Here is a 72,089-nt window from a genome sequence, read left to right as displayed (position 1 = left end):
GTCGCTTTTGAAGCCATTGTTTCCTAATTAGTGTGGTCTAATCAGCTTGATTAAGTCAATGCATCCAGAACAGATGCTGCAGGATTGGCTGGGTGGGAAATATTCTGGCATACAGAATACCTTTTTCAAGCTTGTCACAGGGTATTCCTGGTCAAATTCAATCTGTGCAAGCCAGATGCATGACATTGGCTCCATCAGGACTTTTCAATATGAATTACAACAGCAGAAATATTTAAGTAAAACTGTACAGAACTTTACAGTTATTTAAATGTGTCCATTTTTAGCATAAATATATTTTTTTATTTCATAGTGCATGCCCAATACATAAGGAATAGTTATGCTGGTACAGTCGTGCATAGTACTGTCTAGTTTTCGCTATAGTATGTGTAGCAGTATAACTATTCCTTAATGTATTGACCTTGCACTTTTTGGCGAGAAAAAACATTGATGAGAGATTACTTTGATTTTTGGGGGATATAGATACTGCAGAGAACAACAATAAATTGCACAACTCCATTTTTTCTGAACTGCTGAAATTCTGAGGAATTCTACCACATGTCGACAGGGCTTAGAGAGATGTGGTGCGAAAAAATACTAAAATACAGTTGCTCAACACAAGTGTGAGGCAAATTCTATGTGGCAGTTTTTTGGATTTCTGGGTCCAGCTCTGGCTGCAGCGCACCCTGTCCACCATGTGCCTCTTTCTCTGCATCTCTTGTCACTGTCAGTGCTTGTGTGCCTCCTCTTTCTCCCCCTACCCCCTGAGGGGCTCGACCTCCTAGCCCCCGAGCCACTCATGCACGGACTGCAGTGACATCAGCTGTGGCGTCTGCGCAGTCAGGATGACAGGGCCGGCCTCTGCCCCCCATCCCCCCCCCACGCCCAATGGCCCCGGTTGTGCCTCTCTCACCGAGAGAGAGCTGTGCATGGTGGTGCATATGTGTCTGTCAGAGACACTGACCTTTGGGGTGAAATGCTCCCTGCATTCCACAGCCTGAGATAAATGTTTACCTCCCTCCACTAATTTTGCAAGGTGATGGGTCCTCTAACACAAACAGCAGTGCTAAAACCTGTGCAGGGAATTTCCCGAGCAATGTTTACAGGAGAGCTAATGATAAACCTCACTGAAGGCCTTGAGCTCACAGCGGGGTGTCAGGAACTTGCCATTTGGAAACTTATCTTGATGGGACGGGGCCAAATCGCCCTCATGTTCCCTGTGTCTGCTGGGGGACTGGGGCTAACCAGCATAGGCAGTGTGCCATTCTGACAGGGAGTCTGGGGCAAACGTCGGCTTGATGCCGGAGCCCTGCTGCTCACACTGTGAGCTCGCTGTTTGAAGGTCAGTGAATTCCCTGTCTCTGACCAGATATATCTATTCTCAGACTTGAAGCACAGCTGAATAGGACTGTGGGAAATATATTTACAGTATTTGAATAAAACCCTTGAATGATTCATAATGATGAAGTGCTCTGCAGTGAATTGTATAGCACACCCATCTGTGGGAATAGTGTTGAAGATGATTAAAGGGAAATGCTACTTTTATGTATAACATGTCTATGCTGTTTGTGGTGCTCTTCTTGGATACATGATTAATTTAACATTTTTAATTCAAGCCTTTTGACAGTCAATATCATTATTATTATTATAATAGTAGTAGGAATAGTAGGAGTATTAGTAGTAGTAGGAGTAGTGTTAACAACAAAAACAACAACAACAATGATAATAATAATAATAATAATAATGAGACAGCCTATACAAATTATCTTTACAGATTGGCTTTGTGCCGTGGGGGATAGGGGTGGGTAGATCGTTCAGAGACCCCTCGTCCTCAGGTACCCAACAATAAAGTCAGCAGAGTGGCGACTATTGTCCAATGAGCACCGACTCCCCTGCAGTGTGCTGTGTTGCTCGCAGTACGAACAATAGCTGCTGGCTGCTTGCAAGTGTGTTGGAGGATTGCATTCCTCTTGCTTCAGTGCTCTGGTGTGAATGCAGAGACTGCTGTGGTGAGATACAATTGGTGATTCCAAAATAGGGTTGAATTCATGTGACAGATTTTTTTGACAGGAGCTCCAGTCTTCAGAGGGTTATCGAGACCATACAGTGCCTACGTAGCCACTAAAGAAAATAAGGTTTGATGGCTTGAATGATTGAACAAAATAAGCTCTCTCGTAATGCAATCACTTAATAAAAGCGACATAGAAGTGCAAATTACTAAATTACGCAAATGCCACGCAAACAAGAGGAGGAAGCACACATCCCATCACAGCAGTATGAGAGAGCCAAGGCTGACTGAAAAGACAGCATGTACCACACACCCATGTATATGCACCATGGACACGCAAACACATGCATGATCACACGTTTACACATTCACACACCATGCAAACACATGCATGATCACACGTTTACACATTCACACACCATGCAAACACATGCATGATCACGTGTTTACACATTCACACACCATGCAAACACATGCATGATCACACGTTTACACATTCACACACCATGCAAACACATGCATGATCACGTGTTTATACATTCACACACCATGCAAACACATGCATGATCACGTGTTTATACATTCACACACCATGCAAACACATGCATACATACACACACATGCACATAAACAAAATAAATGAATCAAAGGTTTTGGGAGTGACCTTGACCTTGTATAATAGCCTCTTGTATCATATGATAGTACGTTAATGTGTCTGTGAAAATGCTACTTTCTTTCCAGCCACTGTGCTTTTCTGTATGGGCGGAGGCCGTCACCAGGCCCTACCTATCTGAGGCGCGCAGACCAGCTTTGCCACAGATGTGACCAACTGACCCTGCTGCAATTTCCATTCCTCCGCGGTGGTCAGGAGGTGTTTTTGGTCGAGGGGAGCAGGTGGCTGGAGGGGGAGGCGAAAATGAGCTGCTGAACTGGGAGCAGTGTGGGCCCCCTCAATTAACATGACATCATCGTGACATCACTGCAGCTCTCAGTGATCCCGGATTCAGAGCGGGGTTGCTCTGTGGGGGATGTTTCTCTCTGTTAGAGAGATAACAATATAAAGACATTCTCAGCTCTGTTAAAAAGACAAACTCTTGGAGAAGGCAAAGGACCCTTAAGTGTAGATATGGGGAGAGGGTTTTGGGGTGGTAGAGAGGCCAAAACACTCACTCTAAAGTACATGTGCACTCTTTGACTGTGACTGTTTGAAAGAATAACAACCAAAGGGCTCAAAATAACATGGTACACCATGTGTACAGTATACCTGATGAAAATACTTTTATTATCTTTGTGAATAACTGCAGGAAACATGATTATGTTGCTCTTTTCTTTTGCTGAGAGTGATGACTAATGTTTCTTTCATTCAGATTGTCTTGATACCAAATTTACTACTTTCAGCCCTTAGGACTGTTCTGTGAAAGAATATCATTAACTTATCTTATTATTACCATTTAATATCTACATCAAACTTCAGGTTGAGATTAATTTTACACATAGCCTACTGGAAAAAAATTTGATACATATTGAAAAATAAACCACATGGTATAGGCTCAGTTATACCATGAACACATAAATTAAACCAATCTTAGAAAGGGCTGTTTTTCCTGATAGAAAATTCCTCTGTGCTTTTTCAGAACATTATACAGGCATGATGGGAAAATATGGAGAACACTGAGATTAAAGCAAAATTCAGAACTAACTAATAAGTGCAAAACTGAACACTTAATGGAAAAAACAGCTGATGGGGCAGATCAGATTTTTCAAGGAGGGTGCCAGCACTTTTTATATGACAATGGGTAAAAGAGTTCATAATGACAAAAAAGAGAATCAAACACACACATGCACATGCTCTAGTATTTTTTCCTACGTTTTTTTTTTTTTTTTTTTTTTTTAAATTTTTTCTGGCATGTGTGCATTCGTGTGTGTGAACCTCTCTTCCTAAATGATTTCATGTGCGTAATATATGGATAGGAAATGGTAATCCCACTTAATGTGCGAGGAACTGAAAGCTTAACTCTGGAATAATGCTTATAATTTATTGTGTTTTCTTTGTGCTATCCAAGTGCACTTTATTTTCTCTTTACCGGTGGGAGTGTGGGCTCGTGTGAACGAGGAGTTGATTTAAGTAGCTGTCCGACTGCGCGCTGCGTCGAAGAATCGGGCTCTTAGCGAGACCACTGGTGACTTCGCCCGAAGCGGTCATTACTGCATCTCCCCGTTTCATTAGCAGGGATATATTCGGCCGCTGCGCTTGCAGTAAACTACTGGCAAATAAATTCTTCGCCTCCTCATAACACTGAGGACGTCACTCAGCAATTTTTCCAGTGCCGGACTACAGCATACGAGAATGCCGACAAATACAAAGAGCTACCTTGTCTTGAATTAATCGGGGTACACTGTGGCTAACTGAGCAATTGAAGGGCCCTGCGAGAAAGACTCTCAAGCAGCACAACTGGTATGTTCCCAAGGTCAGAACAATGATTGAGAGGGTGACTTGAGACCAGAGTCTGAAACCATGGAAATAAGTATTCACCAAATAGCTATAAATCATCCATTTATGCGAAGAGGTTATATATTTATTTTCATTCTTGTACGTCTTATTTCTTTTCGTTTTTCACCTTTATAGCAAGCATTCGACGTCGGTCTGACGTTTCCATTTAGTAATAATATTTCCTGATTATGATTAAATAATGTCATTGTTTCACATTATCATTAATATTATGATCTGTCTGTAAAATACATTTCAGTAGATAATTTTATTAGAATTAGTTTATGACCCATTACTGATTTGATCAATTGATGTTTGACAAAGCATATATGTACATATATGTCATACATCAAGTTTGTCTGTATATACTGTATATACATAAACTTGCATATATATATGCAAGTTTACCAAATGTGCCAAGCTTAATTAATGTTCCCTCTCTTCAACACAGACATACAGTATCTTAGTCTTATATAAATAAATAAATAAATAATTTAATTTAAAAGAGACCATAAACAATCACAACCTAGTCTACAAAGATTAAAGTATTGCTTGATATTTACAAATTGGTGTTTTAATTGAATTGCCTTGAATTAAAGCATTGAGGTATTTCATTGAATTTGTTACAGACATTTGCAAAAGAGTATGATAATAGAAAAGTTTAAAGTTTCAAGAGTGGGATATGTAATCAAAGTTATATTTTAAATGATCATTAACCATAAATATTCTTCATCTTTCAAGTCAACAAAGATTGTGATGTAAAATGAAACTATGTATTTTAAGAGCTAGATTGTAATCATTTTCCAGACAAATTAATTTCCAACAAAAGCTTCAGCTGATGAATATACCCGATTAATCGATTGCTCACCACAGCCCTAATCGTTTGTCATTTTGTCCAATTATATGAACATAATAACAACACCACATAGTTAACGTGACCTGCAGGGACTGACTGGAATAACAATATCCTTGATGAAAAGAATAATGACTCTTGACCGTAGTCCTCCACAGCGGCAGGCCATATGGCTGTGCTCTGCTTTAGAATACATTACACAGATGATGCTTTTCTCATTATTTTCCTTCATTTAGGCCATTTCCAAAGTCACCCTCTGCAGCAAAAACAGCTTCCTGTAAAGAAGGAAGAGTGACACTCCTGTTAAAACACTGACTTATACAGACTTAGTCAGTAAACTAGGTCATATTATAATGAAATTAAAGTCATTAGATTATTGTTTCAGCCTGTTCCAATGGAGGCTTTACTGTGCCTTTAGTGGGATGACCTGATTTTAATTGTTACCATTGAACACAATGAAGTACATCTAGTGTAATAGATAAGTCCATGTAATTCTAATTTTGATTGGAATTCCGCTTTTCCTCCTCTAGACGCTGGGTTTAGTTTCAGTCCATGATCTCACACAGCTCTCTTTTTCTGGGAAGCACACACAGTCCCTTTTTGTCATTCTTTATAACACTTCAGATGTCCAAAGGGTCATTTATTCATTCATTTATTTTGTACTTTGTTTTAATTTGAAGATTTATGTTAAGCTTATATGTCAGAACAAAAATGTGTGAATGTTTAAACACATTGGAGACAGACTCGGCTTTATAATATATTGGGTTTCAATTTGTTATAATAAATAACAAATGCAGGCAGGAAAAACACAGAAGGATAATAAAGCTGCATTTGTGTGGTGACCGGGGGTTCGATTTCTCCCTGTCAGTCGCAGATGAAGCCACGGCGTGCCAGCTCACAGCACTGTCTCACGCTCTCATCATCCTGCACCTGCCCGGGAAACTCTGCTTTTATGAAACACGTAGCTCTCTGCCTTCGAGTTTAATTGAAACGCAGTGACATCTGGACGCAATTTGAGCGGAGAGACGTGCTATTCAATACATCTGCCGGAGCGTAATTTATGGCATACAATGCGACTCAAAACACTGCACTCAATATCCACGGGTCCCCCGCTCGTGCGTCATCCATCAAGGGCGCATTTGGAAACATCAAGAAATGCTGGTGCCTAAAACATGACACTTTCTGCATGCCTTCTGTCAAAAACACTCTTTTATTATCTCTACATATTTGATATTCTTCACAGTGCAGGACGCAGCGGTCAATGCAGCTGATTTCCGTGGTGTATGCTTACAGTGAGATGACTCTAGTGTTTTGAATGGGATACCTTTGGACACTGTGACCAAAACCGTTGCTTCTTGGCTGCTCAGTTTTCTCTTCACCTATAGTACGCACCTCTTTAATCTGATGGTATAAAATGATACCACCAGATTTACAGTGCACAAACTAAATAAAGTTCCTAATAATAACGATGAATATATGTGTGCTGCTGACCTTCTTGGGGTATCAGTGGGGATATCAGAAATATTACTACCACTAAATACACCTAAAGCTGGGGCTTAAACAAGACAGTCATGATCAAAGCAGAGTAAGTATACATATGGGACAGGTACATAGGCATGCTAATAATTTTTACAAAATTGTCATGACATTGTCATGACAACACTGAAATTGACTGAACCTAGAAATCTAGTTTTCAGATGGAAGTCATTGTGAGGGACAGCAGCATAATTATATTGCTTTTCACAGGGAAGAGCAATGTGCAGGTTCATTGATGTTCAAGATAAAAAAATACATGCTGCATCTAAAAGTAGAAATGCATGCATTGGATTTGCCATCCAGTTGACCTTGTCAAGGACAGTGAGGTTCCTCTTTGCTCATCTCTCAGAAATATTTGTTGAAATGGCTCAGAATATCTGAACAGCTCAAAGTGATCATAATTCAGCAAACTGGTCAGTGCCCTGAAATGTATTGTATCTTACATTAGCTTTTACTCTTAATGCTAATAAGACACCACTTTTTTGGCTAACTTGATATATTGCTATTGCACTGATTGCTAGCAGTTTAGCAACATGAGAGAGGCAGTATGAGAAAAAGGAACAGACATCTGCCATCCTTCCATAGCTAACTGAGCCTTATGATAATGTAAAGAAACCCTTGACTGTTGACACACACAGTACAATAAATCAAAGTGACATGAAGACACAAGCCATGATAATACACCTGAAAGTGAAGAAGGGTCTTTTCTCATGTAGAGGTACATATTAGCACACTTTCATTAATGTCCTATCCCTCTGGGCCGGTCTTTGTCATAATTAACCTCCGCCTGTGTCAGTTGAACTCAGAAGCCTACCAAATCAATTGTTTACATGCTCTGTGAAAATTAACACAAATTGTAATACCAAGAGCAAGGTGGACTGTAATACTAACAGTCCACCTTTAAAAATGTTTTACTTTATGCTTTCTAATTTCTGACCAATTTCTCTCATTGACATTTTGCTTAGTGTGCAGGTGGTGAAATAAAGAGTGAAGTAATAGAGTTAATCATGTCTCTTGCTGAGCATGTGCCATGCGGATGCAAAGGTTATGGGTTCAATCCCCATTTGAACCATGCTGGTTACTTGTTCTTTTTGGAGGATCCAGGTGTGTCTATTGATAGACCATTGTTCACCTCCTCCATCAAATCCAGTCGAGGTTGGACAATAAGACCAGATTTAATGTACCTAAAAGGTTTAAATGGTCATAGACATGGAGGTGCGCTATTCATTTATTTTAATTGCTCTCCACCTGCTGTAATAACCCGAATTTAAATAGAGGAATTTCCATTTTCAATTACCCCCCCCCCCCCCCCAACCCCCGGCTATGAGGAGGATAACGCTGGTCTATGTTTGACAATGAGGGCCGTTTAATCTGAAATGAACTGTTTGATTTCCCATGTAGTGAAAGTGTATTGGGAATGTAATTTCCCTCTTAACCATGACACCAGACTCTATTTAACACCGCAGAATGAAATTATTCTCCAACACTTGCATGAAAGCCATTTTACTTTTTTTATTATAATTTTTCCTCTATCCCTGTAACTTCCTTCTAGCAATCAATGTGTGCTGCTTTTCCATCACTAATAAAACTTATAACACTTTGTCTTAAAATCTGCTCATACACTGAATGGTAGCATCTGTACATGTGTGTTTTACTAGCCTTCTGGTGTCAGGAGGACACTGATTTTGTCACCCTATAATAAACCATGCTGTGTCGTCCGCCTGTCTCGAAACTATCGCTACTGTATGAAGAATTAATCAAAGTCCTAACCCACTCAAAGGCACCCACTGGGGGATCAGAATAATTTATTCTTTTTAGAGCTAATTAACATGGTAGCTCATCCTGGTCAATAGTGCACCCCATCAGATTCAATGAGCATTTGTTGTCATCAGAGAACTCTGCCCATAAATTGTCTATGCTGATTCCAGTGCTAACCAATTAGCTCAAAAACTCAAGTCACACAACACCTGAGAAGCTGTGGATTATAAGTAGCTTTAGGGCACATCAGTGTGGGAGCCACAGCTGTTTTGTGTCAATATGCCATGGTTTTTCACTTTGATACACAACATATGGGCTGAACAAAGCTATTTACCACAGAGAGGTACAGGACAGATCTTTTCTGTAATTGATTATTTCTTGTTGGTTATTTAAGTATTTCTCCTCAATGCTAGGAAGTGGTTGACACATTATGCCAGCCCAGTCACTGCAAATATAAAAGCACCCTGGTCAGTCAGGTCAGTGATACCACAGTCCCTGCACCAACAGAGAAAATGACCCAATCTTTATGCAGGGCTGGAGATTAGGCGATCACATACCCTAATGTCGCCTCTCACTCAAAGCAAATGGGCCGACCGCACTGATGTACTTCAAGATTGAGCTCAAGTCCTGTAACGAGAGCATTCATCATCATAGGTTAGATTTCAAAAGCATTCTGCCAACATAAAAAGCAAATGTATGACCTCAGTGATCTCAGAAAAACACACAGCCGTTAAGAACATGATTTGAGCATAATTAATTCTTCTATTCTTTGCAACCCAAGATCATACATTTTCTGTGGGAGGTTCATCAATCACACAGAACACCTCTGCCAATGTTGGCAAAAGGGAACATTTATTATCAGAGATAAAAGTATGAAATAAAAGATTGATATAATAATATGGTATCTCCACACAATGATTTAGATATTTTCAGGCAGAAAATCACCAGGCGATGATACAAAGGTCAGGGACAGGGATTAGACTATTAAGACTGCTGACTTCAACAGGGCTTTTCACAATCCTACTCTACTGCAGTCTGTCTCTAGCACACAAAATGTACCACAGAGATGCAGTGTAAGGTACCTATTTTTGTGGACTGGAGTCTGGACTGAAAAACACAATATGGGACACAATGTCAAATTATGACACAAATTCAAGTTAAGTTCAATTCAATTAAGAAAAATACAACTCTTTGGAGTAAAAAAAAAGGTAAATTAAAAAAGCTATACTGTTACACGTGATTGTAGCTGCTGAAGCTTCACAGTCAGCCACTGCTCATTGGCAGGCTTACTTGTTTAATGTTTATTGGCTGCAAGTCTATTTTGTGAATACATACATTTTGCAAATATATAAACATGCAAAAATAAATATAATGTACAATGCAATGCATTCCTTAGAATTTCAGACAAGAGTCTTGTAACATATTCTCCTATGTACCATTTGTTGTGCAAATTCTTTACATCAAGAAGTTATGTGCACATTTTGTTTCACTTTAGCTTGTAACATAAGCAAAAAAAAAAAAAAAAAAAAAAAGAGGAACCCACTTTTTTTGTGTCAGTGACACATTAAATAGCTTTATGGTTGGAAAGTAGTTTGTGGCAACTGTAAAATGTTGCAAAAACAAAATCAACAGTGAGCAGTCTAACAGTTAAATGTCACAGTTTTCCCCCCACACAATATCAGCAACATAAAATGCTTTGAGTGCAGACAAAACCTTTGATGCCCTTGTGGCGAGGTTTGAGCTTTTATGGAAACACTCACTCTCTTGTAACTGTTCATTTTAATTCTTACTCAGTAAATAAACAAGCTAATGTTTCACACCATTAAAACTGTCAGTTTAGAGGACTTTAAAAGATGACTTTCTGAGAGGACTGTGAAGTAATAAAATAAAAAGCAATATAAAATAAAGCACTTCTAAACAGATCACTGTGATGTATGGTATTGTAGAACAATGTCTGTGCATGCCATATTTTTCTGGTGGATCAAAAAAAACTTAAAAAAAAAAAAAGACAACAACAAACAAAAAACCACAAAACAGTGTTTCTGTTCTGAAAATTGCTGTATAGCACTGCAAATGCTATCAAATTTATGAACGTCTATTTGCAGTCAAGATCTTTTTTTTTTTTTGCATCCATATACTTGGTTTCTAATAGCTAAAATTAATGTGCTACCTCGCTGCTCATGCTTATTAAGAATAGTTTAGTTTAGTTGCCCTATAAAACTCTGAGCCGCGCCTCCTCTAGAGTTGTTTTCCTCGCTGGGTGACCACTCCTACACATGTGCCATTGTTTTGAAGTCTGCGGTGGAAAACGAATGCAATTATACCCCATCATTTGGCCCAAATAGCGATTGATTTATGCGCGTGTTGTGTTTTCAACAAACGGAATGCAAATAATACAGGGAACAAAATAAATAGACAGAAAAATCCCATGACTGACGAAGCTTTTCCCCGCATTTCCACTAATTATAAATTAGATTTGGGTTGCTAAGAAGAGACATGATTAAGGACTTGTGGTCTGAAAAGAACGAACAATAAATATGTTTATGGTCCCTTTAAATGGAAAAATATGTTACTTAAAAACATAAAAAGAAAAATTATAAAAATGCTTACTTTTGATTATATTTCCTTTTAGCTAAGAGGAAATGCCTATGTTGTAAGCATCTGATTAAATGTAGCCTAAACCATAAGCAATCCGGAATATTTATTACAGGATGGAAGTCCCCAAACGTCTCATTGTTATAAAGGGCGTGAATCCAAGGTTATTACATACATTAACAAATATTATATTTGATGCTTTTAGACGAAGGAGAGTAAATATATGAGTTCATCGTCAGGTCCCTTGCGTTTTCTGTTTACTTCAGTTTACCACTGTGGAAAGGGGAAACAAATGTAGACCAGCAACTAACTAAATCAGCGGTGGCATTCCAATTAACCCTGGAAATAACCGAAACATTTATCCTGGCCACATTAAACGAGACCCAATGGAACCCAATGCTAATCAAAGAGAAAGTCAAGTTAAATTAAGACATAAAGTTTTGCCCCCCAGTGCCTGAGTCGGTTAAGCGCCTTGGCAGCTCGGCGCTGTGCTGTGCCAGGATAAGAGCATTACGGAGCAGCAGCGCCACACGGCTCCCGACGAGACGAACAGCTACGGGCTCTGCCCGGCACCAGCTTTCAAATTAGAATTACGTGACTACTGCTCATATCAGGGAGAATAATTCATGGGCCATAAATAAATCATTGTGTCGAGTTAGAGCGGTTCAAGTTTGATACATAACACGGTGAATTATTTGAACGCATCTCGGTGAGTGATCATTGTTCGCATATGAGCTGCAGGCAAACACTTGGCGGAGACGGTGTGAAAGACTGTCGTATGGTCTGCGGGTTGAGGCGCGGGAGAGTGACTGCACCGTAGTCACAGCGGCGCTGTCTGAGCGTCGACCATCGCTGTTCCAAGCTCGGAGATACCCAGGGACACTCCTCCAAAACCTAAGGCTGAAAAGAGGCAGAGGGAGGCTTTTTCTCACAGGAAATCTCAAACAGCAGAGAGGCCCAGGGGGAATTTGGGTTTGTTTGTTTATTTGTTTTCGTTTCCGTCATTGGTTTTTGTGACCCTCCCAATCTGCACAGGCTTGCCGTTTTTTTTGCTTGCCTTTTGTTTGACTTGCTGCCATCTTCCCCCCGTGCTCTCTCTCCTTCCCCCTCTCTCTCCCTCTCGGGCTCGCCAGTCTGTACTCTTGTGGATTCGTCTATCCACTGTTTCAGCATCACAACATCCTTGCCCAGCAGCAGTTCAGACTGACCCACTTCTCTGGATCAGAGTGTTCTGAGAAAAATATGTGATAATTGCACATGCCTAGCATTTTTATTACACTCTGGGAGGCCCTGATGGGACAGGAATAATGTATGTGATACAGGGTTTGATTTAAACTGTCAAGTCTGCCATATTTGTTCCTCTCCTGTCAACTTCTTCATGATATAAACTGATGCAGTTCCCTCATCATTATCTAAGGGCATTCAAGAAGGCTGGCATTTTATTAAATTGCCAAAATACTGTAGGGTTACTAAATTCCTTGTGGCTGAACAAGGAATGTAATTATTTTAGCAAACTAGCAAACTGTGGTACAGACTATAAATTCTTTTGGTGCATTTCCTTAAACTGATATTGGAGTATGTGGTACCAAAGGGGATGTGCATTTAATGACAATAGCCTCCAAAGGCTGCAAAGGATGTTATTATTGCATCTCCATGTTATCAGTACAGCCTCGTATAGCGTAACATATCTAAATAGCTATATTTACAGTAGATTATCTTCTGGGTGGGCCCTGAAAATGCTTTCTGTCCCAGGATTTACAGCACACTTCAACATCAATGGCTATCTCGAAAGCTTTTTAAAGGTGGATCAGTTTCACAGCATATTTCCTAATGACCCAGGACATCACAAAAGGGGTGCTCTTTTAAAATATTATAACATTGAAGAAAACCAAAATTATGCCATGCGCAGTTTCATTGTCTTTGAGTTGTCTGACCCAGTGTCAATCAGCTTATACCTGCTGCTGCAAAGTTAGAAATGGATGTTTCATGACACTGTCTAGTTTTAGAATTTGATACTGAACTCTGACACCTTTAGGAGCCACAGCTTTAGGAGTCATAACATTCATGGAGATGGTTAACAATGAATTGCAGGCTTTTGGTGTCCTGTCACCTGCCTTCAATTCCTTTCAGTGTGATGGTGTTGATGGGAAGTTCTGAGGAGGTGTGAAGCCATCAGGATGAACATTCCCCACCCCCACCTCTGTCATATCACTGTCACAAGACTGTCAGGTAGTCCTGCAGACAGTCTACTCACGTGTGGTCCTCTATTCCCTCTCTACACAGGACTCTGTTAACATGTACATCAGACAGCTTGGGAGGGTTAAAAATGGCTACTCCACATCTGTTCCTGCATGTTCCGTGTTGTTGTTGTTTTTTTAAACTGAGGTCTTAACTAGGATCAGCTACCTAAGGGATGTGCTAAAATACAAGGAATTACTACATTGGATAATATGCTGTAAAAGGGTATGATTTGCTTATATCAAGTCAGTTTATAAAGGATGAAACACTGATTAGTTTCATATAGTCATAAATTGTTTCGAAAAAGTATCCTTAAGTACTTGGGTGGCTCTGACAAAAAATTGTGCTCACAGCAGAGTTATGAAGATATTTATTTGAAAAACAGTGGGTCCCTCAGATAAAATCCGTTTTTTGCAGTCTGAGAGTTGGATTTTTGAAATGTGCTGATAATGTGTCTTTATTGTTTTGCAATGCTGGTACAATGCCAGGGATGTTTTCCCCTTTCCCATGTGTCACCCTGCTTGGCAGAGACTGGGTCACACCCTTTTTCTCAATGCTTGGGACCTTTTACCCTGGATCCTGCCATCACAAGATGTCTCTGGACCAAAACATTTGGGGAAGAATGTCATCGCATCGGAAAAACAGCTGCCTGAACGTAAAAGTGTCAGGTCAATATTTATGGGAGCCACTTCAATGGGAAATTCAAGAAGTACAACTGTGGCAGCTGTGACATCAAAATGTCACAGCCATGGGCTTCTTCGGGCTGCAACTTGGAATTCTCAGGGATCGGTTTCCCTCATGGAGGCCAGCCTCCATCACTCTCTGGAACCCAGACAGACATAACAACACCCTTGTGCATCCAATACAGGACAAGGAATACTAGGAGGAGGATGGTGCACTTTACCAGATCCCGATCTCGTTTTGGAGGAGGCATGAAGTTATCCACCTGAGAGATGCAAGCCTGGAAAGGGTGGGGGCTGCAAAACACAAAACCAGAGATGCTGAATCAGGTTTGTTGATCAGACCCGTGTACAACCATCCCAACTCACTGTTTCACAAAGTGATGTCTTCATCAGCTGATGAAGAAAAGTAGCTCTTGTGTTTTTCCAAAACAGTGCAAAAATAGCTCAATAAAGTTCACTTACATTTCATTACAATTTCCATTATTTTGGACATGCAAGCCAAATTGCCATCTAAATCTGCTAACATTCTAATCGAGGAATGGAGATGGCTATGCTGGGTGCTTAGAGGTTTTAGGGGATCATTTTAGCTGTTGATGTCAGTGCCATAGCTATATTGTGAAAGTATTTCATCAGCCCTTAGTCTTGAAATGCTGAGCACTACCAATCTGAAAGCACGTGATGTATCAAGGGTCCTCTGAGCCTCAGATATCCCATCAGGCTCTGGTGACCATCATTGTTATTCCTCTCCCTGTCCCCCTAGCTGAGAAAGTTGTCAAACTTTCACTTGCGAATTGTCTTTGTCATCCCAGTTAGACACTGTGGCAGTGATCGCTCATCTCACTGGTTTCAGGGGTATAAACCAATCAGAAGTGGCCTTCTTTTCCACCCTCAGAAACCATCACTCTCATGTTATTCCTGTTGAAATTGGAATGTCTAATGTAGGCTCTCTTCACACAACCCTGTCTCCCCATTCCTATTTCAAAAAAATCTACAATTCATTGTAGGAAATTTATTCGATAATGAATACTCTGTCATTTCTCCCCTATCTGTCTCCTCTAGAGTCAATTCCAAAGTGAATATGTATTTAAATGCAGTTCGCATTAAATTTATTTGAAATGCCATTTACTCACCAAAAGCGTTAAGGATCTATTGTAAATAAAATACCTTCATCAAATGGGTGAAGCTGAGTGCATATTTTTTTCATCCATTTCTTGTGATATTATAGAGTTTAGAGAAAGTGTCTGTCCTCATGATTGACAGTTAGCCTTGCCAATTATGCTACTGTACCTCTCTACTCATGCCTTCTTACTCATGGAGGACATTTCCCACAGATAAAGAAAATATGTCAACATGTCAAGGAGAATATATTTTGAGTTTAAATCAGAGGAAAAAAAGATAATTAGGAGTCCAAGAGATATAAATATGACATGATAAAAAATAAATAAATTAGAGATAAAGTTCTATTCTTTCTCACAATCCTACAGAGCAATTTCAACATGCCTTTAAGGAATTTTTTTTTTTTCACCAACACGTACATCTTTGGTAATTACACATAAATCCAGTCTGGTTTTGTCATGATGGTCCTTAACAACTAGACTGGAATAGCTTTCTGTACAGATGTGAAACTGGAGCAATTTGGGTTGTAGTTACAGTGAATGTTGCAGCTGGAAAAATGGTCGCACCAATGACATCTACAAACTGACTCAGAGCTCAAATCCCAGTCCCTCTTTAATGGGACATCCTGTACAAATACAGTTTATGCTCCTGTCCCAGGATCCTGGTCCAGCTAATGAGGGCTGAATATAAATTATTATTAAGGAAATGTAACGCTTCCAAAATGACAAGGTTCAAATAGTGTGTCACTGTTAACAGTAAATCAGGCAATCCAAGTGGTCACAACAGAGACACAGAGGGATTTTTGTAGCTATGCATCCATTTCCTGTGGATGAAGAAAAGACTCCCTTTATTCAAGGTGCACCTCACCCCCAATTCAGACTGAATGCCAAAGATTCTGGCCATAGCATTAGAAATGTGTTTGCCTTTATATTTACAATTTGTCACAGAGTTCCCATCCAGATAATACAATAACAATATTAAACAGTTTATTACTACTGTAAAGCATTGTGCGCTATAAGAAACAGTATGCTAAGATGTAATCACAAAAATGGGTTTTGTTAACGGTCAGTCTTATATCAGAAATCTTGAGTTACATTTTCCTTTCATCATTTATTTGACAAAGATGCAGAAATTGTGTGAAGAGAAGGGTGCAACATCTGCTACACAAACAGAAAAAACATGGTTGTTATGTTCTGTTTTGTGTCAAGTTGGGATGTAATCACACCTCATAGTGATTTTGCTTCTTCATTTCATCCACAGCCCACCCTGCTAGACTTTTAGTAACCAAGTAATGGTAGACATATATTTACACATTCTTGAATAAGTTAGTCAAGAGTTTGTTGGGAAGGCCCGTCTTTCTGGCAACACCATGCACACACATGCACACTCATATGCATGCCTGATGTCACACACATGTACCACAGGCACACAAATTGCAGTCAAATTAGAGTAATAATCTTGTAAACAAACTCGATGGCTTGTATTTTGATTATGTCAGCTGAAACCACATTTAATGCACTTAGTCCTCCAGTACAGCAGCCTTTGCCTAACAAGGTTAAGAAAATTATCCCATTGAGTAAATTGTATTAAAAAGGCATTTTACAGTGTAATTTATATTCTCTAGACTGCTCTAGAATGCTCATTGACATATTGCTTCCCTTCAAAAAATGCAAAAAAATAACAGTTCCAATACTCTAGCTCAGTGTCTTTCTTGACTTTTTCCCCAAACATTTAGTTAATGTTGTAAAAGTGTACTCTAAACATGTAAAATAAATACATGAATAGTACATCAAAATGAAATTTCTGCTCAGTTGAAGAAAACATGACAGTGGTCTCCTGAAAACAAGAAAACAAAATACGGTGGAAATGCTGCTTTATAATACACAACATACTTCAAAAACCGAATTCACTTTGCCTTGCTCACTGCCAGTTAAGCCTCATGAAATTCTTTGCATGTAGAAAACTTTATTTTTTCCTGACAAATGAGTAAGTGAGAACTTTCAGTTTTGTTTAAAAGAAAATGGGATTAAGCTGTAGCGAATGCTCTGATTGCAGATCAAAGAGAGCTGTCAAGCATGTTCTCTTGAGATACTTTTAGCGCATAATTTGGATTATTTAAAATGTCATCTTTTGTTGAATAAAGGGGAAAAAATCAAATATGTGCAAAATTTACATCACAAGAATTAGCATATGGTATACTAGCAATTCAACACAGCAAAATTTTGTCAAAAGTAAGATAAATACAAAAAGTTGTTTCTTACTATTTTTGACAACTTTTAAATGTATTTATCTCACTTTTGATGAATTAAATAATAATGAAAGATACTTTTTTTACTCATGGTATTTGAATTAAAAATCACCTTTGCTATAAGAAGCTAGCTTTGCTCTGCTTTTAAGATGTTGTTATGCTGAAAAAGAGGGCTGGGTTGTTTTATATGGCTGCACCTCCCTTCCTTCCCAACTAATTTTTTTGTTCCTGTAGCTCCATCTGCTGTCGCATCTTGATTCCATCTTGGTTTATGGTAATATTTTTTAGGAAATAAATACTGTACGAACAATGATTAATGAATAAACGTAGCACAACTAACTTTCACCAGATTTTTGGACAATTGCAGTATAATTGAGGACGTGTCTGGAATTATTGCCATACACACGAAGTACACGTTTTCCCTTTTTTTGTCAAAACATGGATTATGTTTTATGTTTCTTGGACCATGTACATACGGTGTTTGAAGGAACACTTACACAAACATACATTGGGGTGGTATGGACTTTCAGACACTCCTGTCTGATAAATTGTCTTCTCTCTAGAAATTGTCACTTATCGTGTACAGAACAAAAAGGGAAACAATCACGTTTAACAACTACATTCGTTCGGCCGATAGATCACTGAAGCTATGAACTAATATATGCATGAAATGTTCAGCTGTAAAGCTTAACAACTGAACAAGCCAACAGTGCTCTGCAATGTCTGCTTCTTATAAAAACTAGATAAAGCTGCAGTAACAGAAGCAGCATTTCGCTAACGTTACTAAACGTCGTTCCGCACCCAGCCACAGAAGGCGTACTGTCAATGTCGGACTCATGGTTTTCATCCGCTTAGCTAGCTAGTTAGCTGTCTTTTGTCGAGGATAGCTGACGCAATCACGGCTGCAGCCATAGCAGCAAGCAGGGACGGTGTAAACAAAGCTATGATGTTTCGCTAACTAACGTTACGTAGCTACAAGCGTGCTCACGGCTTGTTAAAGAAATGCATTCTAGTTTGGAAAGTATTTTGTCTCTGCATAAATTAGAAATGGTTATATAGACCACTCTAAAGTGTCGGAAATGTGTGACTTTATTTGTTCATTATTTCTTCAATTAGCCCTCGGCAGTTTGAATATGGTTAGCTATCCAGCTACGTTACTAGCATGCTAAGCTAGCTGAACAAATCACTGCAATATCTGATAACTTGCTAGCCACCTATCCAGCCAGTTATTTAGTTCAGCTAAGGAATTCATTATAGACTATCTCGTTGAACCAAGAAAATGGATAATGATTGATTTAGACAAAACTAGCTTGTTTGCCAGAGAACTTAATGTTTGTTTTCCGTGCCGCGGCTGGTTGTGACTTACTAGAAAGCTAACGGTTACCTAGCAGCTAGCCAGCGTTCGTGTCCATGTGATAAAAATAAGAGACAAATTTGTTTGTAATTATTGTTTTTCGTATTAATTTTTTAATATCCTTCGTCTGTCCCGAACAACAGTAATTTGCTCGCTAGAGTTGGTAGTTGACTTAGTTCACGTGGTATTCCCATGTAGTTATCAGGCTGGGTTGCTAGCCAGCTAATTTAGCGAGGCTAAAAATGCATACGTATTGGTAACAATATGACGGGCGATCCGTTACTTGTTTTTATGAACGCATTGCAGAAACTGCTAGCTATCTAGCTGAATAGGTAGCTAAAGTTAACTACTTTGTCTGTATGATCAATTTCATTTTAACATATGCATTTAGAGTGCAATGTTCAGCCTGATGGCGAACTGTTGCAACTGGTTGAAACGTTGGCGAGAGCCTTCAAGGTGAGTAACAGTATCTTTTAGTTTCGTTGAAGTATTAAATAAGTTGTAAGCATTCACCTTCTAAATAACTTTTAATTGCCCAGGTAATTTATGGTTAATGTTTAAAGGGGAAAGACTCCGTGTTCTGGGTGTCATCATGATTTAGTATGCTTTAAATAACGGTTGTGCTTGCTGAATGCTTAGGCATTTAAGAAGGAAAAAGTAGCTGATGTACACTTGAATTTAATGGTTTACAAATGTTACAAAGTTACAAATGATGACACTTAAGTAAATCATATTAGATCCCACACATTTACCAACAGAAGTAATGTTTTGGCGCTGATTTTATCATACTTCTATTGACCTGAGTTGAAAAATCCCTGAACAGGGTCTGAATTGTTTAAATTAATAAGGCAACATTGTCTCTGCCTCTCCTTTCACACCATCGGACTGAGTGCCCTCCTTATGTTATTGAGACGCTCTGTCAAGTGATTATAACCTGGCCCTTTTCAGTAATTCAGTTCAGTAATTGTCGATTTTAAATTAAAATACAGGCTAAGTATATGGTAATGTGACAAACGGTTGAAGTTTTGATTTGTCGTCACAGGCAGGCATCATGATATGGCACTTGAACAGAACAGAGCAACATTCACCATGCCATTTAGCAGACATCGTTGGTAATGATGCCGTTTTGTAATGGATGAGGTTGGAGTGATGATGTCATGTTGTGACAGACAATTGGAATGATGCAATGTTTCTACAGAGGGGAAATGAGTGATTATTTGGTGTGACAGACAGGGTGGATGTGAGTTTGAGTAAAACTGAAATGTTGTGATTTGTGTTTTGGGACAGAAAGTGATATGAGGTTGCTGTGCTGTCAGACAGAGGTTGGTGTGATGATGCTGTGTTTTGACAGACAGGGTCAGTGTGATGATACAGAGTAATGACAGACAAGGTCAATGAGATGTTGTATCATGACATGCATAATTAACGAAGTCAGGCTAAGCTAAGATGTGCAGTGATAGACAGGGAGGGTAGATGTACTGATGTGACTGTGAAGCAGCCTTGGTCTGATGTTGTTGTGATGGACAGCATGGCTGTGAACATGCTGTGCCGTGTTTTGCCCTCACTGACACTGGTGCGCACTGTGCCTTGGTTTGATACTGCGTTGCTCATTTGGCTGTGGCACTAATCTGCAGGTACACAGCTGTCACTCCATATGGCCGTGGACCTGCCTGAACACAGAGAGAGACCTTAAATGACCATCAAAATCGTAGTACAGTACTTTACCATAGAGTTGGAGTGGCAGTGCATGGAAGTATGAGATGTGAGGAAACTTCTGATGTAGCTTAAGCATTGGCGTGCATTTAGCAATACGAATTGTTAGAGTATTTTTCATTGTGTGCTGTTAAAGAATACCAAGTAAGGTAGTTTAGGATACATCTTGATGAATCAAACAGGTAAAGCAAAGAAAAAGTTTGGTATTGGTGTCGTCCTCTATAATTAGTGTTAGTGAGAGTGCCCCTTAATGAAGGCTGTGGTAATTTTAGACACAAGAGGTAAACTGAATGTCTTCCAGAGCCCTGGTTTACAGGAGCTTTTTCAGAAATCCCTGCTAATCCATGCTTATGGGCGGGGCCTTGTGGTTGGGGGATGGAGCAAGGATGTGTTGAGACTGGAAGTTACACAGTTGGTCAGTCAGCTTCACAACCTAACACAGCTCCCAATGAGTTCCTTCTGGCTACAGAAGACCGTCAACTGGATTGTGCGGTTAATGTCACTGAGGCGGAAATGCCGCAGTTAAGTATCATTTCTACAGGTGTTTATGTTTGCCTCTGTTAGTGTTTTTTCGTTTGTCGCAGGTGTCAGCATGGTAGTCATTTGACGTGTTCTTTGGTTCAGCGGTTTGTAGGGCTGTTTTGTCACATGTTATAGGCTATACCTAATTTGAACAAAGTGAATGGTCATGCTAGCTGGAACCATGATTTTAAATGAATGATTCTTATGTTTTGTTGTTGGTTTTTTTCCCCAGTAGCAATATTCATAACAGTTTAGTGCTACTCCTACCATGCTTGCATACATACTTATTGTGGGGCCTGTAAATGAAACAGCAAGCCTACATACAACATTCCTCATAGAATAAATGCTGCCTACATTACTGCATCAAAGGGTAACGTTGTGTCCCCTGTCCCCCTAACAATATCACAGCCATGTCCTTGTGCCCCTCCTCACAGGCCACCCACTAGCTGTGAATGATTTTTATCTCTCTGAAACATGGTTTTATAGAGATAACAGGGTATGCGTTGACATGAGCGATTCACTGTTATGTATAAAGTATAATGTTTAAAAAAAAAAATCACAAGTACAGTTAAGAAATGGAATAAATCTACGGCCTAACCAACATACAGTGTATGGTTTCATCAGTTAAAATAGAATAATTAACAACTTTTTATGACTTGGTCTTTACAATCCTACACGTGTAGTACAATAGAACTGGGGTTTCTATTTAATCAGTCTTTTTTTTCTTTCAAAAGTCATTCTTTTACATGTACCTGAGATTCTGTTGGGCAGTGACTTGCATATATGAGTTATGGAGTTTTGGTTCTTCCAGTTTTGAAGGATGACTTCTTTTTTGATGGTAAGTGATTTGAAGATATTTTATTAGGGAGCTAGGGAATGTGGGGACAACTAGCTTGGAGTTGAGTTAAAGTATTTGTTAAATGATACCATAGAAGATGTTGGTTGTCTGCTTTAAGGTGAGCTGCCATCAAAACTGATGTTAAAACATAACAGATTTAGTTGATGCGTTTGCTCATACAAAGATTTTTTGTGCACACAGCTTACGTTCAAATTTCATCTTTGTTTTAATCAGTCCTAAATATTGTAAACTTCAGTTCCTGGATTGTATATTTCCATGACTATGCAGGTAAACTGTATTCTGTGATGGTGTTGGCGTTGTCAGTTAGCCTAACAGCAGTCATATCAATCTTTATTGCTTGTCGTTTTATAAACTACTCTTACATTTTTTAAATTCACTGCTCATGAATTAATGTTCTCCACATAATTTGCCTCTCCACAAAATAAAATATGTCTGTATCTCAAGCGGTTTAATTTGCCATGACACTTGTCCAGGAAATGTTGAAATATAGGCCTCCGTTGATCATGGGAGGCTCCTACTGTATTTGCACCCCCCTACCAGACATCATATTTGCCATACAGTGCTACTGGCTTTTTGGGGAGACCACTGTCTGTTATCTTCTGGGCCCCTTGAATGAGGTGGCAGTGAGGGTGTGCTGGTTGAAAGGTTTCTCCAAAATACCATGTTACTGTCAACAAGTGTAAATTTGGTGAATGTTTGATCAGTTTTTGGAATGAAGCCATCCTTTTCTGTGGAGATTATAGTATTACATATTTTTCAAAGGGTGTTGAGAATGACTGATGTAGGGTAAATACCATTGCATTGCACGGTTGCTTTAAAAATGCACTGTTGCAGAGGTGAGGGAAATAGTTATTCTAATCTGCCAGGAAAAGTGATGTTTTCACTGCGTAGGAAATGTCCTTGCTGGATAGAATTGCATGACTTCAAGGAAAGGAATGGAATGGAATTGACTTGTTTACAATCATGAAGTCACGGTTATGTTAATAAGGATTAAGGTAATAAGTTAATAGGCATGCGTTGAGGTCACGTTTATCCACCTTGTAGTTTTTACTGGTACCTGAGTACAGTTTGGAGAGATTGCTTCAAGACATTAAAGTCTTATTCCCCCTCTCTGGCAGTGAGGAAGTAGGAATCACTTTTCATAATGCGTTGCAGAAATTTACAAGGGAATATAACTTTTGTAACACGTATGCCTCAGATGTTGATGTGGCCCAACCAGCAGAAGAGACTGCATCCAAGGAGATCAGAATGTTTGCTTACAACAAAGAGTAGCTCTAGAATCTTTGTACTTTGAAGTGGATTGCAGATAGAGATTCCCATAACAACTAATGGCTGAAACATCAGAGGAGCTGAGCACCTGTCCTAAACTATAACGGACTGTGTGTGTGTAGAGGCGTTGTTCAATTAACGAATGCTGACTGCTGCTGACTCTCGCAATCTGTGTATATCCCTGTGTGCTGGGTGAGTAGCGCTTTCCTTGACTAAGCCACTCTTACTCATTGCTAATAGGCCAGTGTCCGTTGTCGTGAGAGAGAGTTAAATTGGTTGCCTCTGGTTATATGCGCCCTGCAGCTAGACAGCGGGACTGTAAACTACTGCCCCATGACAGAACTTGTGCGAATTTTCTCTATAAGGCATGCTCTACATATCAGAACAGGACTTTATAGCCTTTACGAAAATGCAGGTTACAGCTGGCAGTGGGCGATGCTGAATAAGACATTCTGAAGATAAATAATATGCTGAATAAAACATTCAACTGAAGATTTAACATTTACCTGTTAAATGAAGGTAGATACTTTTAAATTAAAAAGATTTCAGAATACATGTAGATATTCTGAAAGATTAACTGTAGATAAACTGATAAATTGATCAACAAGGAATCTAGCAACAAAGATTTGACTGAAGATGGTGAATTCTGGTCTTGGCAGTGGCAAAAATATTGGCATTTGTTGTGAACTGCACTGTGACTGTGCTGCAGTACTGTTTTTTTTTCCTGGTTGGGACTCTTTCCTCTTTTTCTTCCAGTAATCATTTACTTTTTGCACTTGCAGGAAAGTGACATTGTTGATGGTGGGCCTGGATAATGCTGGGAAAACTGCAACAGTCAGAGGGATTCAGGGAGGTGAGGTTCTCTCCCTCTCTGTCAGCAGCAGCTGGCAGGGAGCACCATCCATGAGACTGCACAGCACTTGAGTCACTAAATGTTCTTAGCTGCGATGGCTTCGTTTTAGTCCTGAACCTGTTTTACATTCAGGGGTGAGATACCTTAAGTCATTTGTAAGTGGTTGGTAAGATACACAATCCAACAATATATAAAGTGTTTGTGTGTGTGTGTGTGTGTATACATCAAAATATTGGAAAATTGCTATGGTTCCGATTCTGATAGTTTTCATTCTAAATTAGTTTCTATTGTTGTTGGGATTATTACATATGATTGATTATCTGTAAAATAATGGTTAATCTCTTTTGCGACACTAAACAGGCAATACAAGGGAACACTATTTGAAGTAGTTGTCTTTGAACATTCTAACCAGACCACTTCCTTATGAACAGGCTAATACAGGCTAAGAGGCCAGGTGGTGATTTTATCAGGATGTATAGCGACTGAGTCTGTCTCAGTGTCTCTATATTCACATGTCACCAGCAGGATGTGTGATGTAAGTGGCAGCCAGAACTAATGGTGGTCAGATTAAATCGGTATCAGTAGCTGCAAACTCCCTCTTTTATGAGATTGAAACTACTTGCAACAACTAGCTAGCTGTTGCATCAAAGTTGCTAATATTTCTAGCTGCTAACATGTTATTTGCTATAGTTTTCATTTTATAGATAACTCAGTATCCCCCAAAACAGCAGTATTACAGTTTAATACCCAACCAGCAAAGCCTATATACTCACCTTTTTCTGTTGCAGCAGGGCTGTTTCAACAAGGAGGCTATCATTTTCTGCACTGCCTAGATAGGTGCCCAATTCACCACACAATCAAACTGTACATAAATACCATTGAAAACTAATGATGGTGTATACCATTGACTCTGTTGTTTAAACAGAGTGGGTGGCACTGCTAAAGGACTTGACTTGAGTATTTTTAAAATGCTAAATTCTGTGGCATTTACTGGTGTAATGTGAGTTTACCCATAGCAGCAGTTTTGTAAGTTATATGGCATTTATCTGTGGTGTGGAAGGGTATTAATAGGCAGTGGTAACATTCCTATGTGCAAGTGGCATGTATCTTGAGCTGAGATTACAGGATTTGTTTACACTAATTTCAGACAAAATTATGTTGGTACTAGACTAAGATTGATATGGCCACAATCCAGTTTTATTGATTGGAATAAAACCTGCACTCAGAAAAGTAATTTTTTTAATAGAAAACCCAGAGGATGTGGCCCCCACTGTGGGCTTTTCCAAGGTGGACCTGAAACAGGGGAAGTTTGAGGTGACCATCTTTGACCTGGGTGGGGGTAAGAAGATTCGGGGCATCTGGAAGAACTACTACTCTGAGACGTACGGAGTAGTGTTCGTGGTGGACTCCAGCGATGTCCAGCGCATTGAGGAGACCAAGGACATCATGGCAGAGGTCCTGCGTCACCCCCGCATTGCTGGGAAGCCTGTGCTCGTGTGAGTAACTCCGCCACTACTTGGATTTGGGGATGGGGGGACAGCAATTTGAAATGCCAGTGTCATGGTCTTCACCCTTGAATGTGAGGGGCATTTTTGACCAATATGTACTGTATGAAACAGTGTTGCACAACATTTTTACAAAATATATATTTTTCTGAAGGTGTTGCATTTTAAATGCAGTATTCTGTGCACTTCTTTCACTTGTGTTAGTGTATTGTGCACAGACTGGGGAGAGTAAACAGTGAAATATTTGTCTATTGTACTCCCATAACAATACACTGGGTGGCATTATAGTCTCTTGGAACAGTTGCAGGTGAACATTACTTGTACTGTGCACATCTTGTTTAGTGAGCAGAAAAATAATTCACATGAGATAAGATGAAGTTTCTGCTTGGATTATTATCTTTCTTTGCTATCAGAGTTCCATTATCTGTATTCAGTTCTGTTCTGTGTATAACATTTCTTTCTTTAGATCCATGGCAGAATAATTCAGTATAATTTAAATAATTCAGTATGTGAATCCAGGTCTGATTCTTTTAAGGATGAAAAAATGTTTCACTATCTTTTCTAATGTCCAACATGTTTCAAGTATTCCTTCTTCATATAGTACAGTCTGATTCCTTTTCTCATATTCCTTGTAATTCAGGTGACTGGGATAAGGTATAGAACAGAACAGAAGATATGGGTGGATACTGTAGGTCTACTTGCTGCACTTTGATACCGTTGACCCTCCTATTTTACTGTGTAATATTAGCACTCTGTCTCGGGTCACAGCACACTACTCCACCACTCTTTTTTTCCGTCGAACAAGTGTTTCCAGTACTACATGCAGCCTAGCCCGGCCCTGCCCAAATCCCTCACTGTTTGCTCTGACATCAGACACCTTCCCCTGCTGACTCACTAATACACGTCCTCAATAGCTCGCTAAACATTGGACAGAGCGCTCATACTGAAAGCTGCTGGATTAATGGGGTTTTAAACTTGTAGTCTGGCCAGCACCTTGCCTATACTTTAGGCACTTACAAGTGTAAAACCCTGCACAGCACAGAACTATTGATATGAATGGGGGATGTTAAAAATGTATGAATATGTATTTAACATACTTGAGCAGTAGGAGCAGAATGACATTAAAACCTTTTTAAAGTGAGTAAGGCATCTAAATAGCTTTATTGTTGCTCCCTTGCAATTTGATCTTGCAACACTGTCATTGATACCTTAGTATATTCATTGTGTACTATAACAGTCTATAACAGAAAGACCAGATGTTTCTTTCATTTTGTGGTTTCAGGATAACTTGCATACAACATTGAAAGGAAATTTGCTCTACATCATCTTGAGTAACTCATGCTTAAACTATTCAAATATTTTACTAAAATGTTACAACTCATCAAGCAAGTTGCTATTCATTTTAGTTTGCTTATTCTGAAATAGAATAAAGTTTGAACACTCAAACTGCTATGATTATGATCCCAGGAAACTTTAGCATGCCTTTCAGGCATTAAATGACAATTAATCGTAAAATATGAAAAAAAACAAACAAAAACATTTACTGTATATAAAAATAAAAAGGAAAAAAGAAAAAGTGACAACACTAAAAATTTGAATTTTACAAATGTATATTTTCTTGAGTCTTTCTTCCTGTCAGTTTCTGTTGTGTTGCTTTGTTATAAATAAATAAATAGAGAAATTAAGGAATCATTTTTGAGTGCGTAAGGACTTTATACAGTTCTTGACTCGCAGTGAGAACAGGTGTGAGGAAATCGGCGTGCCAGCCCCGCTCACCGCAGTGCTTTCTCAGCACTGCTCAGTTTTCACAGTACTTGGCCTCACTGATGGAGTGCCCTCTCAGAGTGCAGTGTGCCCTTGCCTCTTATCTCTGCCAGATGGAAGTCGAGGCCTCCACTGCGTGCGGAGGGAGAAGAACCCTCTCGGTGTCTCTAATTCTATTGTCTCACCACCGCAGCCTCCCCGATCAGCGCTCCATGCCAGAAATGGAGATTTCTTTTTTTTTCCCTCACTACCACAGGCATTTTCTCCAAGGGCAGCAACAACAGCATAGCCTCTTGAAGGGGTTCTTCTTCTTGTACCTGACGGCCATTTTGATCTTCTCGTTGGTGACCATCACGTAGTTCTGCGTCTTCTCCACGTTGGCCTGGATGTTCTCGATATGCTCCCCCTGCTCCTCCACCAGCATGTATATCTCCAGGAAGAGGTCGCGCAGGTCCTTCATGTTGCTCTCAAGGTTAAGCAGCTCCTTGTGGCGCTGCTCGATCTCGGACAGCTGCGAGCGGGTGATCTTGGTCTCGTGCAGCACGTTTTCGTTGAAGACGTCCCACCGGCCCTGCGCCATCATCTTGTCCACCTCCTCCTCGGACACCTCGCGCCCGGACACCTCCAGCTGCCGAATGATGAACTGTTTGCACTTGTCCTGCTTGCTGATGAGGGTGTCGTTGTACTGACGCATGACCTGCTGGAACTGACGGAAGAGCGCGGCGTGCTGGGTGCGCTGGATGCGGGCGGCAGCCGCCGTGGCGCCGCTCTCGTCCTCCATGCGCTTGACCTGCCTGGCCAGGGCCTCCAGCCTCTTGTAGATGCTCTCCGCCTGCAGTTTGATGTCCCGCGTGATGCTGCTCTCCTTCTTCATGACGCTGAACCGCCGCATGGTGGCCACCAGAGTCTTCTGCTGCTGGCTGAACTTCTTCACCTCGCTGTCCAGGTCGGCGATGGCATCGCGGATGCGCTGCGCCTCTCTCAGGAAGTTCTCCAGGACCGGCTCCTCCTCGAACACCACGGCCTGTGGTTCCACAGGCACTCTGTCTTCTTCGTCCTCTTCCCCACTGAAGGGGTTGTTGTCGTCCTCCTCTTCCTCGCTGGCCTCCTTCACCCTCTGCCGCAGCTCCTCTAAGCGGTCCTTCATGATCTTAGGTCACAAAGCACACATGCAAAGCACAAAGGCAGCGGTGTCCAGTTCTCCTTTTTTCTGTGGTTCTGTGTTTCGTTTCAAAAGATAAATGGGCTGTAATAGACCCAGCTTTGCTCCAGTGTCCCAGCCCTGAGATGAAGAAAAGGTGGCATTAGCTCATAATGAAAGGGCAAAGCACATGATGTCATATGTGAGCGTTCCATTCTCCAGTCATTTTATCTCCCAGTAAATTACTTCAACTCAGTTATGCAGGTATACAGATACAGAACTCTACTATAATGTGAACTGAAGAGCCTTATGCTTTAAATAAAAATGACTAAAACCAAAAATGAGCAGTTGATCATTTAGGATGACTAATGGCATTGCCCTGTGGTTTCCGCCTCTATTAATCACGGTGACAGTAGAATTTCTGCTCAAAGTAATATGGCCCATCTTATGTAAATATGTACTTTGGTGCGTCCCCTAAAATCATAGACTTTAAAGCTTAAAAATAGCTAACAGAAATAACAGATAGTCCTATGTTAAATTCTGTGAGCACCATATAGTTCATATTTTGTACTGCTTAAATTTTAACTAAAATGTATCTTTCACTGTTTCAAAGTATCGCTATATAGTTTGCAAGAAGATTACATTGATCGTTAACTAAGGCGTGCAGTGGTAAGCCGTTTTCCTGTTGTTGAAGTGCTCTAGACAAACTTCTAGCTTTCACCTTATATACTCCCCTTGTTTGTATTTTAGAGGATGTTTCCTTTTTTCTGTTTTTCCAGTGAACTGTCATCATTTGCTTTGTGATTTCAACGATAATTCATTGCTATGTGTTATGTCTATTTTCATTTTATGTCTGTCTGTACTCTAAGCTAGTCCTTGATTGGAAGTATTTTAGGGAGAATTTCATGTTCAAAATATGTGGTTTAGTGAAAGTACATATAGTGTCATCTATATAAAATATATCAGTACATAACCCATAACAATACAAAGTAATTTTTGTGAGTGTAAAGCTGTCATGCGTGGATATAAAGAGCTGCAATGGTGTAGAAATGGAGTACATGACAGCGTACAGAAGATTCAGTGCCCTGAGAACTTGCAGTGCCAGGAAGAGCAAATCTAAACAGGAAAAATAGCATAGCTCACCCTCTGGGACAAGCAAAAAGTCAGAGATTTTGTAAGACTCGAGAAAATGTTGCAGCTCTGAAAGTCGAGACGTGATTCCTTTGACAGGCAGATGCACTATGCCACTCTTGCTCAAATCAGTTCAAAACTTTGGTGTGATAAACATGGAACTTGGGATATGCACTTGTTGGTAGTTTCTTTTCGGTTGACCTCCGGCATCAGATTTGCTTGCGTGTTTCTTGTAAACACTGATACCCTGAAAATGTCTTAAATAACCTATATTTGCCATTGTGCCAAGGTTGAATAGTGTATGGTAAAAGGTGAGTGTCTGATCTTATTTTGTCTTAGTTTGGATTCTTGTATACTAAGTTGTCGCCTTATCTTTTAATGTTCATCTTTTCAATTATTGCTTAATGCTCCCTTAATGTTTGTGCACAGGGTTCATAGAAACATATTACAGTGGCATTCAGATGATTCTCTTCACAGTGCTTTCTTACAAGGTTTGCTGTAAGAAAGTATTTTTACAGTGTGACAGTTGGAATGTGGTTAAATGCATGTGAGCATAACTCACAGGGGGGTGGGGGTGATGTGCATGTTCAGTTTTGTTTTTTAGTAGAAGAAGGTGCAACAAATTGATGCCTGTTAATTGTTTAATTACGGCATTTTAGCACTAGTGGCATAAGTTATTATGGTATTGAGATATGGATTAACACATGTTTAGTTGTGGTCTGTAGTCTGTGGTCTGTGGTCCTTAACTCTGCATCATGGTGTCTTGCAAGTGACAAAATATAAATGTAAATGCAAAAAGGAAAGACAGAGAATATCTTTGTGTGTGTCACATGGCCCTCTCAATCTGCTTAGAGGGAAAGCTTATTAATATAAGAGCAGGCATTGTTCTCCTCAATTTATGTTGTTCCTATGTGAAAGGCTTCCTTGGGTTCACTCAGATCAGTGTGGAAGGGATTTATGAGTATGACGTCTGATTAAGTAAAGCTAAATGTTTTATTAAAAAGTAAATGTTATGTTTTTATATGAGCGTCACAAACTCAAAGTGGATGGGTCATTGCAGCTCTTGGGCAGCTTTTGAGTATGTGTGAAATGGCACAAAAACATCTGAGGTCCTGCTCTGAGATGTTACCCATCTACCATGTTTATGACAACCATGTCATGTTTGCTCCACTGCCAAAAAATGGCTCAATTATTAGTTAAGTAGCTACGTCAGTTGCAATATGAAAACAATGCATAACAGACTATATTGTCTTTTTTTGCTGTTCTGAATCATTAATGCACATAGATGAAACTCAGCTGGAAGTTTGTTCATTTCATAAATACATGGCTTGTGACAATAGCTTGTCAATGACACCACAGGAGACATCCAAACAGCTAGAGTTACAACAGCTCTTGTCTCTCCTCTGTCTTCAGGTGACGAGCACAGTACATGAGACTCTGACTCATGTTTTCTTCTGTGTCCAGTGTAATGTTCACAGTGGAGGATTGCCTTAATGTTGTCATGGAGCAAATTTAATGTTTATTGTGTTTAACATGAGGTTGAACCAATTTCCTCCATGATGAATCTCCATTTGTGTGAACACATATTTCAGTGAAGACAATGTCAAGACATGTGTAGGCTTTGACATGCTGTAGATGACCATAATTTCTGGGAAGCAGTCTTAATCGAAGTAGCTGCTGCTGTTATCATTGCTGTTGTCTTCATAAATTTTTCTTATATTGTTTCACACAGTAGTTTTGAGGTTCAGGGTTATATTTGAGTTATTTAGTCTTTATATTCCTTGTCTGCCATAGTGCGTTTTTCTGCCTTGTGTCTCTTTATTCTTTTCTTCTGTTTTTTTATTAGTAGCCCATACACCACAGGACAAGTAACGTTTGGGGAAGTCACAAATAAAAGATATCATTAAAAACGTCAATGCTTCCCCGATAGCATACTTTATATGTCCAATGGATGAAAGTTATTAAAGTGCAGAAAGTTTATCTGAAAAGCCTTGAGTGTGACACTCACACAATATTTAATGCCATAATCATGTAGGCCAGTGCCAGTAATATAATAAAACATTCTTTTGTGTTAATCTAGCTGCTGTCTGTATTCTGTTCAAATATTGACTTACTGACATGTCAGCTTGCTCTTGATAATAGCTCATGATACATCCATAATATCTGTTTGACAATTGGGCCAGAAATGCTGAAGAAAATATTTGAGTAGTGATGGCTCTGTGTCTTGTACATGCAGAGCTGTCCTGTCAGCTTGTTGGCCTTATAACAGTATTGTGGAAGTCGTCAAGTTTATAAGCTCTAGTGTGGATGTGTGCCAGCAGTTACTTCCTCACTGGAAATGCATGAACAGAGGACAGACACTTGGGCTACTCTGGAGCCATGATTCTATCTCTCTTCACCTGAGGAAAACCTGTTCTCTGTCATATCATAAATGTTTAGTACACCTGCCTTTGCTGTCATTTTACAGAAACTTGTAATGGCATGAAATGGTAAAAAAAAAAAAAAAATAGAAGCTTTCATTCTCAAGTTGAAATTCTCAGTCAGATTTAGAGAAACTTGTGTTACCTTGTAACTTGTGTTACTTGTGTTGGAACGGCACTCCCAAAAAGCTGTATCCTGTTTCGTTCAGAGCCCAAAACAGGTGTCAGTTTCCATTAGAATTCAGCAAGAGGATGTACAAGCACAGTTTCCAATCTCAGACCGTCCTGCCAGGTCTTTCTGAAGCAGAGGTCCTCAAGGATAATTCCTCAGCCTTGACTTTCCCAAACCCTCCAGAAAACATTCCAAAGGGAAATAATGCAGTCAGTCCGTAAGAGTAAGTTTTCCCTTGCTGAACTCCTTCCAGCACTGCCAGAGAGAGGAACAACAGAGGTTCCTGGGAAATCTGGTTCAGCCAGTCCCTGGTCCCGCCCCCGTTCCGCAGAAAGTTTATCTGTCAACTTTATCTGGCCAAAGGGGAGGGAACTGCGGCTCTTTAGGCAATCTGAAGACTCTAGGGTGACGCGATTAAATCAATTTTAGGAAGGCCACATGCAGTGTAGTGTAGCTCTGCTTTTGTCCTGGGTCTGTTGAATGTAGGGTCTGCCACATGTGTGCAGAATGGAATTGATTGATTGTTTTGGACATGCTCCTGAATTCCTGGAGGAGTGTAGGGGGGTAAAGACGGATTACAAAATTGTACTTCAGAAACCGGAGGCCTTTTTGAAGTGCTGCCATTCCGGAGTTGGAGAAAGTGATCAGTTGAAATGAAAAGTTTTTAATTAGGCAATTAAAATTTTTTTCTGCTTAATTTTGATGTGTCGATGCCTAGCAGCAAACCTTCCCCACTCCTGACTTAAGAACTCTTCTGCTTGGCATCATTTCATGAATTCTGCATCATACTAATTTCCCATAATCTCCTCACTTATTTAATTTCTCCTGAAGTGTTCTGTTTATGTTTAAGAGCCGGACCTGAATGCAATATTTTTGACGTTTGTTTAGTCTTGTTATAGTGCATGCAAACAAAACAGATTCACAAATGGATGATAAAATAAATATATGTTTGCCGTTATTAGTGATGATATGATTGTCATTCTGTAAATTCTAAGTACATTCTCACAGTCTCAGTCTCAGGCTGTTTTGTTAGGGATTACTGCCTGCTAATTGAATGAAGAAGTCAGGAACTTGTAAACATTCAGTGCTGTTACAAACTCCAGACAGTAATAATTTCTCTCTGTGATCAGAACTGTAATGCAAAGATTTTAATTTTGACAGTGGCACATTTCTGGTGTGTCATAATGATTGAATTGGGGGGACTGACCTTGAATATTTGTTGTTGTCTACTTTGTGTGCAAATGACATGTTCTATGCGTGTTTTCTCTGATGTGGTCACACTTCTCACTGTGTGTGAATGATTCAGAAGAATGTACACAATGGTTGAATATTTGATACTTGTCTGTACTTTGTTTTCTCACAGTTTGATAGTTATGATTTCTTTGACACGACCATTTGATAGTATAAGGAAAAGCATTGCCTTAGTGTCCTTTATTTACGGCAGCTTTTCACTAGATTATACAGTCAACTGAAAACTGATTTAATTGATATTTGAAACCATGTACACAATTATGTAAAACATCTAATGCTGCGAAAGGCATTATTTTTGCCTCCCTCGGGCCATTGTGTTCCATGTTGTGATACCAGAAATAATTGCGTAATACTGCCTAACCAGTTTATTGGGTTCGTCATTCTGATTGGGGGAAATTAAGAAAACAACTAAACTTGTTTCTTAGGTGTGTAGCATTCATCTGGCTCTCCAAATATACCCAACGTCTTAAGTGTAACAATTATGGTCTGTTACAGTGAATCATCTATGTGAAATGTGGGTGTAAAATTGTGAAAACTACATAACTGAAAAGTTTTATTGGAATGTGGAGCAGATGGGGATTCCAGACTCCTGTGTTCCAGTGTTTCTGCTTGAAGTTGTGTATGATACACTGTATATGTACTCATTCAACAATCCAACCAAAATAATTAAAAGTAGTTAGGACAAAGGCCAGTGGACACAGTGTGCCCCCTGGACCAGGGTTGAAAAATGAGCAAAAATTGAGGTGAAGTAACTTGCTCAAAGGCGAATATCGCAAATGTTCAAACCCTGACCCTGAGGTGACCATTACCTGACCATTAATATGTGTATTACTGTCAATGCCAGTAGTGAAATTGTCAGAAGGAATGAAGTATGTCCGGTTAGACAGTAGATACTGTTATTTGCTCTCCAGATCTTTGTGACAGTGTACCAGTAATCCTCTGATGACTGACTTTTTGTCCTTTTCTCTCAGGCTGGCCAACAAACAGGATCAAGATGGAGCCATGCATGAGGCAGACATCATTGAGTACCTGTCTCTGGAGAAGCTTGTGAACGAGAATAAATGTCTCTGTCAAATAGTGAGTATCAGTTTGTTGGCTGGAGGGAGGTGTTCTTAACAGGAGAAAGGTGGAAAGGTACCAGCAAGCAGTTGCTAAAAGCAACTGCAGTACATGAACAGTACCTTATCCTGCGTATGATTTAATAACATATAAAAACAATATAACGGTGACATGGTTTCACAATTTCAATTCATGTCACAGGAGCCGTGCTCAGCCGCCCTTGGATATGGAAAGAAGTTGGATAAGTCCATTAAGAGCGGTCTGAACTGGCTTTTGAACAACATTGCCAAGGACTACGAATCCATTAATGAGCGTGTGCAGAAGGACACAGCCGAGCAGAGAGCCCAGGAGGAGCAGGACAAGAAAGAGCGGGCCGAGAGAGTGCGCCGGGTTCGAGAGGAGAGGTGAAGCTCCTTTAATCTGTATGCGCTCTTAAAAAGCAGGCTCTCACAAAGGTGCTGTTTTGATCTACCCTCAGTAAGGCAAGCCGTCCTATCAAGATTCATTTGTGTAGATGCTATGACACAGAGAGATGGAGTAATGTGAGACTGAAGATCCATCCACAACAAGCAGAGAGTACCACGACTTCCCTTTTTCTTGGAGCGTTGTCAAAGGGGATATGTCAGAAAGGTGACCTTTCCATTAAGGTTTCGGGTTTGACCAAAGTTTAAAACCACACTAAGCATTTGCAACCTTACCAAAATAAAGATAAGACAAATAATTGTCTCCGTCGTAGAGGCAAGCTGAATCTGTAAAGTTGGGCTCCTCGCACAGAACTGTCTTTCCATCTTTCTGCTTATTGTGAGAAATGGCCTCACTGCAGCGAAAGACAAGTCAGGGATAAAAAAAGACTCAACAGCAAGAATGTCCGTGGCTGATTTGGCAATATGTCTTGAGACCCGTCCTTCTATGGTAGTGTTGCAGTGTGGGAGCTGTAAAACGTTTGCTAAAATATCCAGTGTTCTCCAAAAGGGAAAAGAAAGAGAGGGAGGAGGCAGAACGAGAGGGCAGGCCTATGCAAGAGGACGAGCTTGATGATGACAACATGGCCAACCCCTTCCAGCCAATCAGCACTGTGATTACAGAGGTGAGAACACGTGTCTCTATAGGCTGGGAATGTGTGTTAGTCAGTTTCTTAGCAACAGACATAAAACAGCCCCAAATAAATTACCTAGATGATGTCTTCCACTCAGTTTCTCTGAGAGTAATGACAGTGTTCTTGGATAAACTTAAAATAAAAGCAAGAAGCTTAGCATTGTATGTACACGACTGTGACTATGTATGTACTACTTTGACTGTTAAGATTTGCTGGTGACCTTGGTGGTGTTTAGTTTACTGTTAAATTAGTTTCAAATACATGAACATGTGTCAGTGTTTGTGCTTTTGCTCTCAGATGTGATGCTGCCCTAATATGTCATCGTAACTGTAGAAGAGATAAAAGGCTCTCTTATAGAAAATAGAGAACATTTGTTGAGCTAACGACTTGATGTTTCAGCCATTATTGGTCTGTTGGTCTATTAGTGCGTGTAGTGTCTTTTCTGCAGTTATTTTGGAAAACATTTTAATAAAGCATTCAAATATTTACCAATTAATTATTGTGTTGTCAGGCTGATAATGCTTTAAATGCAAACAGTGGCAGCAGTGGTCACAGAAATGCTTGCAATTAATCCACAGAATTTAATTATGTTAGTAACCCGTGGATCCCAAGTGTGACATTCAGTTAATACGTAGACTGCCATAATGCACTGTATACATAATAGTAAAGAAAAATAGTGTATTAGGTATAACTTAGGATCTTAGCTATAACTTAGGAACTTATTAAGGTATAAGTTTTGTAAAATGGACACAAAACAATTGACAATTTCTTATTTTGAACAGGCTTTATCTGTTTGCCTGACCTATATTGTTAAATGTTAGGTTTAGATTCAAGGGATCTGCTATTGCTAGGGAAGCTTATTTCACTAGATTTACCAGAAGGAAACTGGTGTAGAAATCACTGGAAGAGAGAATAATACTAATTAACTGTAACAGTGCAACACAGACAAACTTCTGTTATCTAATCAGGTGACAATACACTTTATGGCCCAGGATTCAGGAAGTGAAACGCAAAGAGCAAAGAAATGTCAAGACTGCCAACACACCCAGAATAAATACTTATGCAGAACACAGTCTTGCTCAGAGTTTCAGATACTAAGGTATTCCCTGTACAGTTAGTTAAGGATATCCTAATCCACAAAAGGAACTTTCACTTGCCCTTAGTTGCTGCCTAGTTGGAAAACCAAAATGTTTTATATCAGTTGCTAGCCTTTGTTGTAGTATAGGTGGATTTACAAGTGACTGCCCTTTCCTACAGTACAGTCCACTGAGGTCAATTATAAACAGTGTAGTCTAAAATACTAATTGTTACATTGCTAGTGTAAAACTGGAAGATGAATGGTAGCAGGACTCTCACACTGAAGTAATGTTTTGCATATTGTTCAGTTGTACGCTTGTACAGTTTCCATGGATTTATATAATTTTTGGGGGTTGCTGCTGTTTCGTCACAAGCCATGGCACTGGAATTATGATGAGTCTCAAATGCGCTCCCAAAAAATACCCTTCCTCTTCCTCCTCAAGTATGTACTTGTGTGATATCACGTGAAGTATGGACTCGCTCTCTCACTTGTGGATTGAGATGTCCAGGTTGCAACAACCCAGTCCAGTATATTTTTGTCAAATATATTAATGTGTATTTATTGGTTGAATATCTACCAAATTAATTTATTCTACATAACTGTTACAGGAGGAAGTCTGTATTGATGTTGATATTGTATCATAGCAAAGCAAATTTTCTAACAAATTTGTGTGCGTGCGTGCGTGTGTGTGCGTGTGTAGAATGAGGACAAGCTGAAGAGGGAGAAGGAGAAGAAGAGACAGAGGGAGGGCCAGGAGGGTGGGGAACAGAAGAGCCCCCGGGAGAGTGACAGCACCGCCCTAACTCAGCAGCTTCAGGAGGCAGAGGAGGAAGAAGAGGGGGAGGAGGAGAGTGAGCGACAGACGCCAGAGAGCACAGACTCAGGTCACATGCACAATTTTTTCAGCCCATAAAAGCATAATTATCTACAGGCTCACTGAAAATGTGTGCCAAATATTCTGACATTGATTCAAAATTATTATGTCTTTAACATTTATAACTCGTATTGTTGTGACTTATCTCGTAATATGAGAGTCAGTAACCTGAAGACTTAAATAGAAGTTTGATGGTATCTGTATTACTTTTGCCCCATCAGACCAAGCCAAGAAGAAGACCAAGAAATTGCGTCTGAAGAGGAAGCACAGAGTCGACCCTCTGAGAACAGAAGAAGGGGCGCCAGAGAGCCCTACCCCTCCACCACCCCCAGGTGAGAAACATAACCCACATCCCCTACCGCCTCAAGGCAAGAGATCTACCTCTTCCCACCCGAAAATGAGAGCCCCACTCTCCTGCTTTGCAACTACACTTACCCCACACCCCATAAAACCACACCCACCCGACACACCTTGCTACGCTATTCCCATCCCCCACACCCCACTTGTAGTATATCATTTTGCACTTGGATTGAGAAGAAAGTTAAATTTATTTCCAGTTTGTTTGTGAAATGAGTATACTGAAGGGTATTAATATTTTAAATGTTTAACCTTGCTTCTTTTTAGTTGGATGGGCTACTCCCAAAGTTACTAGACTTCCCAAACTTGAGCCTCTTGGAGATACAAGACGTTCTGGTAATCTTTTAATGTCCCTCAGTGATGTGCATGTCAGCCACTAATTCAGTGTGATGGTGTTAACTGCTTCCAAAATCTGATTATCAGTTTGTGGTCTTGTCTTCGTTTTTTTACATTTGTCACTAACACTTACCTTCTTTAACACCCTGTGTCTCTGCATCCATAATATGCATGTCTTCATCCTTTTGCCCTGGGGGGAAATGCGTGTTTCTTCAAGAAATGAAGCTTGAAAGAAAACTACAGTATGAACCTCCAAACGCTCATGTATCCAGCCTGTGTAGCTGTAAACTTGGCCAAAAACAAACTCCTTATGGTGGTTTTCTTTGACACTTGACGTCAGCAGAAATTGGATGAACAACCCATGGGCTTTCAGTTACTTTGATCACAAAAACTTAATTTTTTAATGCACCAAGGGTCATTCTCCAGGATGAATTTTTCTGAATACTTAATTGCATGGTGCTTGCATTTACCTACCATCTTGATAGGTTGAGCTGCCTCTGATGCACTTTGAAGCTGACATCAGATTGGGAGAGACCTGATCTCAAGGAAAACTGTATTAGGCTGTGCAGTGTTTCCTTACTTTCTTTGAATGGATTACTGTACTTCAGAACTATCCTATCCTCTTGAAACACATCTCTGTTGAGGATATGATATAAATTATAGTCTTTTAATGTGGCAAGATAAATAACTTAAGCTAGACAACTGATCCCTATTTTTGTCATTAACATGCATGTCTGATGTGTTACTGGTACTAATTTTCTGAAAGCTATCATGAAAGTGTTCTGTGGTTCAGGGCTCATCCATATTAATGCACGTGTGACTGTCTGCTTGCAGTGCTTGTTTAATTCTGTGTATGCAGTACATGGCATGATTTATGATGTTACTTTGAGGTATAATGTTAATCAGAATGCTAATGTTTAATACTTTGTGGTGTAGAATTGGAGTAATATAACTTACCCCTGGAATCTGAGCAAATTATATATTTTTTTAACATCTGTCTTCAAAATAATGATATGGAAGTATGATCCTATGTATTGTTAAATGTAATCTCATGATTTTGCATCAAGTGCATTTCAGGCTCAGCAACGATGACAGCTAGTGACCAGGGTAGTCTCTTACCTTTCAGACTAGAATGTCACAGAAGTAAGGAGTCTGCTAATACATTCATGTTTTCTCCCTCCTGTTTACAGATTTCTATGGCAAACCCCTCCCTCCTGTCTCAGTTAGGCAGAGACCCAACAGTGACACTCACGATGTCATTTCCTAATCCCTCTGTGGTCGTCCCCCAGTTCCCAGAAATCACTGCTCTTTCATTTTGTTTTGTATTTTTTCTTCCCCTCAAAGTACGTGGTGTATAGAAGTACACTGGCCCATTCTTCCCTGGGATTAGCAAACTGACACCCGAGCAACACTGCGCTGACACGGAGCCATTTCCACTACCGCCGTTCTCTGAAGGAGCAGGATAACCTGGACAGACCTTATCTCTGCACTGCTGCAGAGCATTCCTTTTGGCTTCTGACTGACAGCACAGAGACTGAAGTCAGAAAGCTGGGACAAACAGTTCACAGTGTTTTATTGTGTATGCTTCAAAAGAAAAATGGCTTTTTTAGAATGCTTTTGCTACTGGCTCACAGATTTCCAAAACCTCGGTCACACAAACTTGTGATCTTTATTTTACTTTTTATATCTTCTTTTCTATCGCTAGTATAAGTATTTGTACAGAGTTTGTAGGCTTTTTTTTGTGGTCACTCTTGTATTCTTTGTTCACACACACACACACACCTCTTTTGATAAGATCTGTTTACAATGCCTTTGACGTGTCACTTTCAGTGCAAGTCAGACTTCTGTTTTGTATAGTTGTTTTTCTGAGACTCCACCTTTCTACCCTAAGATACTATAGTCAACACCTTTCTGTAAGGGAGCAGAATAACTATTATATTAAAAGGGTGAGGGGTTCTTCATGGACGCATTTTCTGTGGATTTGTAAAATACTTTGCCGGCTGGTTTCTATATGTTTTTTTTTCTTTTGCTTAACTCTTGTCAAGGACCTTGAACCACATGATCTGACCATTATTTACAATATTCTCTGCATCATAGTTTATATATAACATAAACATAAAAAATGAGCATATGATTTTGTAAAATTCTGAACATTCAGGGATGTTCTGTCATTTTATTGAACTACTCATTGTGTGATCAATGTGAAATCCAATTACTTCAGGTGTGTATGCTCCATGTTTAACATACTGACAATGACTGATATAAACAGGAAAACAACTTGAGAAGCTTGGGATGTGTTCCAGCTCTAATACTGGAGTACTTGTAGATTAAAAGACAAGAAGTAGTAATGTGATTCTGGCGATATTGGAGGGACCAATTTTAGTTTCTCCTCTGGGATGGACTCCATTATGATCGCATTATACTTGGTTGAATTATGTTATTTAAAATATATGGTTCCCCAAAACCTAATTATGAAACGCTGAAACATAATCTGTGGAAAACTATGAGAAGGTACTCCTAGGTACACCTTGAAAGATAGCCAGTTCGCTAATATTCTATATGGAACCCCTGTTGATTTTGTGTGTTTTCGGAAATGTATATGCTTTTAATACGAAAATATAGGATACTTAAGTGGTTTCATTTTTTTAGTCAGCACTACGAAGCGTCTTATTTGCATGCAAGCATTTAAAATAACTGGCTTCTTTCTGCAGTTCAGTGGTTATCATACACACGTTCTTGTGATTCACACATTATTATTTTGGTCGGTATGAAGGCCTACACACGTGTGTACACTTTGTTACATGTACTTATTTATTGGATTTAAATACAGTCACTTTTCTACCACGATTTTTTTTTCTTTGTTACTAAAGCGAATGTACATTGTAAACTGCTTTTTTGAAACATTAAATACATGCATTATTTTCCAAACAAATTACATGTGTCATGATTATTTCAGAGGACTGCGGAAGAGTATTCACTTTAACTGCACTCGAATACTATAATTTTCGTTTGTATTACAAAGCTCAAATGAAATGAATGCGATGGCACTGCTACTGCGTTCACCGTTGTTGAGTTCTTAGCTGTGTTCCGTCAGAACGGACAACCGGAACCTTACAGTTGCTGGCAAAGGGAGGAGGACATAAATATTAGACGGGACGACTGTGAGCGCACGGTTGTCTGTTGGCTAATGTTAGGTTACCCCATGTACAATCAACTAAACCCATTTTTACTTGAATACAGCGTTTAAGCTTCTTTATATCCATGCATTTCCTGAAATGTTCGGAGTTGTGTGCTCGAGAGGCACACGTTGTCTCAAGTGGATTGGGTTCTGCATCTCTGTACACGTGAAAACAATCGCGTCTTTCGGGTACAACACAGATGTTCCAGACCTGAAAGTCTCTTCGAACAAATTATGTACAGTTCAAAACAAGCAGGTGAGAAAGGGCGACGAAAACCAGTTGAGTGTCTTAGCAACCTAGCCCGCCAGTCATTCGAGTGCCTGGACAACGTTGTCAAGATGGCTAACCTAGCCAAACTAGCTAATCTAATCCTAACCCTAACTAATTTTCTACGTAGGAAACAGATAGCTACTGTCAACGAGTCCTATGAATATAACTAGCGATAGCCTATCTGTGAGGAACGTGAAGTAATGGTATAAATAAACGAGTATCTGACAAAGTAAATACAATCGTGCCGGATAAAGTAGAAACATAACTTGCGTAGCTTTCTTGTCTTGCCTTGCCTGTTCAACAATCGCATTAATACTCAGGCCGGGGTGGCTAGTTAGCACTAGCTAACTACTTCACTAGTAGGCGACATAACTGAAGTTGATTTTCTAATTACGTAGCTAGTCTAAATGGATTGACATGGCTCAAAACTAAGGACTGTTAGCGTTAATTTTTTTTCTTTCTTCCATCCAGGTAAAGTCAGGACAACGGAAACAGGTGTGCAAACTCGTACTGGACCACTTCGACAAGCAGTACAGTGAAGAACTCGGTCAACTGTGGACAACAGCAAGGTTGTCAAAGATCATGTCTACATATAACGCAGATGTGTTAAACTAAGCAAAGCATCCTGAGTTTTCCTCCCGTTTTGCTTGGATATTTGAATTCTCTTAAGTATTGGAACTACGAGCACCTCAGGTCGCCCCCTGTCGCTACGGTGTCGAACTGTAGTATAAACCAGTGGTTGACGACTCTTCTTGTTTCTCAGGGAAGTGCTCCTGGATCCTCGGTGTTGGCAGTATGGCGTGATGCTGAATCGCTTTAGTGAGTCGTCAGAGCTTACGCAGCTCCTCCAGACGCAAGACTACTCCAGCCTCCTGCCCCAGGACTCTGGTTCCCTACAGTGCTTTGTGCACCAGTCCCACATTAGATTCCCCTCCCAAAAGCACCAGCCGGGCCAGCTCAAACAGTACTACCTCCTGAACGCAGCCTCTTTGCTCCCTGTGCTGGCCCTGGGGGTGAGGGATGGGGACAGGGTTCTTGACCTGTGCTCTGCTCCTGGTGGCAAAGCCGTGGCCGTGCTCCAGAGTGCCACCCCAGGTAATGCGTCACACTTTGCACTCTTTCCTCTACATATTATATTGGCTCACTGGCTGTTTATTAGGCTTGACAACACTTGGACTCCTGTTCAACTCTGGACAAATCCTGCCCTGTTTTGTTTTACCCTTAATGTTTGCTTTGCTATTGTTTAAAGGGATCACATGTAAAGCACACACAAACACCAGGCGGTAAATCCCTTTGTGTAAAATCAGGCCCAGAGCCCCCTGTCCACTTGAGTTAAAAGCAAACACATTTTCAGGGAGTAAACATGTTGCGGCCACTGCTCAGCCTGCGTGCTGGTGATAAGAGACGTGGTATTTATTTTTTATTAGGCCTCTTGTGTGTTGGGATTTAGCAGAATGAGTTTCTAACACCTTTGAAAACAAAGCAGGTCTTTCAGAGTGCACTGGAGCCCCTCCTGGCATTTTAACCCCACATCATCCTCAGCTTCCCATGCCCTAACTGGTGGCCTCAGCAGGGTGAATTGAGCTAAGTGACGTCAGTAACATGCATGATGACTAGTCTGTGTAAGAACTGGACAGAACTACTGTGTGTGTGTGTGCGTGTGCGCATGTACATGTGTGTAGCTCTGCATGGGTGTGTATGTATGTGAGAGAATGGGCATTATTCACTGGGTATGTGGTTAGAGACAGAAAGGATGGATACTGTGTAGCATGAGAGAGACTATGTGTGTGAGAGAGCAAGATAGTGAGCGATTGTGAGTATGAAACTGTGCATATATGAGAAGATTTAGGTTCTGTTTAGTGAGTGTATGTATATGTGAGGGAGAGAGTGGCCATTTTACAGAGTGTGTATGTGAAAGAATGTAGGAACTATGTGTCATAGCCTCCAGTGACTACACTGCACCAACAGGTGTAAGGTTTCTGCAGCATGAGAACTAAGGTGCTTCTGTTTCCTTAGCACAGTGTCTTATGTACTATAGCCAGTAAAGTACCGATTACATCGTATGATAAATATGTAGAATGAAGTAAGTTACACATGTATAGTTTCATAAATGAGGATTGTCATATATAATGTGTCAGGATGTCCATTGTTGTCTTTGTAAGAATAATTTGTAAGAACTGTTTATAAATATTCTTACAAATCATTTTTTTTTCCACTTTGCAAGACGCATATTACCTGTAAGAAGTGAGATGGATATGTGCATTTTTCTTCTGGCAAGCGTGGTGGGTGCGGGTAATTGTCATTGGGGTGGCAAAGTACCATTGTCTTTCAGGACTGTTGCATTGCAATGAATTGGACTGTCACAGATGGAAGTGGCTGGCAGAGACTCTGGAGTCCTTCATTCCGCAGACCCTAAACGATGCCGTCACGGTGTTTAATCTAGATGGAAGACTCTTTGGGCAGATCGAAGCAGGCGCGTATGACAAGGTAGGGACAAATTACCTCCCGTGCCCTTGCGCTGTCCCTTGTAAAGTGGTGGGATAGATTCCGTCAGACAGGCTTGCGTCACTGTCCTTTAGTCCTGTGGTGAAGAGAAATGTCCAAAAAAAAAAACACTGGTATCCATCTTATTCCTTGCCTTTGGGGAGGGGGGAGAGATGTAGTTAATGAGTATTAAAGAGTTTTTCCCTATCAGACTTTTGAGTCAGGCAACAGCACATTGTAAACCCTGACAAACAAAACTGTATATAAATAATGACTCTGACATGTGAGTAGTTTAATACCATGGTGAATGGTGTAATACCCTGGTCACTCAAAACCTTTCCAAGCAGCACCTTTATTCAGAAATCAGAGTAAGACAAATGTCACACGCAGCGCTCAGTTGCAACGTACTCGCATTAGGATGTGGCATTGTGGATTAAAATGGATATAAAACAGACTGTTATTCTTTAGTAGTTCATACTGTATTGCTGGATGTACAACTCATGTCTTTGTCATTGACAGTTGAAGAGCTGTATATCTCCAACAGGTTGAGTGGTTCCTAAGAGCAAAGAGGTTGTCTGACCAAAAAAGCTATTTCATGGGTGCATTAAGGTTTCAGGTAGAATGTAACACCCTACAAAATGGATTTGAACACTTAGGATATAACTCCTTATTTGTTCAGTTTGGTGTCAACACCAGAGGCATTTGAAGGTCATTAATTTTTTTTCTATGTGTTTTGTTTGTGTCCAGCAGGTGGAGCTGCTGTGTAAGGATGTTGTGACTTCAAGTTTTTCATTTCCTTAATATTTGAATGTTCTGCTATATTCACTTACCTTCGGTGGATTTTGCTTGCCTACCGATAGTGTCATGAGCGGTAGTTTTTTTGGGGTTATGAAACACACTCATTATGAAATAAGAAGTGTCAGTTCTGTGGAAAAAGGTGTCAGCCGAAAAAGTAACGTCTCTTATGTAATAGGGGTTCCGTTGGTGTAGTGAGGGATTGTTGATGTTGTTTGTAGATCTGTGTGTATGCATTTGTTATTTGTGCTTTAACTGGGATTGTTTTTTTTTGCCAGTTGACAGCTGTCAGGTTACCACTGCATGCTGCTTACATTATCATTATTTTTAGTTTCAGAGCTACTATAAAATTCTAAAAAAAAAAAAAAAAACCTTAAAATCATATTTTGGCAATGTCTAGTGTATTTTTGCGGTCTGACTGATAAGATAACGCTTCTTAAGATGAGATGAATCACTCTGCACGAACCTCCAGGCTTAATCCCTGTAATGAAAGAACCTGTCAAATTCACGCAGTGCAGAATTTGATTTAATCCACAGAGGGGAGAGCCCCCGCGCTCCATCACAACGGCACAATTATCTCTGCTGTGTCCTCCATTTCCTTTGGTTTCTGTTGCGGCATGTAGCAGGGTCAATTTGCCTCTTAAGCATTTCTGTTGTGTTAACGGACAATAAGTGGAAGCTCTCCCCTGTTACACAAAGACAGCTGCCCGGCCAATGCGTCTGGTAATAGGGAAAGAACAAACACAATTAAGACACAAAAAGGAGCGCTGTTCAATTGCCTATTCAAAGAAGCAGCTCCACTGAAGTGTAGTACGCGTGGTCTAATGAGTGTCTCTGTGGAGGGCGTACAGTAATCCAGGCCCATGCCCTGGGAGAAGAGCTTAGCACTAGAGTCAGAATGAGTCAGGGTTTAACAACAGAAGCATTACTTCTCATTACTGTACTCATTGTCATCTGCTCCTTTGCTGGAAACATGGATGTGATGTACGTTTTTAATTTTCTGCATAAATAGTTTCCATGTGTAATTGTCAAGAGCAACATTACATACAAGCAGTGTAGTAATTTAAAAGGCTATGTAATCATTACCATAGAACAGTTGTATATAGTTTTGATTGTAGCTTCACTGGTGATGATTTTGGCCAAGGAACAGTGGAGTGTTTTTGTTCTGGAATGAATTGCCTGTAAAGCAGAGTCAGTTCATCCTGTTATTCATGTGTCACTAGATATTACCATGCTTTCAGATGCTTTCAGCTTCCAGTATGCACTTGTATCATTAACTTTAACCTAGGACATTTGTTTGAAGCAGGTGCACTGTGCAGTGAGAATTTGTGGTAATTCATCAGACAGGGGAGGTAGTTGTGATCCAAACAAAAACTGCCATGAGCCCAGTTGTGCTGTAATCTCTGTGCCCCTGTCAGGTGCTAGTGGATGCCCCCTGTTCCAACGACCGCAGCTGGCTTTTCGCGGCCCCCCAGCAAGGTGCCCTCCGGCTGCAGGAGAGAGCTAAACTCCCCGAGCTGCAGACAGAGCTCCTCAGGTGCGTCACGTGACCTCACAACGAAGCCGCTTCCTATCAGACACGCTGTGTGTGAGTATGACATGACAGGGGGTGAAAAGGAAAGATCCCCCTGGTTTTTTTGACCATCCACAGGTGAAATTGTGTAAGTATCAGGCATGTAGCCAGCCATTATAAGCTGAGCTTATTCTGCGGGACCCTTAAAATGAAGTGGCATTGTGAGTACTTGTACTGCCCTCGATCAAGTGATGACAGATTTGCCAGAAAGCCCCAGAGGCATGTGGAGCTACCATTGCAAATCACTGCATTATAAAAGTCTGATCTGTTCCCTGGCAATTACTGACTGAGTGCCAAATAGTGTCCTCATCAGAGATGTATCCATAGTCAGCGTTATCCCCTGCTTTGTGGACGATAAGCGTGAAGGGAATGTACCTTCCTCACTAGGGATTTGATAGCCTGACTTAAAGGCATCTAGGAAGGATCTACGAGGAAATAAAACTTGACTGAAGTTTTAGGTCAGATATACTGAGCATTTACAGACCTGCTTTTTAATGGCCATTGAATTGGTATGCGCTCCATTTATTCAAGTAAATGCTTTCCCCAGGGCTCTTTTTCAAATGCCTTGTTCGCTCTTTCCAGAAAACTGAGTTATATTTAATCTCCAATTCGATTTGAGTCTAACATGATAATTATAAGGAATACCGTGTGTGTAGCAGTAAGGAATCCACATCACAGTCAACACAGTGTAGAATTAACCTGAATTGTTTCAAGAAACATCCAGCAAAATAAATGGATTATATGTAAACATGTAAGATAATAAATTGTGTAATGTAGTGTGCTGATCATTTTGCAGCCCTTACGCAGTGCTACTTAAGTCCACCCAGCATAGACCTGTCATAGGTAATGGTGACTAGTGACACATGAAGTGGGTCTAAGCCTTCTAGACCAGCTCCTGACCTTCCCTGCCGGTAACCTGCCTGTAAGGGAACAAGACAAGACATCTCAGACAGCAGCATTCAGCGGGGAGAAGTGCACAGCTCCTCTTAAGCCTCACAAGCAGATGGGTTGCTGAAGCGTTCTGTCACCTGCAGACTGTGCACTGGGTTCCCTGTTTACTCAGAGGGGGGAAAATAAAAATAAAAATCAAAAGGAAGTAAAAAACGCAAGTGATCTCAGATCGGCATCCGACGGGTAGAATCCAGGTTATGAACCTGAGACATAAAAGCACATGCGGTGCATTTGAAGGATTTCTGCCGTATTGATTAATGAACTCGCTCCTTACTGCTCAGCGCCTCAGGTGGGAAAGTAAAAAGGAGAGGGTAAAAATCACAGATGCCAAACATTTCGGCTGCAGTTCAGTACAGGCTGCGTGCAGGAGCAGCTTTGAACCCTTGTGTCTGGTTTTCACAGTCTGACCACAAACGGTCATCGCAGTACACATGTGTAATTCAAACGTGTACGGATGAGAGCAGTGCTACCTCATCCCGTGAGGTACATTTGGAAGCGTTCACACACTGGAATCTGTAGAAGTTCATGCCAGAAAGTTTTTGAACAATTTTATGGCGCATTAGCAATGACATTTGCTGCTTCCTCTCAGAAGCCAGCTTCTTTTTATTCAATTTCAAGTGTTTAAATCTGCTAGAGATTGTACTCTGAAATGTACTGTCCCTATGCAGTATCATTACATTTTTGTTCATATTATTATGAATACTTGAATGATATTAAGAATAACAATACAGTATATTTCTTAACAACTAATTATTAAATTGAAATGTATAGAAACTTAGTGGAGCAAAGTAGATGAAGAGATCATTATGAATGTGTGGTAGCGATAGTCGCTGAATGCCAAGTGTCCCGTTCAGCCTGGTGGTTTTTTCACAGCCTCTTTGGTGGTTTTTCTTGAGATGGTGCCCTTCATTTCCCTTCCCAAGGTCCTGCCGTTTCATGTCGCACATAAATTGCTGAGCACAAAGGCTCGTTTCCAGTCTGTTTCACCCGCGACTCCTTGTCGGGCCGTTCATATTTGTTCGCACCCCTGGAAGCGTTTATGCGGAAAAGCGTTCCCCCCCGCTCCACGCCCGCACAGAGCTGTATATACATCATGCAGGGCCTGCACAAGGTCACGCGATTGCATTTCCATTTTGTGGAGCTAATGCTTGGCTAAGAGACCACATATTAAAAATGGCCTGGGTAAAGACAATATATATCTTTCCTGACAATTTGTCCTCTAATGGTCCACCATCAGTAATGTTTCCATGCAGTGCAGGAGAAAAAGCATACAAATAAGCGAACTGTTGTTAATTGTATTTTTACTTTTGTTTCAAAGAACATCAGTTGACAAATAGCATATTAATATTCTATATGAGCTTTGACATATGCGTTGCTGATCTTAGGAAATGATATTTACGCTAATATACATGATTAATTGTACCCGCATTTCCATTGAACTAGCTGATCACATTCAGCAGTGCCTGTGTGACCTCTAAGTTTAGCTGAATGTCGTGTACTATACGTAGCTACTCCTCTCAGCCCCGGCAATCATATAGGTGTTTGATGAACAGTTACCGCTTCAGCGCGCCCATGTAGACAATAAGAAAACACCATTTCCATTTGCCTGTTATTGCAAAACAATTTAAACCGTGAGCGAAACTAAATAAATCTGCCTTTTTGAATCCACCCAGAGCCAATTTAGCTGTCCTGGCACACAAGGTCTGAGGTACACTTAGGAGTTTGAATTGAGGTGCATAGAGCACAATGTCATTGCATTAAGTGGGGGCATCTTTCTTCTGAAAGGCATGCGTGATATCTCTGCCATGCAAACTTGCCTGAATTGTTTCGCTCTGCACCCAGTTATCTAAGTAGCGGCGGTGCTGAGCTTGTGAAATCAGTCCACTACATCATAATATTGTTCGTGACTTACCGTGGAGGATCAAGAGCGTCTCCGTGCTCTTTTACACTGAGCAATCATGCTGAAAGGTGTGCACTTTCGTGTCAGTCGATTTCTTAACATAACCGGTGCAGATAGCATTGTTCACATTAGAAACGCTGCTTGGTCAGAGGTTTTCATTTGATCTGATGCGCCTTTGCTGATTCGACTTTCAACTTTTTTTTTTTTTTTTTATCCCTCGAGAGTCAAATTTTACAAAGCACTGTGCTATATACACACTGCTTTAATCCTGACTTTTGGCTGCATGCTGCCCACTCCACCACAGAACAATTAGCCATAGCACTTAGAATAGCAATTGCATGCAGTGCAGATGATACAGCGCACAAAACTGTGTGTTTATTTCAACAAGAGAACTTTTTTCCCTTTTTAGAGCAAAGGAATATAAATGTTCCTATTGGATTTATTTCCCCTCCAATCTAAAAATAAAATTGGCTAACAGTGCCAGCGTCTGCTCAGGAAGAAGCCTTCCTCCAACAGCCATGTGCACGGGGCAGCCTTGCTGGAGCGGTTCACCTCCCAAATGGGCCCAAGCCCAACGGGCCTGGTGCTGTGGGGCCCTAAAAATAGCCCGACTGTTGCTGTTGTTCTTCAGAAAACATGATTAATCTTATTTTCCTAATTGTGTAAAAATATCCTCTTAAAAATGAATGAACATCCTTCCTGGAGAAACAGGGTAGCAAAGCAGTTGCTCCAACCCTCCAGGCTATTCAGAACCCCATTCATGGTTCTTTCTAAAGCTGTGTAGAAACACAGGCTTCAGTGTTCCCTTATTCATTCAATTGGTGGCATATTCTGTAAGGTGCATTTGGAGTAATATTAAGTCTGATGTTGCTGGCTGTACAGACTGAAATGACACTGAAATCCTGGTTCTTCAGAAATGACTGTTTCACATCAGCATTTCCTGTGGAATGACTAACTCATAAAATGGTACTTTGCATAGATTGTCAATATGCAGCAAATGCAACATTAGTTGGAACTAGAGTGATTACAAACAGGTGACTGTTCTTTTAATGAAACGGCTTTTTTACACAGTGTGGACGCCTGTGAAGCCTTTTAAATGGCTATATACTAAACCAAAGATTGACTTGGCATCTCCACTGACACCTGAAAGCTTGGAGAACACAGGGAGGCACAAAAGGAGAAGGCCATATTATATACTGAACTTTCAACATTTTTTACTTCGTGTACACAAACATCATCAGAGGAGATGAGTAAAACACTACCCTCACAATCCTACAGATCCAGCTGGCAGGTGGTGACTTACCGATCAGAACTCTGCCTTACCTTAGACAAACAAGGTATTCCAGCCCATCCACCTAATGTGACTGTAATGAGTTTAACTATGGTTGAGTTCACTGACTCCATCAGTTCCATCAGCTCGCTGAGTTTTACCTGTCGTTTGCAGCTGAATAGTAGCTGTTCATTGTTGCCTAATTATGAAATGCTGAAAGCCATATTGATGCAGCGTTGTACTGCATGTCCGTTTCTACCATTTTACAGTAGTATTAACTACATGACTGATTTGCTGTATGGGGAATTAGCAGAGGTGACCTCCTGGTCCGATTTGATTAGAGGAATATACTGCACAGGTAATTTAATTCTTCACAGATTAATAGATGGACAGAAACGTCCATTGAGGAATAATGAGATTAAACGGTAAATGTTTAAGTTCCACTTTAACTGGTTATCAGATTGGAGACACGGGACCATGTCCCCTGTTCACAGAGTGGCAGAATAGATTGTATAGATTACAGTAACAGAGTCCATTAAATCCTGAAGCAAACCCCATTAGAGTACAGAAGACTGAAGGGATTAATTCCCTTTCTCTATATGTATTCCCTTAAAGTACATTCCCTTAAGACAGAAATATATCTGTGTTTTTATGACAGATTATCACCATGCTGGAGAACATAGATGACGTGCCAGGTAGTAGACGGAACAACATTGTAGGGAGGTGGGGTAGCAGTGGGGTTGGACACTTTGTATGCTGTGTGAGAGAGGAAAAAAAGACAGGGCTTCATTTACATCTTGCTTGGTTGATGGGAAAGTATATAGTGTTTTGAAACATAAACAACCAGACTAAATTTAATCAATTCTGATAAGAAGCTTGAACAAACAATCTTGGAGTAGCTTCATAACCAGCAGTTCTACTTTGAAACGCAGTCAGACTTTTAATATCAAGGTACAGTATCGTGGAAGTAGAAAACCTGTGCACTGATTTTACCTGTCGGTCCTTTTTCCTGCTGCTGTTGTCCGTGTGATGTGCAGCTCGGCTCTGGCGGCGGTACGTCGCGGGGGCACAGTAGTCTACTCTACCTGCACCCTCTCCCGTGCAGAAAACAGCGCGGTGGTGGAGAGGATCCTGACCTCCTGTCCCAACGTGGAGCTGCAGGGCCTGGGAGAGCTGGCCCGCTCCCTCTCCCACCACTTCACCTTTGATCCAAACTCCAAATTGGGCATCCTAGTTGTCCCAGAGAAGGGCAGGACTTGGGGACCCATGTTTGTCGCCAAACTGAAAAAACACTGATATTACAGGCTCCTCTTTGTTTGACTTGTTTGTGTATTGTAATATCTGATGTTTTGCTAGGTTTTGCTAGCATTTAAGATGGTTTATAAGGATGTATTACATCCTACGTAATGCCTGCCTAGATATTTGACTGCCGTACATTTATTATTACATTGTATGTAATTAAAGCTTTGTTTGTTTGTTGTATTTATAATAAAGGTAACACAGCTAGTTGACTTAGCTGGGAAGTTGGTGTATGGGTTGTCTTCTCATGACAGAAGTGTCTTTTTATGGTATTGTGCTGATGTCACAGAAACCTGCCGACTCCATGTGGGACAGCATATGGGGGTCATACGTTTAGTTTTAAAATAAACAATGTATTGGAAAACATATATACCTTGGTTTTGTGTATTGCTTGTAGTCAGTTAACCACATATTAAATGGTGTATGAGTGATATGCTCAAAAAGTAGAATCCAAGGGATGTAAATGGCACAGTGGTAATACAGATGGCAATCATGCATGATCATGCAGTTAACTTTAACCATTTAACTTTAATTCATGATTTCATTTGAACCAGGTAACTAGCAAGCTGACTTTTTTCATGTGACTTACTACTATCAGTGGTAGCCTAGATCACATATTTGCGCACTTGTTAGTGTAGCTTTGGAAAGAAAAAGAATGCTTTGTACTCTGTAATGTTGCTGTTAACTTGAGCTGCCAACTTCTGCAAATACTGCAAAAAAAAAAAATCTTGCCGCACTACTATTGATCGCTACACCCTTGAAAACACTGTTCACCTGTAATGATAGTATGATTTGCTTCCCAGAGCACGACACTCAACCTCTAATTTATTGGAGAACATGTCCTTTGTGGTTTCACAGGATATATTTGTCTTTGGCTACACTGCTGCAGAGCTTGCTAACAGCAGTAGACTGATCTGCTGTACGTTTTCAGTTGTCTTTCTTTGTATCCTTTTTCTTGGCTGCATTCCTGTGCTGAATAACTGTTATTGACTACTTTCCCTTATATTTACAGTACTCGGGCTTATAAAATAGGAAGGCTCTCATACCCTTTTCAGGAAAACCAGTACAAAAAAAGCAATACTGGGGCTGTATTCTTGAGCTTGTTTGACAGGTATCTAAATTTACTTAAGTAGTTCATTATTCACTATATGGCAGATTCCCAACATCTCAGCAACAACAATTTGCATACTAGCGAACTAGCTAACGTGATAATAAAAGTTACACCAACATAAAATGGCATTAATGTTAAATAGTGCTCAGTTGAGTAGCTGGACTGTGCCTTTATCTTGTTATTGACAATGGAATACACCACCAGCTGCCTAGAATGTACACTTCTGTGACAAGAGTTTACTCTTGATAAGCAGTCCTCTGATAAAATGCACCAGGAAATGCAATTCACTTTTTCTTGGCTGAAACTGATGAGGCCATGATAGGCCACATACATTGCTCTGCCTGCTTGCACCTAAATGGACAGTGGTACATTACGATCATTTAACTTTTTCACAAATTTGTTTCACTTAAAAGAATGGCAGTCTGTATACGTGTTGACCACTAATGGGAAACCCTCCTGAGTACAGCTCTGGCATCCTGCCTTAATAAGGTCCCCGACTCAAAAAATTAAACAGGAACATTGAAAAAAAAAATGAACATTTATTTTCAGCTTACTTTGCATCATACTTTTTATGTCTCCTTTTTATCTCTGTTTCACAGCAGTCAACATTGGAAGCTGCTTCAAAGGGTTATGAAGTTGCCAAGGGCTGTCAGTCCTATACACAGTCTTGGTAAATATGATATGAGCTAATAGCATAATAATGATTATGATTATGTTAGATTCTTTGATAGCTAATCTGTGCTGTTGATTATCTGCACTCTGTGAACCTTGTGCAAAGCAGTGGCCATTGCACAGAATGAACTTCTTCACCTCAGTCATTCCCCTTAAATGTCTTGCAGATTTCAATTAAAATTAATCAACTTCAGCTTCATAATGGAGTGTGGTGAATTGGAAAAGAAATATCTATGCTTCACCTCCACATGGTTGTTCTTCATCCTTTGTTTCTGCTCCTGAAAGGCGGAAGGCAACAAATAAAAATTCTTGTCAGGCTGTCTGCTCCTCACTGTTTAAAAAGAAAAGGGAGGCAGGCACCTTGCCCTTCAGTTTGCCAAGTTCAGCTTCGGTTGCCCTTTAAATCATGGTTCAATTCATTTGAGCAGGAAATGAATTGTCATCCTTCAGCAGTATGGTCTCCCAGTAATGTGATCAAATGTGAATACTAGTTTTAAAAGATTGCAGCTAGTTTCTCGCCTGAGGAATGGTTTTGGCTGTTGAAACTAAAATAGCTGCTGACATTTTGACTTCCTCTCAACCTCAATGTTTTACAATAACAAAGTTTGACAAGGACAGTCTACGGTTCCGGAACCTTTTAGTTAAGACAGGCTAAGGGTGCGATGTTGACCTTCAGCATTTTAAATGAAACCGTAGCCACATATGAGTGTGATGTTAACACAGTAGTGCTCTTAATTTGACTACTGTTCGTTCATATATACAGGGTGGTCACAAAGTCACAGTCTGTTTCTGTGAAAAGACCTGTTTCTATGTGTGTGTGTATGCATGAGTGTATACATAAAACACACACACTATATTATATACATAAAAATGCAATGTGGGGAGTCTAGTGAAGCTTGTGATCTGTTGAAGTTGCTATTCATATACTCTATTGTCCTGTTCATACCATTTGAAACTGAATTTTCATCGCTGTGTGTAAACCCAGTGCAAATAGTACAAGAAGTTTGGGCTGTAATGACCGCTTGTCTAAAAAAGAGAAAAGTCATCATTGCCCTTTTTGATTTTCAGCCGAGTCAAAGTATTGTGTTTTCGTCTCAACCTGGCTGGTTATCTGCGTTGCAGCGGCTGCCAGCCGAGGTTGGCAAAAAAACAGCGACTTTTACCATCGCTTATCCACTGCTTTTAGTGTCTCCATCTATCTTTGCAGACAGGTGAGCTTTTTAATCTGGGAAAACAAGCTTTGATAACCCTGGATTTCCACCCTGCAGGAGGAGGGGGCTGGAAGAGGTGCTGACACAATGATTAATAACCGTCTCCCCACACCAACTCTTTCTGCTCCGCTGGAGTCGTTTGAACAGCTCGCTCGACTCCTATTTGTCAAACATATGAATAATAATTACAATGTGAACTAATATATTTTTTTTCCTCTTGCTCAGAATACTCTGGAACCCATGCATGGCTAAACTACCATTGTTTTGATACGGGTCATTTGATGGTGCTTCCCGCAATCTAACACAATTTCAGTATAACCTTTGTTTCATTTCTGTTTGTGCCTGCTGACGCTCATTTTTGCAATATGACGTCACCTTCAGAATGGCTGAAGTTTATATTAGGATACAAATTTACTGTTACATTTTCTAAACATACACAAGGTTTCTCATTAACTTCAAGCCAATGTAAATGAAAACATGCAAGTAAAGGGAGAAGAAAAAGAACACTACCTTCAAGTTTTCATTGAAATATAATGCCTCACAAAACCTTTGATTGAACCCTATGCATACTTTTTTTTTTAGGAGGGGAGAATCCAAACATGCATTCATACAAGTTTAGAATGTTATGGTAAAATCCTTGAGGCACAAGGTAGTGAGGAACTCACTGAATCAATAGACACAGTTTTACCATTTTCACTGAAAGGATGGCTTCTCTGTCACAGCTGGCATGAAAAATGAATTCAATGACAGCTCCTAACTGAAGGAAAGGGGTCAGGTAAAAGTGATTGAAGAAATTCTGCTCCAAGCAGTTATTGTTCTAGTTCTTTCACATCCATTCTGTACTTGAAAGTAACTCCATAAAATGTAAAACAATATGAGGACGGTGGCAACATAATGTTAATGATACCCTCACTGCAAACCAGGATAATTGTATTTCCACATCCCTCTCCCCTGCAATCATTCCATTAGTCAATTGTATGGCATAGCTAGCACTGTTTGCAATGACTAGCTATAAAGCTCTTGACAGAAATGCAGACCGTCAACAGGCATAATGTATTTACATCAACAAGCATAATGCAATTACATGTATTACAATCGAGAAGAAATTGGGAATTAAGAAGGGAACATTGCCTGTAGGCCATCGCCAAAGAGAAAACCAGAAGCATGCAGAATCCTGTGGGAAGGATCCTTCCCTGTGGAAAGTCTAATTATAATTAGGGGTGTGGGAACTCATTATCTGAAGACCCACAGGGAAGATAGCTGGGATGGTGGTCAAGGAGTGCAGGGAAAAAATCCCCCTCCAGAAGAGAAGGCTGGCTAAAAAACAAACCTCAGAGGGTCCAATCCCTTGAAGTGAGCCTCCTGGCTGTTGAGCACAATAAAAATAGCACATAGCAAAACTCAAAATTATGAAAGAAGTACAAGGAGGAATACAATATATTTTGCCAGTTTTTTCTGAAAATGTTGAAGATGTATGTGGGGGTATAGTTTCAAATAAAACAGATAAGCAATTCTGAATCAGTTGACTGCAAATGCCAATCTAGAGCATGAGCAGGCAGAGGCACCAAGAAGAGTAAGGGGGATACTATGGTTGTACTGCGGTGCATAAACCCTATATTATACCTAAAAAGGCACATTTGTGAGTAAAGTGGAGTGGTGGACACATGCAGTGGTCTACTGAGCAGTGGCAAAAAGTCTTAAGGTCAGATGAGTCATCCTTCACCTTGTTCTCAACAAGTGCATGTGTTGCACATGCCAAACAAAACCCACAGGCCTGAGTGTTTGTTTCCCACGATGAAGGGCTCTGGCGGCTCTGTTATGCTGTGGGGTGCATTCTCCTGGCATGGTTTAGATATACTCAACCCCTTAGATGGCAAGGCAAATGCCACCAAATGCAAAGCCATTCTGAGTGATCACCTTCATTGTATGGTGAAGTGTTTTTATCCTGATGGGAGTGGTCTGAGTGCGGAAACAATGTAAACCTGTATGCCATGACTATCTCAGTCATCACAACTCAGTCCCGAGACAGAGTTTTGCACCACCAAAACACCAAACGATGGAATTTCTTGTTGAAGAACAGAAAGAGAGAGATGGCTAGAAATATGTAGAGGGAAACAAAATCAGTTTATGACTCATTGATTTTACCTCAAAAATAATACATGAAATAATGAACTTTTATTTCACAAAGTTCCGCATTACTAAAGCTCTGGAATCATTTTCTTACTTTTAAACAGATCAAGAAAGAATCTACCTCTTCAAGCCGATCCATAAAAAATCCCTCAGCTGATGTTCAGTTTCTGTTGAATTACAAAGAAACAGATGTGCAGTGCATGTTTGCGCATATTCAATATTTCCTCCTTGTTGTAATTGCCACCAAATGACAACTGCAACAATTCACAATCAGGGCTATTTGGGGAAAAACAGGCATTGGACAGTCTGTTGGCCACAGTTTTGAAAATGTGCTGTGTTGCCATAATGTATGCCAGTGTGGTTCCTGCCTGATTCTGATTGTATAGATGAGTGCCACCGATCACAATGCAGTGATGAAAATAGTACCATGTTGAACACTGAAGCTGCGACTGGTAATTTCAGTGAAAGTGATTTAACGATAGCAATTTTCCAGCACGAGATAATTGCATGGCGCTCAAGACCAGACCCCACAGCATTATCTCTGCCTCTTCAACTGTGATAAAGAGCATTTAGCCCAAGAAGCGAATGTGCACTGCTTCTAAAAAGATTTTATTTAACAGTCTTGGCTCATTGTGGGGTAATGATGTGGAAAAGGAGGCGAGTGAAGGAGGTGGGTTGTAAGCTGTAATATTCATTGGCAAAAAGGGTCTACCTAGTGGCAAAGGCTTGAGCTGAAGCTTTTGGAACTAGAGACTGTCACAGCTGGAACTGAGGACTGTTTGGTCTATCAGACGATTGGATGCTTCATCTAAACTCCACATTGAATCATTAAAGTTTATTTTCACTTTCCCCTGTATAAAGGTGTTAGTTAAAAAAGAAATAAGACACATATTTGGAAAAAGTAAAAATGTGGTAGAGATATTTAAAAATAAAGGTTTTTGGCACTGTGTGAACCAAATATATATGAGTTGACTTTATTATCTGTTTAAATACTGCATTGTTGAAAAACTGGTAAGAATCTAATCCTAGATGTTTGACTCCTGTTGTAAACTTAAAATGCTCTTAGGATTGTTGTATGATAAAAAAAAACACAGCATGCTTGGTTGGATACAGCAAGCATTTAGAACATTGAAAGGGCCATTGCTTTGGTGCATGCTTGCTGTATCCAACAAAACATTTCATAGAGCTCAATTTCAATATCTATTGACATTTTTAAAAAGTTCATTTCAAGCTCAAACAAGATGTGTGTTAAATTATAATTTTAAAGGAAACTATTGATTAGTTTTTTGAAGAATGATGTGAACAGACATTTATAAGCAAACAGTTTAGTCTGAATGGGACCAGCAAAATCTTGCATAAATGTATTCCATAATGTAAAATGTAAAACTATTTTCCCAAGATATATCTCTCTTTAAAACAAAGGTGCAATCAGATTTTGTAATTCAGAAAGAGACAAAATCGTGCATCACACTTTTAGTTAGCTAAAAACTCCTACTGCATATCTACACAAGAGCGTTTAGATCAACATCAAAATTACAAAACAGCCACCATTTTAACCTCCATTTGAACCCTAATTAATTTTTATAAATACGTCAGAGGTTCCAGATTTCCCCCGCATTTTATGAAGTTCAAAGGAGGCATGTGGGACTGTTTTACATAATCAAGTGTGTAGCGTCTCCGCAGGAGGAGCAGGGATTTATTTACAGACCCTCCAAATCTCATTATCAGACTGGCCTGAGGACAAGTGCGTTAAACAACGCAACGAGCGGAAATGGGGGTGGGGTGGGCATCCAAAGACGAAAACAAAGAGAGACCGCTGAGTTGAAAAAGAAGACAAGTGACACCAAAGTTTGGTCAAATGGAGGTAAGAGCATGGTTTTGCATGTAACGTAATATAATGTACTGTAATGTAATGCAAAGAGGTCTGTCTCTTCCGGCAAACTTTTCAAAGACATACATGACTATTGCAATGACAGCAGCTGTAGTCATAGAGCTTGTCAGACCCAATGTGATTTTAGTGGGTGTTGCTGTGACAGGTCAGATTATGTAGGCGTTTCCTTACTTGTCAACCTGCCAAGGGAAGCTATTGTCCAGTAGTGTAGCTCAGACGTAGAAGTAATATGCAGACATGCAGGCAGACAGGCTCTCGAAGATGAGTACGGGGGATAGAACCTGGTCAATTTCCTCCTTGGCAACTGGCTGGGAAGTGCATGACTGAGATCCGCCAGGACTCCTGGTCCCCTAACAGTTGTGAAATCTCAATGAAGCCTCCCAAAGCCAAGCTCACCTCCCTCTCATTAACTCTCTTAATTGTCTTTTTCACGCTTCACATTCTCCAGCAGCTGCCCACCCGCATGCTGGTTTGGGGCAGGTTCCTCTCTGGAGCGGAGTTTCTTCATCACCTAGTTCAGGGCAGAATGTTCTCCCAGCAGATTGGTATTTAGACGATCACTCACCCTCAGCTGTATCGTTGACTGTTTCTTTGTGTACAGGTGTGCATGTAGGACTATGGATGTGGCAATTTAGCACCACAGATTGCACTTACTGATAATTTGACTCCTTCATGATATTGGCAAGATTCCAACCACAAACAGCATGACACAGCCTGGCATTATCCACAATTGTCTTTCAAAAGAAAGCATCAAATGTGCTGGCATTTAGCTCATCTGTTTCCCACTGGTAAAAGCATTGGTGGCTGGTGAGGTGGAAACAGAGGAGGCACAAGCCTTACCAGTCATTAGTTTCAAATGTGTCCTCTGTTTTTCAATGAACAATACACAATTAATTTGCTGCATTATCAATACCAATACGTATAATGAGTACCAGTTTTATTTTCTGATAACATTATTATTCTATGACACATGCAATTTATTAATCAAATTTGTGAAGATTCTACAGTGTAAACAAATGAAACAGCATGGAGTTTCTGAAGTTTGTTTGCTAGCCTTTGATGTACATTGTGCTCACAGCTGGTACGATATACATTTAATGAGAGGTTTTCTTCTTGAAGATATCAAATCAATTACAAAATTGATTTCTGTTTCATACTTTACATATTGCAACGTGTAAGAAAGAAAGAGAATGCCACAACATTATTTCATTGACAGGGATGACTGAATTAATTAGCAAAGTTTTCTTTTAATTTTATTCTAAGTTGTAGCAATCTATACCTTCTCATCATGTGGGAGAATATGAATATAGTATAGTACACTATCTTTGAGTGTAATGCATAATAAAGCCAAGCGTACAAGATTCAGTTCAGTGAAAACTTTTGTTCTTTTTCATGTCAAAGTTCTTGATCTGCACTGATAAGATAAAGGGATATTTACTCCAGCATGGAGACGGTGCATTTATCTAAAAGTTCAAACTGCATCTAAAAAAGTCTACAACTTTTTGTGGCAAAGAAAAATAATGCTATCACAAACGAATTTAGAGGCTATACCTGTTAGTATTAATTATTCAGCAAGTTTAATTGTTAATTAAGACAACCAGATGAAAACAGTTGAAACTAATGAGCAGTGTAAAGGTAAGCCTCATCTGTTTCCAGCTCACCAGCCGCCCCTGGGTGAGCAGTAACATTCCATCTTGGGCTATCTCAATTTACCCACAGTATAAAGCCAGCGAACATCAGTGGACCTCTGGAAGCTGGTCACTCTGTTTTCATGCCCTTGTGTTGTTTTGCGTGATTGATAAAATGCTCCATAAAAAATGAATTTTAAGGCGTAGATCATAACCTTCTGTAAAGCAGAAAATGAGTTTCCTAAAAATACGCTGGAGCGGCAGAGCTGCTATTAATTAAGTGTCAGGGCTGTCATCCACGGAGTGATTCCTGTTTCGCGGAGTGGCCCACGGGCCCTGCTCTCCCAGGTGTAGGGAGCTGACCCTGAATCCGCTCTCCGTCTCCACACCTCTCCGCTCATTTCTCTTCATGTAAAGTGCAGAGTCTGGTAAGTCATGTGGAGAGGTATACATACGACAGTGGCATTTGCAATTGTCTAATTTGCTATTGTTGTGTTAGTTTGGTTGGAGCTTTCAATGTAAAGAATGGAACTCCAGGGCACAGAGCATCACCTGTTATATTAAGCTGCACACCTAATTATTCTCCTCATAATTGTTGCACTTCCATTCATAGTAGCTATATCTCTGTATTTATATGTATATTAAACTGTTAAATAATTTTTTATACTAAAGGCCAGTAAGCCTGTCCTCTTGCCCTTCTGTGTCCAAAATGTTTGTACCATGGGGAGGGGGGCATGTCGTGTTGCCAGTGCCACTGTGTGGCTGCATCTTGCAGGAGATGGCTCAATTTGGTTTCTGAAATTTAACGCTGGACACAGTTATAGCAGAATGTTCTGTTCATTCTAGACATTGACCGGACACCTTGCCAGTGCTCATGAGAGCAATTTTGTCTTTCCAAAGCACATGATGCACTACAAGACCCAAATTATTAGTTCAATGTATGCTTTTAACATTCACACTCAAACTTTCAACAAAAAAACTTTCAACATACATTAGCTAGTATCATCTCAAAATTAGACTAAAATTGTACTGTGTGTTCTAGCCTTAAATGGGAACACTTCAACAGCAGCTGTCAGGTCAGGTGAGAAGGTGTCAGGATGAGGAGAGCAGTCAGTGTTACACAGGGTTTAAATATGCATAATTGTGTGCACTTGAAATACATTCTGACAACACATCTAACTATGAAGCTCCTTGTCCTCTGCTAAAAGGGTAATCGAATGAATGTACATTGCCCTTTTCCAAATGAACAAATGACACATTTGTGAAAGTGTAATGCAAGCAAAAATGTGCTCACAGTAGGTGTAAAAATGCCCTTACAACCTTGTCTATGCATTTGTCTACATTGATGGATACTTTAATGGCGTTATTATAGGTCAAGTGCTTGCAAAGATAACATGTAGAATTCACATCTTGTGTCAACTCTAATTTGCAAAAGGAAAAAAAAATTAAGAACAGCAACAGATTGGAGAGCATAAGAATATATCAGACTTTAGCACAGGAAGCTGCCACACTCTTGATATTGGTAAAAACACATTGCACATTGATTCTTATTTTCTCCTTTTGAGCAGCATACAATATCATATGAAATTAGTGCAACAAGGAAGTCCCAAAAGTCTAACTTTTCAAAGTTGCTGTATTTTTTTAAATTAACAAAGTGCCCCTTTTAGCAAGCTATGCCCTCTACACAGTGGTAGCTGGTGAGGTGTAAATACAGGAGGTTGAGAACTTACCTTAATGCATGCTGAGCCTAACTTTGTTTTGCATGATTAGCATGCATGGCAGTTTAAATAAAACTTAACCATTAGCAGCTGATTCTTTTTTACACAATTGCATCTGCTGTGGTTCCGTTACCTTTACCTTTTTGCATTTCCCATGGCAACTTTTTCAGTGCAACTGATGTAATTTTATGTGAAATTCATGCAGCTAATGTAATGCTATGACATTAGACACCATTAAGTAAAAATGAAAATGCCTCAGGTAGATGATCTTTTCTTGAATTAACAAGCGTTTTAATTATAGAAAGTAATTTAAAAGTAGTTCAAAACAGTTATCAAAATTAAGGTATGTCCTCTCTGTCTTCCTGCTTTTCTTGCTCATGCTGCCCCACAAAAGCAAAGCAAAGTAACTGCATGTTTGCCCAAAAATTTATTTGTTATTAGCATGCTAGCCAAGCAATATGCCATGCACGTGCCTTGTCCCAAATGAATCTCATTAACTGGCAATAATTCAGCAGTTAAAAGACTTTTGTTTTTGTACAACTATGACAGCAATCTGCTTTGCCCAGCTTCCCATTTAGAAAATAAGTTTGTTTCATACTGCAGCTTCTCTTCGTAAACATAGAGTGTACATATTGTTTACAAAGATTGATTGATTGATGGTGCTGTGTTCAAGAGGAAAAGTTCTTTAAAACATCAGACATCTGAAAAATTTTGATGATGCAATGATCTCATCTGATATACCCGCACCAAAATGTACAATATAGTGGCATCCAATACTGGAAAAAAGGGAGATGTTCTCATATTCCACCCAGAATTGAATTTTTTAAGAGTAAAATGACCCCCTTTTCACTTGAATTTCCCATGATACTGTTGTCTTCTACAACTAAGCATTTTGAGGTTTCAGTGTTGTGTAGTTGAAATGTACAGGGCTCCCCATTATAGGCTGCAGCTTCCTTACCAGGACCTTTAGTAGGCCTGGGGTGTACGCAGTGCCGATTGCAGGTTCCCCTTACTTGTAAAGTCAATTACCTTCATTTCAGCCTTGAGGCAGTGCATTAGGTAGTGTAGTGGATGCCTTAGCTTCCACTCTTCTCTAAGTGAGGTCAATAGAGCCTTTTGTAAATTTGCATTTTATAGATGGATGGATAGATGGGGCTGACTTAACATAATAGATCTAAAATCATGTATAATGTATTTGCAAGGAGATGTTTTTTTCTTACTCACTTCTTGAGTAAAGCACCCACACAGGTCAGCAGTGATAACAAAGTCCTCACTCAGTGTGCCATCTGTCAAATAACATGACAAAACTCCTCTCCCTACCAGAGTGTGCACAGTTCTTCAGGTCCACATACCCAGTTTATATTGCCACCCTTACTTGCCCTCACGAACTTTGCAAGCTTTGCTTTTGCATAGTGCCATACCGTGAATAAAGACCCAAGTTTCCTTATCTCTGTGCAGCCATGGGAGATAGAGGCTGTCAGCCGAACTCCATCTTATTGTTCTGCAGGAGTCAAACATAGAGATGCTGAAGATCTCCTGCCTGTGGATATGGACAGATGTGATGTGAGACAAGGGTACTACAATAGTAGAACAAATGGAATATGATTTCTTAATCTGCTCGATGACAGACTGGCAGACTGAGGCTACTGAATTGTGTATTCTATTACAGAGTGAGGTGGACGGCCCAGATATTGTGATCTGCGGAAAAATGCTGAGCTCAACTGGTCTGGGTGCAGTGCTGTCGCAGTTAGCCAGGTCATTCTAAGAGGAATATTTCCTAAAAGGAAATAGCCTCTACACAATTCACATTCTACATTAAATACACCACAATGATCGATGTTTAGAGAAGTCTTTCTGGAAGTATGAAGGCAGAATGCTTCTTTGCGTTCAGTTGCTGCTTTTCTTATATTTCAAGAAACTTAAATAAATCAGATGGTAAGAAAGGAACCTGATCATAATTAAAATGGTACAAAAATATCTCATCATGAATATAAAAGTGTTTATGCTGTACATCATTTGTGTCAGGGTGGTAATGGTAGGTTCCATAAGATAAGCTTTCTCTACACATGACACAAACATTTGTATTTTCATCATCCTGTTTTACTGGTTGCAGTGGCTGATTGTGCAGAATCCTGATTCAGGGCCTGGCTTTTTTTTTTTTTTTTTACGTCGAAATGGCCAGCCGGTAAACACAGAGTGAGAAGAATGAAGAGTGAGTGGGATCGATAGAGCCAGAGCCTCTCCTTGTGGGATTGTATAGGGCGCTGTCACATCACTATGGGGGTCCACTTGAGAGAAATCAATAGATTTTGTTTCAGCAAGGACAGTTTAAGGGTAGTCTTGCACAGTTGTGTTTTTTTTTTATTTTGTGAAAAGTTACACTAAGATATGGTGACACGAATGACAGAGGGGAATCTGCGCAGTTGTCTAAATTAGGCAGCAATATGCTGTCATGGGGAGGGACCTGAACTTGGAACAAGGAGGTGACATGTTTAAATTCCATATGGGACATTGCCGTTCTTCCCTTGTTAAAGGTACTTTCTTGCAAGTGTTTCAGTAAATATCCATTTGTATAAAATACATAGTTTAGAATTTGCATAGTAAGGAGTAAGTTGTATGAAATAAGGGTGTATTTTATTTCTTTCTTTTTCTTATTATTATTTTTTTAAGTAGAACATCCTACATTTATAGAAAATACCACTACAACAACTTCAACTGAAGTAATACACAAAATAGAATGACATGATTACCTATAGATCATTTCCTTTCACTTAGAAACTGGGACAGTTTGCACAATGTCTATTTCAGGATATGTCCTCAACCAGCTGGAAGACCAGACATATGCATTAAATTAAAGAAAAAAAAAACTCTAAGCAGTAAGTTTTATCCTCTTCTTGGCAATTGATACTGTAGCTTCAGGATTCAATATCCTGCCCAGGTTAGGTTTATTTAGCCAACTGAATCGAATTGAGCATGTCATTGAAGATCGAAATGTAGCCCAGGTACACAGTAACACATCTGCTCATTACTACTAAACCCACATCCTCTAATTTGCAAGTCACTCCTTACAAAGCAACGGCATTCTGACGAGCCATTCATCTCAAAGTGTTGCCAGGGAGTTTTGATTTCTAATGTTCAGATTTGCATTTTTCATATTATTGGTCTGCACAGTGCAGACATACATTCTGCTGACACCATGTATTACAGTCAATGGGTTATTTGACAAACCCACACTCATATAAAAAGATGACTATGGCCTGAGTTTAATAAAGGAAATGTAGGTGCTTAAAAGCCACTATTAATCATTGCCAGACAGGAGAATTATTGCTGAACATTAGCACATTCAATAAATTACAATTCCGTGCCAATGCATCAATTGATGTATAACGGTGTGAAAATAAGCTTTACATTATCGTGTATTATTTAGCGTGCATTTCAATCAATATAGACTCCCTGGCACAGAGGCTGACTTTTGTACGTGTGGATTGCTGTGTGTACCATTAAAGCAATCCACAACAATCATTCAACTTTTTCAAATTCAGCATACAGCAAGACCTTCTACAGTCCTCGGTTTGAAGCACTATATCCTAAAGTTATCAGGCAAAGGCACTTTGCTTTATAGTTTACATTTTGCAGCATGTTTAATTTGCTTTCACCATGCCTGTATATTTTTCACATTCAGCTTACTGGATTTGTCAATTTTATTACTGGTCAATCTTGTTTTTCAGTGTAATGTTTTCCTCATTTGAATGAGAAGGTCAGCATACATATATGAGAGACACAAATCAAAGCTACTCACATCAGAGGCATCACATTATAAGTTGAACTATGAGTGGTCTGAGGTGAGCCTCAAAATGCATTATCATCTTAGCTAATGCAAATGCAGCACTACCTCAAAAATAGCTTTTACATTTTGCCTGCATTTTACCTTTCAGACAGAGTACCTAGCAAAGCTCTTTTACAGAATGGAGCTTCCAGCACATTATTACCAATAAATAAATAAATAAATAAATAAACAAGTTCTTTTTTTATTTACACAATATCAGTTTCCCACTATGGCTTTCATACCTTGCTTGATGTCCATGATCGTTTGTCATATTGGAATCTTTTTGGTTTACTCTGATTTCAATGTGAACACAAAGCAAGGACAATGCCTGCCCACACACAGGGAAAGGGAGCAGTTGGACAAAACCAAAAGCTGTTGTAATAGTTAAAAAACAGCCCTGATATTCCCAAGCATGACCATGTTTGCCTGCCCCCTGGTGCTCGGTGCCTCTCACCACTCAGTAAATTGTTCCCCCTGAACAGCGCTCTGAGCAAATGGGCTCATTAACAACAACTTGAGCTACTGTTCAAGCAATTTGACTCTGTCACCGATTAGCTGCACACAAGACCCTAATCTCTCCAACAAATGATGGACACTGCCTCGGAAATTGAAACCCTCCATGCCAAAATTGCCTGTGTTATTATAACATAAAGAACAGTTATTAAACTGTCTGAGGGACAGTGGACTTCATCTTAATAAGTCTGAAAGACTGTTACATTTTGCCGGGACAGGCTAAGCACATAAAATGATTTTACTGCTGTGCTGCCCTTCCTCTCCTGGAAAAAAGGGACAAATTGTTTGTTTTGTACCTCTTTATACAGGACAGTTACATTTAACCAATGGGGTTTGGGTGACGGGAAGGGTGGTGGAAGCTGAGGTTATTTCTTTTTTTTATTTTATTCTCTAATTTGTAGTTATTACTTCCATCATCAATATGTAACAAAAAAATCCTAGTTCAGTGTATCGTAATTGTCACAACTATGTAACATTTGCAGTTGTATGAGAGAATGTTCCATCATTGTCTTCACCTGTCAATCAACATCTGTTTAAGGATATATTGAAAATTATTATCTGCTTGTTGCATTTGTATAACAATCAATTCATTGACCGCAGTATTCCGCACTGCCAAACAAAAATACTGAAAAGCTTGTCTGCTGTTATCTTATACGTTAGCCTGTTGTATTTTATATTCTGTTACCCCCACATAGCATTGTACATAGTTTGTTCACTGTTTTATGGTCAGCTAAGGTGCTGGTTATCATGACATATGAATACTCTTGCTGTCATCTGTTCACTATTTTGGATGGTGCACAGTCGTACAAAATCGTTTGTTATTTGAGAAAGCTGGTCCAGCAATTGTAGATTTCAGCCAGGTAGCCACACTTCGGTAGTCAGAGTTTGAAACCAAAGACTGCCTTTGCTGTATAGCACAAAGCTGTGATATAGGAGCTAATATTGATATGCAAGCTCACCAAAGGATAACAGTAAGTACACTCTATTCTTTACTATTGTTATCAGATTCATTTGTGTTCCAAACAGGAAGTGATGGTGAGATAGCTATTTACAGGTCAAAGAAACCACTGAAATGAGGCTGAAACCCTCTTTGAAGTGCTGATTCAGTTCACACAGCACACATTTTCAGATCTTTATCATTTTCACATTGATCTCTCCCATTGGTTTCTTAGTTTCTACTCACCAATAGGGCAGATTATCAATAACATTTTATCAGTACCCAACTATTACCTAAGTTACCAATATCTTAAAGATACCAAACTGTGAGCCTTTTGTTGTCCATTAAACTTACTGGCATTACTTATATTTGTTATCATTTAAAATAATGACAAAAAGTTATACTTTAATCTATTTCATTACACAAAGAAAAGTCACATTGGTCAAAAAGAATGTAAATGATGCTGTCAACCTGCATTCATTTTCAACATAAATATTTATTTTTAATTGATTTGGAGATTGATAATTACTCTTGAAAGGGATATGCAGATATCTAGGGTTAGGATCAGATTCAATGGTGGTTCAGAGGCTGAATAAATCAACATGTTTTTAGAAACATTTTTATGCAAATGCCTGCTCATACACAGAAGCAGCTCCAAAGTCAAAAAGTAAAGTCTTTACTTAATGGGAATGACACCAGTGTCATTTGCCCAGGTTGCTGGATTTTAACAAATGCACAATATTTCCAAGACTGAGGAAAGACTTGCTTTAGTCCATCATGTTTAGAAATAGCATGAAACCAAGAGCCAAGCGACCAAACAGCTGGAATAATGTGTGCTCCTTAGAGTCATCTCATACCAGAATGGGTGAGAGAAGCCCATTAAGGCTTAAAAGCAGATGCAAATACAACAAAAGGGACTAAGACACATGCATATGGCCTCTGACAGTGTTCAACAGTTCATCCTCATGCAAACAAGTGCCGTTTAACTTCTATGCATGGACAATTAATCACAAAGCTTGTGTAATTCGGAAGAGAGTTACATTTGAGTTGGGTTTTAGTTGCGATTTGGCTTACAGATGCTCGGGGGCTGAGGTTAATAAGATAACGTATATTGGCACAAACTGCAAGTCATGCTTTCCATTAAAAGCACCATGTATATACAAGGTTGTTACACAGTACTTACCATGTGGATACAATGATAGTACGAGGTATACTTTTAATAGAAAGTGCTACTAACATTTCTAAGCACAGATATAGAAGGTGACCAGCTTTAACATGATATTCTGCTAAAACACCTCTGTCAGTGCACTGTAGCCAAGATGCTCTGGGCTTGAGGTCAGTTATAGGAGCAATCTGTTAAAGCCCTAAGAATGAAGTGATATTAAGGGAACTAACAAGTCAATGTGCACGTGTGTTTGAAGGCATGTGTGTAGGTTTATGTGCATTCATGAAACATTGATGAATCACCAAGCGCTTCTCTCAAAATTCTCGGTCTAAGATGTTTTGTGCACTCGTATGTATGGATACGTATAAATGTAGCAAGAGCTTTATAAGATGAATAGAGGCTTTTCATTTTGCTCTGCATGTTGTGCTGTTGTGAGACCCATAGACATTGAAATGGGATTGGTGGACATGTTCCCTGCAATGTTAGGAGCACACCAAATTGTCCTTGCTAACCTCTATAAAGTTTCCTGAAGACAAATATAATTATGATTATGCAAAAATATGTCACACCTATAAACACAGAAGAAATGATTGTTCCACCTCCAAACACCAACTGGTGTACTCAAGAGACTCAAAGTTTTGTATTTTACAAAAGGACATGAAGTCAACAATAGGATGTGATTGGTCAAGCCAATTATATGCTTGACTCCACAACCCATTAGTCTTGGCAGAAATGTGTTTTGCCACTTTAATTTGAGTCTGACACTGAGTTGGATCTGAGGATGTCCACGGAAGTAACAGTGGTTGGAGAAAAAGATAAATTACATAGCCAACCTATGTTTTGCAAGTTAACCTTACTTTTGATTGGTGCACTGCCCATCCATATAACCTAGATATCCAATGATTTAGATAATGTGGAGTATCGTAAGTTATTGCCAGTTATTGCATGAGCATGGATGATCGAATTAACTATCGGTAGATAGCTAGCTATCCTTAGCTAGCTGTAATGTTCACCAATGATGAAAGAAATTGGTGAAAAAAATGGGTTTTATGTGCTCTGTTGTCAAGCATGGAGCGAGTGATAGAGGTTAGATTTTCTAGCTATCATTAGCTTGTTATCAGCTATATGGTTGATCTGGGTAATATTTTGAAAGACATTATTAACAGTAGTCAGAGAACTCTTGTCAGAGTGTTCCTCACTAGAGCACCAAATTAACATGCTCCCCTCCCCCAATCATCATGTTCAAATGTTCATTTTGAACAAAAAGGTTTTTAACCCGGTTTAAATATCCTGATTTTTTAAAAGTATGCCTTGATAATAAATAAATAAATAAATACACAAAGTTCTTCAAGCAACTTTTCATGGAAAAAATGGTGGACACAATTTTTTTTCCCATTTCACCAGCACATGACTGTACATCAGGGCCGTTGAGCAAAGATGAATTGTTGACCTCCAAGAATGGACAGTGGCTATCAGAAAAAAAAAAAAACATTACTGTCCTTCATAGTCCTTTCTCTGATTCCAGAAACAGATACATGGATACCTTAGCATCTGTACAGTACCTAATATGATTTAATATGATACAATGAGGCCAGTTTAAGGTTTAAAAAGAGAACAAGCAGGTTATATTGTTCAGGCTCTGGTGATGAATCATTGTAATTTGCCAATTTGCTCTGATTTCCCATTTAAAATTTGTACTGCAATTTAGTTGCGTACTAGAAGTATATTTTCAATGCTGTCAGTGTCTTTATGACCTAATATTTGTCTAAAAAGAAAAAGATAAATAAAAATCATAGATCGATTGGCCCTAGAGGCAGGATGATCATAGAGTGCAGTGAGAGAACACCCCCTGCACCTCAAAAGAGCGAAGGGCATTTCCACCGAGGCTCACTGATGTCCACAAGGTGAAATGGCATCGAGCTCAATTAGGAGAACAAACAAGCGGGCATATTCAGGAGTGTCAGTGGGGACGAGGCTTTGATCAATGTCTTTCTCAGTCTGCCAGGCTATTAGCAAGCAGCTCAGGTCTTAATGCGTGAAAGTTGACCTTTTAAAAATAATGTTTTTATCATTCAGCTTTGAGTAAATGCAAGCGCAATAACTGTGCGTGGACAAGGAGAAAAGGTGAACATTGTTTTAGCATTTGTAAATGTAATAGAGATTGATTACTGTCTTCCTCCGAGTGTTGTCGTTTGTCTTGGCTTGAAGGACTAGCCGCAAAAGAGGCTCCAGTCTTTAAGGCTTGATTTATCGAGGTCTTTGTGCTTTCGCATGTGCGTGCCATGTATGCTCAAACACCAATCAATACATTTCTTTCACATTATTAAAATAACATTAAAGCAGTGTTTCGTTGAAAAAAAAACAACAAAGTGTGAACTTTGCATTTAATCAATTCATTAACACACAATATAAATAGTAGCACCTAACTGCATCTGTCTACAGATTAAATGCTAATGTCTCTCCGAGTGTGTTGACGCGTCCTGGGTCTTTAACGTACGGGATGTACTGTAGAACAGGGTGAATAATTACAGGTGAATAAGTTTCATTCAGTGTGACCTTCAAGGGACACAGTTCATTATCAGATTCTCTGCAAAATGAGCTCAGCTCAAGTACAGCAGCTGTGCTCTAATTGCTTCCTGTGTTTCTCTCCCCACTGAGAGACTGCAAGAAGAGAGGCTGCTCTGTTGCAGGGTTCGGCCACTGAAGGGCAGACTAAGACTTCTCTGTGATGCCAGCCCCACCTCTCATGCACGTGCGCACACACACACACACACACACACACATACACACGCATCCTCAGTCAAGACCCACAGCTAGGCTTCATTCATGTCACATGGGTGGCGTCAAAAGTGATCGTGTGTCCACGGTCTAAACTATGGAGAGCAAAGTAGAAATAGGAGGCTGACTTTTACTTCTGGGGACCATATGTAATCTATGTTACTAAATTAGAAAGCTACGCTCTTTTTAATCAATGAAATGTTCCATAGAGTACTTACCCTGTTAAAAGAACAATACAATGCTTGTGTTTATGATTGTTTACTTGTATTTCTCAAAAGGAGCATGCATTGTCCGTAAGCCCTAATTGAAGGATCGCTGCCATCTGGAAAGAACAATGCGGTCTGAATTAGTTTCCCTCTCACTTTTCCTTATTGACCTCGATAAGCTCAGACTGTTTTCCCTTCCATTCAATGTTTGTGTCTTCTCCTGCATGTCTTTTATTCGCCCCTTTCTTCTCTTCGCGTCTCATTTCACCTCATGCAGGGGTATCGACTGGGAGAACTCCACGGCTGCT

General features: G+C 39.9%; 3 protein-coding genes across 5 annotated transcripts; 2 read left to right on the top strand and 1 right to left on the bottom strand.

The window, feature by feature from the left end:
• Positions 1-18,446: 18,446 nt before the first annotated feature.
• arl13b (ADP-ribosylation factor-like 13b) lies at positions 18,447-40,351 on the top strand. 2 transcript variants are annotated; one of them, XM_036541198.1, is made up of 10 exons: positions 18,447-19,330; positions 24,020-24,090; positions 25,337-25,586; positions 34,446-34,551; positions 34,735-34,937; positions 35,506-35,620; positions 37,408-37,591; positions 37,803-37,913; positions 38,206-38,274; positions 39,619-40,351. In XM_036541198.1, exons 1-10 carry the CDS (start codon positions 19,272-19,274, stop codon positions 39,630-39,632), a joined length of 1,182 nt encoding a protein of 393 aa, XP_036397091.1. In that variant the 5' UTR covers positions 18,447-19,271; the 3' UTR covers positions 39,633-40,351. The 2 variants fall into 2 exon arrangements, with proteins under 2 accessions (XP_036397091.1, XP_036397090.1); XM_036541197.1 differs by having other exon boundaries at positions 39,465-40,351.
• On the bottom strand, positions 27,225-28,637 carry stx19 (syntaxin 19). The gene has a single exon (XM_036541199.1). The coding sequence runs from the start codon at positions 28,504-28,506 to the stop codon at positions 27,607-27,609; it is 900 nt and encodes a 299-aa protein (XP_036397092.1). The 5' UTR covers positions 28,507-28,637; the 3' UTR covers positions 27,225-27,606.
• A 1,085-nt stretch (positions 40,352-41,436) lies between the features above and the next one.
• On the top strand, positions 41,437-52,314 carry nsun3 (NOP2/Sun RNA methyltransferase 3). 2 transcript variants are annotated; one of them, XM_036540501.1, is made up of 6 exons: positions 41,437-41,708; positions 42,195-42,292; positions 42,487-42,818; positions 44,056-44,210; positions 46,421-46,539; positions 51,734-52,314. In XM_036540501.1, exons 1-6 carry the CDS (start codon positions 41,550-41,552, stop codon positions 51,990-51,992), a joined length of 1,122 nt encoding a protein of 373 aa, XP_036396394.1. In that variant the 5' UTR covers positions 41,437-41,549; the 3' UTR covers positions 51,993-52,314. The 2 variants fall into 2 exon arrangements, with proteins under 2 accessions (XP_036396394.1, XP_036396396.1); XM_036540503.1 differs by having other exon boundaries at positions 41,599-41,731.
• Positions 52,315-72,089: the final 19,775 nt, after the last annotated feature.

The sequence above is a fragment of the Megalops cyprinoides genome, chromosome 11 (assembly GCF_013368585.1).
Source record: "Megalops cyprinoides isolate fMegCyp1 chromosome 11, fMegCyp1.pri, whole genome shotgun sequence".
NCBI classification, from domain to species: Eukaryota; Metazoa; Chordata; class Actinopteri; order Elopiformes; family Megalopidae; genus Megalops; species Megalops cyprinoides.
Note: the sequence above shows the minus strand (reverse complement) of the source record. Positions and strands in the feature narration are given on the sequence as shown.

What these genes read in the sequence shown, in the direction of transcription:
- arl13b (XM_036541197.1), top strand. Translation starts at nt 19,272, where the DNA reads ATGTTCAGCCTGATGGCGAACTGTTGCAACTGGTTGAAACGTTGGCGA. An exon ending in GCTGGGAAGCCTGTGCTCGT is followed by an intron (nt 25,587 to 34,445) that starts GTGAGTAACTCC and finishes CTTTTCTCTCAG; the next exon opens with GCTGGCCAACAAACAGGATC. An exon ending in GCCAGAGAGCACAGACTCAG is followed by an intron (nt 37,592 to 37,802) that starts GTCACATGCACA and finishes TTGCCCCATCAG; the next exon opens with ACCAAGCCAAGAAGAAGACC.
- stx19 (XM_036541199.1), bottom strand. Translation starts at nt 28,506, where the DNA reads ATGAAGGACCGCTTAGAGGAGCTGCGGCAGAGGGTGAAGGAGGCCAGC.
- nsun3 (XM_036540501.1), top strand. Translation starts at nt 41,550, where the DNA reads ATGTTCGGAGTTGTGTGCTCGAGAGGCACACGTTGTCTCAAGTGGATT. An exon ending in GTACAGTTCAAAACAAGCAG is followed by an intron (nt 41,709 to 42,194) that starts GTGAGAAAGGGC and finishes TCTTCCATCCAG; the next exon opens with GTAAAGTCAGGACAACGGAA. An exon ending in AAGCAGGCGCGTATGACAAG is followed by an intron (nt 44,211 to 46,420) that starts GTAGGGACAAAT and finishes TGCCCCTGTCAG; the next exon opens with GTGCTAGTGGATGCCCCCTG.